This window comes from Melitaea cinxia, chromosome 22 (assembly GCF_905220565.1).
Source record: "Melitaea cinxia chromosome 22, ilMelCinx1.1, whole genome shotgun sequence".
Classification (NCBI taxonomy): Eukaryota; Metazoa; Arthropoda; class Insecta; order Lepidoptera; family Nymphalidae; genus Melitaea; species Melitaea cinxia.
In genome coordinates, this window is record NC_059415.1 from 5,006,449 (window position 1) to 5,078,537 (window position 72,089).

General features: G+C 33.0%; 2 protein-coding genes across 2 annotated transcripts in view; both read left to right on the top strand.

Moving 5' to 3' along the window:
• The first annotated feature begins 5,687 nt into the window (after window positions 1-5,687).
• On the top strand, window positions 5,688-50,749 carry LOC123664411. Its single transcript, XM_045598955.1, has 8 exons — window positions 5,688-5,904; window positions 6,536-7,032; window positions 8,793-8,894; window positions 11,480-11,588; window positions 12,513-12,659; window positions 24,224-24,358; window positions 29,620-29,684; window positions 50,618-50,749. Exons 1-8 carry the CDS (start codon window positions 5,688-5,690, stop codon window positions 50,747-50,749), a joined length of 1,404 nt encoding a protein of 467 aa, XP_045454911.1.
• Window positions 50,750-67,667: 16,918 nt separating this feature from the next.
• LOC123664412 overlaps window positions 67,668-72,089 on the top strand; it is a 7,056-nt gene continuing 2,634 nt past the window's right edge. Inside the window, exon 1 of the mRNA XM_045598956.1 lies at window positions 67,668-68,240. Within this exon, the coding sequence (XP_045454912.1) occupies window positions 67,668-68,240 (573 nt within the window). The remainder of the gene's footprint in view (window positions 68,241-72,089) is intronic.

The following is a 72,089-nucleotide window of genomic DNA, read 5'->3' on the forward strand; positions in this document are numbered from 1 at the left end:
TAAAAAGATTTTATATGTATTTGTTAAAAAATCAAATGAAAGAACTGTAAAAAATTATACAGAATCATTACGACCAAGTTCCGCAAATGTGAGTAAATATGTTGTAAATTTGTTCCAGTTGCAGGGGCCTAGATACAGAGTTGGTCATTGCCCCACCCCTGTAATCCGTAGCGTGATATGCCACAGTCATATAACCTACCGCAATAAGCAGACTATGTAACGCTAAACAGTTTTTAATATCGGATCTTTAGATATCCGTTTAAGTAAACAAGTTTAGTGGGGGTTTACGAAAAAACGCCTACTACTACTTTGCTCTTCAAAATTCTATTAATATTGCAATATCGAATGCAACGATCATCTGTCGTGACATTTCCATTTTGGGTGACATTGGTTAAATTATTATGCGCCTTTGCACTAGTGAAAGCTAGTAATTTCTAATTAATTTTAAATTTTTTTTTCTACTTGATAACCCTTAAAATATTTATTTTGATCTGTAACCTATATTTTTATAATGAGGTGACCTTGACATGCTCAAAGTAATCCAATGTGTAGGCGAGTGTATACTTCAGAGAGAAATTACTTGTGACATAGTTGGATAACCTTCGATGGTTTATTATTACTTGATTTTGAAAGCAAGAAAAAAGTTATTATGAAGAATGCGACGAGCAAAACTTAAGTCATTTTCCTACGCCTTCATTATCTTTTCTTTTGATAAAAATTCATCAAAAAAAAAAAAAAAACTCAGCGCACGACAACTGGAAATTAGACATTTTAAAAAGAAACGCCAAAGAGAAAGAAATATTTAAAAAAAATTACAACAATTCGGAACAAATCAAATCTGCAGTTTGCAGATCTGAATTTAAATTTCGAAACAATTCATTCTGCTTTTTACGCAGAAAAAATTATATTCTTAACCGGCTTCAAAAAAGGAGGAGGTTACTCAATGATCAAAATCGGTTTATAAACGACGAAGTTATACCCGAACATACATAATATACATATATACGATCGTATATATGTATATTATGTATGTTCGGGTATAACTTCGTCGTTTATAAACCGATTTTGATCATTCTTTTTTTTGGAAATCCCTGGTGTGGTACCATGATAAGGAAACCAGGATTTTATGATGGGATCTCAGAGAAATCGAGGGAAACTCTCGAAAATCGGCATAACTTTTTACTGGGTGTACCGATTTTGATGATTTTTATTTAATCGAAAACTGATCTTTATCATGTGGTCACATTTAAATTTCATCGAGATCTGATAACACCTGTTTGAGTAATCTTTGATAACGCGTATTTACTTATTTATTTTATTTAATTTTTAATGGAACAAACAGTATATAATATTTTTTATAAAAAAAGCACACATTTGGAAAATCGTCACCACGACAGTTTCCAATGACTAATAATACAAAATAAGTGCATGGCGTAGATGTGCATTGTTGATGTAGGTGGCATTATTTTTTATTGCCGTAGCCACACAGCAGAACGCAGGCTGTGTTTTTGTATTATAGTAATTTACATGTAAATTACTATAATACTAAAACACAGTTTTTCACTATTATCAATATAGTCAATAGTTATGCAAGCATTAGTTCTATCCTCAATAGATTCCTATATGATTATTATCATCGGGTCGTTTGCTTTACGTAATTAATGGATGCTATTACAGTCAATTAGTTTGTAATCTGATAATGCTATGAATATCGGAAAATCTCTTATTATGTGCTAATTCGTGTGTAATTAACATTTAAATTTTATCCCCCTAAGTTATGTGACGGCACACACTGCCTAATCATACCAACACTGTTGTAGTATTAAAATTTGCTTATCTGGCTTGGTACAGTTATCACTATTTATTAATATAATTATGTGATATATATGGAATGTGACGACGCGTTTGCATTGGCCATACAGATGTTTTACCGATGGCTGGGTGTTTGTGCAGTCCTAGCGGGTCTCTCCACCGTGCCTCGGAGAGCACGTTAAGCCGTCGGTCCCGGTTGTTATCAAGTACACTTGATAGCTATCGCTACTCATAGAAGTCGCTACTCTTCTTCTACGTGGGGAAAGAGGTATATACCCAGCAGTGGCATATTACAGGCTGAAGCAAAAAAAAATATATGGAATGTACTTTTATGTAATAATCTTGTATATTATATTATTTTATTACAAATCATTTCGATGTGATCACGTTCGTGTGCTTCCGAGGCGCATGCAAAACAGATAAAAATATATCGCTATATCTTTTTAATCGACGCGTGTCAAAGCTTGTGTTTGCGTAACTCTGCAAAACTGCTGTTTAGTAAGCACCATAGTTTACTTGCTGTGGCCACGCGTTAGACCTGAAAGGAACATGTTTATCTTTTGTGTAATATTTGTGAATAATAGTATTGAATTGTCATCATATATATATATACATTAACACGCTAAGGCTTAAAATGTTTGCCTCCCTTTTTAGAAAAAGCCTCACAATTATTTCACATAAATTATATATCAATGTATAGATAATTGCTTGCTCTACCGGCGACAACAACTATAAATTTGTTATTGCTTTTTTGTAAATTAATGAATTATTAAAATTATATATTCATTATTAAAGTCATATATATTGAGACACAACGTCAACATGATTGACGGTCGGTAAATTTTTTGTTCAATTTCAAATCAACTCACGTATATACTCACGTAATACTTTTTTGTTATTTTGTAAAGTGATAATTATTATACTTATTTAGTGTGAATTATTCGTAAAGGTTAGCTAGTCATCAATAATTTAAATAGTTTTTTTGGAACGTATTAACATCATAAGGGTAAATGAACGAAAATTTCTGAAGATTTGAAAAATAGCATTCTCAAGCCATTGGTGGTTGGTATCTATGTTATATTTCGATGAACCTTTAAACCTAGCATCATACAAGCCATACCTTTAAAGATGGGGTATACGCTGTCTTTATGTGATGAAGATGCTACAAGCCCTACAACTGATAAACCCGAGATAATTACGCTCTACAACGTGACTAAAGGCGATGTCGACACATTTGATCAAATGAGTTTTTCGCTGTCTACTTCTAGAAAGACTAAAAGATAAGCAATAATAATGTTTAACTGAGGAGCACAGCAAGAATTTCCTGCTCAAAATATGGAGCAGCCCAACTGGATTAGTACCTCATCCTTACAGAAGACCACAGCTAAATAATACTCTTTTCAAGCTGTATTGTGTTTCTGTTGGTGAGTAAGGTGACCAGAGCTCCTGGATTGAGGATTGGATCGGCAACGCACTTGCGATGCTTCTGGTATTACAGGCGTCTATAAGCTACGATAAATGCTTACCACCAGGTGAGGCGTACGCTTGTTTGTCAACCTAGTTAATTTAAAAAAGTTTTATGATTTTTTAAGTATACTTTTTGTCAATTTTTATACAATTTACACTCACAGTCTTGTCAAAACGAGAAAAATTCTTAAACCCTAGACATTACATGACAAAATTATCCACTGCAATGTCTACACTGTGGATGTGACCTAGATTGCAAATTGCTACTTCCTACTTTGTCAAGAAACTGACACGGAAAGAACCTGTGCCTAAAGTTCAGCATCACAGTGGTTACTGTGTTATGTACAGCAAAAAAAATTAAGAATGACGTGAGAATGAAGTGTAAAAAACCACGTGTGGTGAATATAAAAAAGATCTTTGCAATAACTGCTTGTAAATACTAACTTTTTCAGTTTTTCATAATTAGAGACTGATGATATTATAATTTATTAGTTACTAAGACAAAATATACTAATACTAATAATTACATATAATTTTGAAGAAAAAATTCTAAAATATGGTTCCTACTATAAATACATCAATTTTTTTTTTTTTTTTGTATAAATTCTAACATAATTTAATAACAATAAATTAATAATATTACACATTTCTGTTTTATTTATTAATAATTTTAAAGTACACTGAAGTCAAAAAAATATATATTACTTATTTTAATTAATATATTTCAGTATTTATATAAATCAGTATTAAAAGGTTTTGCGCCTCTGAGGCATGTTTATCTTTACTAAAAAATAACGTTAGCTTTCTAGCGTTAAGGTTACCATATAAAATATAATACATTTTTGTGGTAAGGCGTTCTTAACGTTTCATATCATTATATTAAAAAAAATCCTACCATTATAACTAAATATTAATATTTTTTGTTAATTTTACAAATAATGACTAGAATATTTATTATTATTTTCAGAAATCGTTTTTAACCTTTGAATTTACTTAGAGATATGAAATTCTTGATACTATTAAAATTAAATAATTATAAGATAAATTTTCGAAAAAAAAAAATGTATGTAATGGCTGCAGAAAGATTATGTCAAAGAACCATTAAAATTAGTCAAAGGTTATGGAGCGTTTGATTCAAAAGGATGTCTTTAAGATAACTTTATTTTCCTATTACCTTTTTCCTTTTACCCGTTCAATACTTACGCCAGTCCATTGAACATTGAATATTTTATTTCGAGCACTCATTGTTTTTGACTTTTGGTATAAGATTTTTTGCAAATATTTTGTCGAGTATATTTTAATATCTAATTCTTTGCCTTTTAATATTGTATACTGAATCATTGCGTGATATCTATAATGTAATATCTATAACACATCTATTTAAATCGTTTACCTATTATTAGCTAGTATATATATATACTAGCTATACCCGTGCGAATAATTCGCACTAGATAAGTATAATAATTATCATCACTACAAAATTACAAAAAGTCAAATTAAATAAAAAAGTACTGACCGTTAAACATATTGACGTTGTTTCAAAATCAAAGCCATCATATATATATACATATATATATATATATATATATATATATATAACTATTTTTCTTAGAACGACATAGAAACAATTTAACAGAATTTGAAACAAATTAATAAATGAAATCATAAAAAAAATCCAACAAAAACTAACTTAAAAATTATAATCAAATTAATACGTCAGGTACTAACATGTTTCGTAATTAATTACAATAGATATAAAGTAACAATTGAAATTTAAAAGGATTGGAAGCAATTATTTCATGGTAACATACATGTGCCGTGAATACCTAAATAACTCGTTAGTCTCGATCGATACGTGTGAAATGGAACTCATTAAAATATAAAGCTGTTTGACTCTTTAAAACTGGTTCGTGATATATTTGAATCAACTGTTTTAATCATAATATGGTTAAACTTAATAAAAAAATAGAATAAAAAAAGTAAAAATTTAGTTGTTGACGAGGAAATTAGTTATTTAGTAATTAGCTAAACATTTTCATAATAAAGTTGAAACGATTCTTTTTTAGTTTCCGGTATAATTTTTTTTTAAATATATAATTATAATTATATTATTTTTCTTTCGTTTGTTGTAAAGAATTTTACAACTTTAAATTAAAATGACAGTATTACACTTTATGCACAACTTGACACTTTTTAACTTTCTATATTTTGTATATATTCAAAACCTACGCAGATCTAGTTTTTGAAACGTATTTTATTTTGTTACAGAATGCAGCAACCTCGAAATCATCGACTACCTCAGAGAAGCTAGCGAATTGTTATTGAAGTAATAATGACTATAAATTTAAGTGTGACGATATGTGACAAAGTTTTCCAAATGTGACGTTCACTACATTCAGTGCCAAACAATGTTTTGCTGTAAAGAACTAAAATTACTCTACGCTACTGTCGTTCTTTTATTAGAAGCTGAATTGTTAGTGAACACAGGTGCTATGGAGTCTAAGAAGTCTTCCATTCTGGTCGCTCAAAACGCAGATGACCTTAAATCGTTGGAATTGTGTACATCAAGAAATCAACAAAGATTGGGTAGTGTTTTTGGGAATTTCACTCGTCACCACAAGAAAGGTAAATGTTTTTGGGTATATAATTTAAAATTTTATAAATGTTCTCAATATTAATAATTCTGAGGACGTTCATTAACTTTTGATGTCAGTAAATATGTCCAGTTAATTACTATGACACAGTAATTAACAATTAACCGCAGTGAAATTTCAAGAATAAATTAACAAATCAAAGTCACGTTATAGGTAAGTGTGTAATATATAAATCTATGAATATGAATGTTTTATAGTCACTTTTTGGATTTCACGTGCTTAATACTTTACTGAATACTCGTATAAACGTTATATTATGTCTATAAACAGTTTATAAATATATTAGCCGACCCAGCAAACGTTGTTTTGCCATATATGTTATTAACCCCCCTTAATCCCCCCCCCCCAACAGCTGTATGAAAAATCGATGTTGGCCGATTCTCAGACCTACCCAATATGCACACAAAATTTCATAAAAATCAGTCCAGCCGTTTCAGAGGAGTATTGTTTATTTAAAATATATTCTAAATATATAATAACGACTTATAACAGTGTATATTATAAACTACATGTATAAATCATAATATCTGATTAAACATAATTTGTTCAAACAAAGCATATACAAATGATTAGATACAGTATTCATTTAAATTTATTTTTAGGTCACAGAAGAAGAACCACAACTACTACGTCATCGACTCAAACAACAATAATTTATACAACAATCGACAATGATGAAGATGCAACTGAATCCTATACGACGAGTGCCTATAACGTTAGCACTACCACATATCCTAAACTACCTAAACCCCTTCGTTTATCCTCTGCATTAGATAAAACTTTCAATGATAATGTATATAATGTAGATAATGTTTTAGAAGAAAATAAGGAAATAAGTCACGAAAGACACCACAATAAATACCATGAAAGATTACAAGATAAGGAAATAGTTTCAGAACTAGATGAAGCAGCACTAACAAAATCTTTAAATAAAGTTAAGAAAATGTACAGAGATTCGACCGCATCAGCGGTTAATAAGCTTAGCGGGAAAGGTTTAAAAAATGGTATATTTTTGACTGAGAATTGTACTACTGTTATAGCTCAAATAGGAACGACTGCAGTGCTACACTGCGAAGTTAGTGATATAACGGAAAATACGGTAAGTTTATTGGAACGTGTTGTTTATCATAATACTAAATCATGTTATTTATGTTTCACAAATAATTTTACTAAATAAATCCACGTAACTTATTAGTTGTTTAGCTTTCAACATTAAGTGCTTTCATATGTTACGATTTTTTATCGTAAGACATTTGTAGTTAACCGTGTAAAGAGGTACGTTTTCATATGTATTCAATGTAGTTCCAGTCTTAATATTCTACGTAACATAAATATAATCGCCTAGCACATGTTTGTACGAATACTATCATTATCATCTAAATTAAAAACAAATGTATGTACGAGTGCTTCAACTGTAAGTAAGCATGCCAAAGTTAAACAACTATTTGACGACAGTAGAATAAACACGACGAAATGTCATTTGTCTTGTCTTTCTGGCGAATGCCTTGATATTATTTTTTATTGCATATTGTTGATTGTTGATATAATTTCAAATAAATAAGTCTTTTTTATCAATATTTTTAATTTGTGTTAGCCGCATTAAAATTTATCAGATTTGAGAAATTAATTTATAAGTCAATGTGAAATACGTGTCTTTTCTCAGAAATTATTAAATTTCGTCCTGAAAAGTCTTCGCTGTTATCTCTTATGTCTATATTTAAATGCTATATTAAGCATTTAAGTTACGACTTTATTAAAAATAGATGTTAAAGTAGCTTGTTAACTTTCTAGTGGATTTAAATTTTTAAAAAGCTCTTTCTTCACATTTTGTAAGACTTTATAAATAGTTTGCTAGTTTCTGAGTTTAGTTTGTTTTACTTACCCTATTTGAAAATTAAGTTATAAATATTATATTAGTGGTTGGTGGGACGCGATTTTCCAACTCATGAACTTCCACCAGACGTTTTTTTTACCTCCTTAGGAGTTGCTCTGACTTCAAGTCGTCGTTTTCGGTGATTATGAATAAGTTCAACAGACAATTGCCGCAACAAATTACGCCTCACGTGAGTACGCGATTTTTCGGTATTTGCACGATGTACAATGAGTGCATTTATGCCTTAAACATTTATCAGATGGAAGGAAATGGCTAATGGCCCCCGTTTGGTTCGTATCCCTACGTTGAATGTACCACACAAGTGATCATTGGTTTTCAGGTTTCTGCTTGTCAGTTGATGCTAGGTCGATATGAGCTATATGATGCATGGAAGATAACAACACAACAGCTTTATTTGGTTTTGGAACATAAAAAACCTGACCCTCTAACTTCTTCTTCATCAGAACCTCCTTCATTTGCTGTTCTCTCCTATCCATGACTAACTTTAAAAAAACACAAAACTTAGTAAAACTTTTTGATAATTACATTGTATAAAGCTGTAAAAACATATTGATAACAAACATTTATTCACTGAACATACAATAACACAAATATAATTCATAATACATAAAAAAATACATAAAATAAAAAACTTACCTCATCCAAAAAAGTAACGTAATTACTCGCACGGGGTCACCGCCCAAGAGTGCAGCGACGCATCCTTCCACTCCCGTGACTTGGTCGCTACAAAAATATAAACTTAGACGCGCGTTATGAAGCTAGCGAGGGTGCGGGGGGTATCGGGCCGCGCCAAGTGCTTCATTTTTTAATCCAAAAATGGGAGTAATTAAGGGATAAAAGTCTTACAGTGCAATATAGAACTCTACCAAATTATATCACAACATTCGTTAGGTTTGATCCCGTATAGGTACAATGATTTTACTAGTGCTATAGTAATACGAAATTAATTATTACATTTGTTTTAGGTGACGTGGATCAGACGGAAAGATTACTCGTTGCTATCTGTCGGTCTTGTCACGTACAGTGCAGATAGTAGGTTCTTTTCAGCTCACGGCAGACATGTCAAGGTAAGTCAGGCTTCAGTATAAATATATTTTATTTCTTTAATCTTTATTTTGCAATACACTGACATAAATTTTTATGAAATGCTGGCTTGACGTTACTACTATATATGTATATTCTTTAATTTACAAATATTTTTGTACGTATGTGTATATGTATATATGTGTGTGTGTATATGTATGTGTGTATATGTATGTGTGTGTGTGTGTGTATATTTTATTTTGTTGTACATATGTACATTTATTTAATTATCAATGGTACATCATCTTTCCGCTTCATTATATATATATATATTTTGTTTTTTTTTTTATACTTTTGTTTATTATTAGTATACAATAAACAACACTTGTACTGTATCATATTGTTACTGAAAACTTCAAACTCATTGAAGTTATAACAATAAATAATTCAACAATTAATATTTTAACAATGAAAGTAATTATAGTTAGAAATTCTATAAAACCACCTGTTTCAGATTTGAAGGTAAATAATTTTATAATATATCTCGTATACAATCTGAATTTTTATTTCTTGTTTTTTATTTATTATGTTTTATATGTGTTACATAATTATATTAAATATATTATATATTTTTTTACTATACCAGCGGATATGTTACATATTGCTGTAAATAAGATTTTTTTAAGTATACACACACGGCGCGTTGGCGCAACGGTAACAGCCATGAATTGTGCCTGTTGCCCTGGCGGTTGCGGGTTCGATCCCCGCACATGACAAAAATTTGTATTGGCCATACAGGTGTTTGCCATGGTCTGGTGGTTTGTGCAGTCCTTCTGGGTCTCCAAACCGTGTCTCGAAGATCACGTTAAGCCGTCGGTCCCGGTCATTTACACCTGATAGGGATCGTTACTCATAATAGGGAATATATCTGCCAACCCGCATTGGAGCAGCGTGGTGGATTAAGCTCTGATCATTCTCCTACATGGGGAAAGAGGCCTATGCCCAGTAGTGGGACATTACAGGTTAAAGCGATAAGTATACAAACATCCCTTCTTCTGTACAGAAGACATTAATTTATTAGCGCAGTAGTTATGGCTGTTGCGCTGTCAGTCGTGGGTTTGATCCTTGCTCATAACAGACTTTTGGGTCGGCCATATAGGCCATAAAAATGTTTGTCGTAGTCTGTGCTTATGTTTTTGTATTGTAAATGTTTTCGTAATCCTACAAGTACTAAGAGATACTACTATCATAATACCTATACATAGAAAGAGACAATACCTTTGCCGCACTGTGGGACATTTTGGTCGCTGTTTAATTTTAATAACTTCTATACCGTGAAGACTGGACTACTTTACATTTATATTCTGAGCAAATCTTATGTACGAAATTCTCGTATCACAATGTTAGTTACCATCCTCTGAAACGACTGATTTTTATGAAATTTTGTGTGCGTAGCGGGTAGGTCTAAGAGTCAGGCATCATATATTTTTCATACCCCTAAGTTATAATGGGGGGTGGGGTTAGGGGGTTAATAACATATATAGCAAAACAACATTTGCGGGTCTCTGCTAGTTAATATATGAAATAAGTTTTAAGCGCATTTATACCTATTTTTTGATCATTAAAAATAAGCTAGATAAGTTCTTAAGCAAACAATAACTTTATTAGATCCTGTATTCACTGCATGTATAATACATGCAAAATTTTCAATTTTATTACATTCTAACTTTATAAACCTTCATTTTCGCCTTGAACCAGTGTCAATCCTTGTAATTACTTAAGATTTAATTACGTTTGAAATTTTCGCTTCGAATAATAAATTACAATGTTTCTTGAGTGGAGCGATAAATAAGATTATGGGTGAAATCTCGATTTAATTTTATTATAAACAAAAACCATTGTCGTTTTAGGAATCCATTTTGTCAGGAGTGAGATTTTTGATTACGTTATAAACTTCGTCAGGAGTTCGTTTATTTTTGTTTGATTATCTGATATGATCGTTGTTTGACAAAAAAAATTGGATTTTGTTCCGGAATATCTGAGTCACTTAATTTCGCAGTTATCTAAATAATTGTTTTGTTGTATGTAAAATATTTCTATACTTTTTTTAAGGAAAAAGTGCTAGGAAAAAAAACAATAGTTTACTCAAGGTTTATTTTTCACAATTTGAATATGTACCTACTCAAAAGGATCTTATGTGATTTTTAGTAAATAAATTTTTTAGTTTGACTGCCTTTTTTATTTATTTCAAGTGCTCTTGAAGCCTGGTTGAATGGAGTAATTTTTGATTATGATTTTTTGGCTTACACAGCTTATCACTTCAAAATATTCGTAGTGAATTTTAAATTAAAATCGTTTATTTAGTAACAATAAAAAAATATGTTTTCCGAAAAACCTTTCAAATATTCACGCTAATTTATTAGACAGCTGTTACTTTGATATAAAAAATAGTCAATTTCATCTTATTTATGTGTTAAAATAAAACACCTACATATAAAATAGTATTTATATTACTCACACCCGTAAAATTAATCCTAGTATAAAAAAGCAAATTCGTATTTAAAAAGCGTAACGCTTCCAAGTTTAAAAATATTTATATTTCGAATTTAACTATTTGTGTTACATGTAGGACTGGGCGCTTCATATACGCTTCGCTACGTCAGCGGATGCGGGCTACTACGAGTGCCAAGTACCGACCCACCCGCCAACGAGTATATTTTTTAAGCTTGTTCTGGTTGGTGAGTATTTTGTTATATTTTATTACTATGTGTAAGCTAAAGGAATTGAATTTTTCCTTTATAACTAATATTGTATAATACTATATAACGGTAGTGGATGAAATATGCAATGTAGGGGTAGACGATTTTACAAGAATAAATATTTTTGGCGCTTCTTAATAGTAAATATTAATAAGACGTAATCATTAGAATCAGATACAGATTCGGAGTGAATTAATCCTATACCATAATATTACTTAAAACTACTTAGTCTAACAGAAAAAAAATATCGTATGTACATATTTTAATATAATATGATATTATAGCGTTTCAAAGACTAGAATTGATTCTAAATGTAGAATTTTCTATAATATTTAGGTGAACTATTCGTCTATGGCTTACGAAAAACTAAAAAAGATACTCGTTTGTATAAGCTTCATAAGTATTGTTTTTGAAAGCTTTACTATTCTGCTAATTTAATTATCACTAACGTACATAGTATTCTCTGAAAATTTATTTAAAATTTGTAGCGACATCTATCTCGCAACATACGAACTAAGTACTGACATATTTCTACATTTATCCAAAGATTGAAAATATATACAAGAACCCGACAACAAATGTCGGGGGGCAGTAGCCCTCCAGACATAACATCCGTCTGGTCGGAGGGTCCTCCCTTTGCGATGGTGGATGAGGGACTTAACACCCTGTCCGTCACAATCCCCAAAAATTTAATTTCATTTTATATATAACTAGTTCTCCGCGTCTTAACCCGTGTAGATTACACGATTTAGGCTGTTCCGTTTTCTGTCTTTAAAATGTATCCTACGTAATTCAGTGACTACGTAGCATTCTGTTTGTAAAATGTCGGTCATTATAAACTAAAAATTACACATATTTTTTATTTAAATTATTCAAACAGATTATTTAAAATTTGGTCAACAGCTGCTTACGCAGAAATAGTAGGTGAATCGGAGAAGATAATACACGAAGGGTCCATGTTGAAGCTCGTGTGCGTCGTCAAGAGGTCCACCGAGCCACCGTCCTATGTGTTCTGGTACTTCGAGAACCGAATGATCAACTATGACCTGAGTAAGTTGTTTTGATAGCTTTTTTTATTGTTATAAACTTCTTTATAAGGTTTGTTTATAACTTAATAAAAAAAATTATAACAATTATCATTGTAGCTTCTGACATAAATGTATATTATTAAAAAATATTTTAAATGCTAAATAGCTATATAGCCTTTAAATGCACCAATCAAGGAATAAATAAAGAGATGCCGCATCCTTTAGAATATGAAACCTGTGTCGGGAAACTAGAAATATTTGTGTACATAATTTGTTTATAGATAAACATGTATTGTCATTGAATTTTATAAACAACTAGCTGACCTGGCGAACTTCGTATTACCTTATTTTTTTCTGAAATATAATAATAACATAATATATCAAAATAAAATATAGCCTATCTTTTAAGTTGGATCAAACTGCACACGGTGTGCAAATTTGACTAAAATCGGTTAAGTAGTTTAGGAGTCCATTGAGGACAAACATTGTGACACGAGATTTATATATATTAAGATTTTGACGTCTACAATACATTAGACCTTTGTTATAGTTCTAAGAGTTAAAGAGGGATAGTCATATAAGCATCAAAACAAAATTTTAAAAACGCTTAGTATATTGATTTTGTATGCATAAAATTGTTAAGCGCCTGTCACGTTTTCTTCTTTCTACTATAACAAATCTATATCAAAATCTATTGCGTTGTTTAGCAGTGAGAAAATAAATACAGGAAAAAAGTGATTAGCTTTAATGCCATTTACATGTTATAATAACTGTATTAACAATCTGTGATCTATTTGCGTCCGTATTGTTCACTTGAAATAAGGTCTTCAAACAGGCCTTCTAATGTACTACGATTCAGTTAGTCAAGGAGCAAGACTAAATTAAGTTACAATGATGAGTAACATTTTTTAAACAAGAAAATATATATTGTTTTCTAATGTTTACGCCAATTACACTCATTATAATGAAACAACTTTTTCGGATTTTATCGCGGTTTATTAAATCCACCACCATGGTCACCAACCCGCCTCCCTAGCGTGGTGACTATAGGCAAAACACATGAGTTTACGCCATTTTTGGCACGAACTTGTGGAAGCCTGTGTCCAGCAGTGGATTGTGATAGGCTGAAATGATGATGATGATGTTAAATTCTCCCGTGAGAATGGTTGCTGTAAAGTATCCGAAACGTCGGGAAACTAAAAGTTGTTTTATTATAAAAACAAATAAAAAATATATAAGTTACTTACTTACAGAAAATATTACAGAACACATATATTAAACAATAACTAAATTCTAAAGTAACAAAACTAGGAAGCGGTAAATAAAAACGGTGCTAGAACTAGACCTCGCCACCTTAAAAACTATTTTATTCTTTCTATTTGTATAAGCCTGTTAGCTACTATGAGGCGCTCGTTTTTATTGTAGTTTGAAACTCCAGTGTAGGGCTCCGCTTTTTGTTTTAAAAACACTTTTCGCGTGTTTATTCATTGCCGTAATAAAAACTATATTTAAGAATAATTAGGAAAGGAATATAAGGAAAAATAAAAGGAAATATAAGGAAATAATTTACTCTTTTATTTTACGCATTTTCAATTACACGTACGTATCTTGTGTGTGTATCTGTGTGTGTTTTCTTATTAACTTTGTTAAATTGTGACAACATATTATGTATGTATGTATGTATGTATGCAATGTACGTACGTATGTTATGTATGTATGTAAATATTTTATGTATATATGTATGTTTGTGTGTATGTATGTGTGTTCCGTCATCGTACATTTTTCGTATTTACCGTTGTAATCGATGTTCTGCGTAAGTAGATTTATGCAGTAACAAAACGCAGCCTTGAAAAGCTGTTATGCGCTCACTGCCCGCGAGTTGAGATTTTAACAAAACTTGAGGGTAGTAGCAACTAGGTGTGGCACACATGATCGCGCCGCGAACGCACGTCGTCAAAATTGGAACTCGACCGCCACGCGAGTTTCTATGCGCATGTGTTATCGTGAAACTCTAATCGTAATACAATAAACTCTTAGCAATTGCTCTAAGACTTTGAAGTGATGTACAGAATCCAACCAGCTGGTGTGCCCTAACGATAGTAGAAGTCATCATCGATTCTCTAAGGTACGTTGGTACATTGTATTTTGTTGCTGCGTGCCTATTAACGTTCTGAACATCGATTAAATCGGCAGATTATTCTTGGTCTGACCAAAGTGTAGCAAGAAGCCACCTATCGGTTTTCTTTGTGGAGGTGCGTTTGCGACAATGTGTATGTATGTTTTTTGTGTTTATTGTGTAGGGATCGAAAAAGCATCATGTTTGCATACATAATGTTTTATTTACAAATTATACAGATAATTGCACTGCTGCACTTACCTTTTCAATGCATATTTTCTCTGATTGCATTAGTCGTCAAATGGTAATTCCTATCATAGATTATATAGTTCCTATAATAACAAATATTCTCAATTTTTCTATTAGTAGCGGTACATTTCCATCTTGTTGGAAAGATGCTATAATCATCCCTTTGCCTAAAAAGCCCAATTCTACTTCTTTCTCCGATCTTCGCCCTATATCTATCCTACCATTCCTTTCTAAAGTTCTTGAGCGTCTCACTTATAATCAATTTAACTTTTTCCTCTGTAGATACAACCTTTTAAACCCATTTCAATCAGGATTCCGCTCAGGCCACAGTACGACTACTGCATTAGTTAAAATCACTGATGATATTCGCATGGCAAAAGACAACCGAAGGCTCACTGTTTTGACATTACTTGATTTTAGTAATGCCTTCAATAGTGTGGATTTCGACATTTTGCTTGCCATACTGAATTCTCTTAACATATCTCCTATAGCGATTGACTGGTTTCACTCTTACTTGCATGGGCGCCGGCAACGTGTGCGACTTAACGACACTTTTTCTGACTGGGCTAAGATCAATGCCGGTGTACCGCAAGGTGGCGTGATGTCTCCACTCCTGTTTTCAATATTCATTAATACTATTACTCGATATATTACTTCTCCCTACCACCTGTATGCTGACGATCTCCAAATTTACTTGCACACAAGCTTAACAGATCTACCTAGTATGATTACCAGTTTAAATCAGGAACTCGAACGAATCAACTGTTGGAGCAAGGAATTTGGTCTGAAAGTTAACCCATCAAAATCGCAGGCTATAATTATCGGAAGCCCACAGCTTATTTCGCGAATTGATTGGCCGAATTTGACACAAATAACTTTTGCCGGTGTTATAATTCCTTACAGTGAAAAAGTAAAAAACTTGGGTATATTGTTTGACGAAATTATGTCGTGGGATCCACAGATTTGTGAAGTTAGCAAAAAAATTTTTGCATCTATCGGTTCATTAAGAAGGTTACGTAATTTTCTTCCCACTCCGACTAAGGTTGCTCTTGCTCAATCTCTTCTTCATCCTATCCTTGATTACGCTGACACTTGCTATCTAGACTTAAGGGAGGATCAATTAAACAAACTTGAGCGTCTCCAAAACCTCTGTATTCGGTTCATATTTGGTCTTCGCAAGTTCGACCACGTCTCTGAGTTCCGTGCGAAGCTCAAGTGGCTTCCTATACGTCTGCGCAGGAATACTCATGTGCTATCTCTCCTATATTCTATATTATTTAATCCCATCCTTCCGTCTTATTTGAAAGAACGCTTTGAGTTTCTCTGTGACTCACACAATAGATCACTTCGATCTAGTGAAAATCTTACTTTGAAAATCGGCAAACACTCTACTGCCTTCTACAGCAAGTCATTCTGCATTGAGGCTGCACGGTTATGGAATACTCTCCCTTTACACATTAGACGTGCAACATCACTGGAATCTTTCAAAAAGAAGGTTAAGGAACACTACTTAAGACTTTGAAATTACTGTCGTCCACTTCGTCATTAGTCACTGCTATTTGTATAATATATTGATATACACTTATTTGTTCTATTACTGTAATAATGTACAGTTATGTATAATATTATGTGTATCTATGTGTATATGAGTATGTATGTTTGTATGTGTATATGCTTATATGTATTTATGTGTGTAGTGTATTTATATATTTTTATGTAATACGTTCTGTAATTTTTAGTATAGTTAATATTGTTTGTAGTATGTAGTATGTTTATATGTATGCATGTATGTGTGTATATTTGATTTTATTCTTGTTTTTTTTTTTTTTTAAGTCTGTACACCCTTTCCGCTTGTTTCACATTATCTCCTCCAAGCTGGTTGTCTGGAAGAGATCGCTGTTTAGCGATAAGACCGCCTGTTGTACATTTCTTTAATTGTTTAATAAATTGTAAACTTCTTTTAATGTGTACAATAAAGAATAAATTATTATTTCTTTTATTCAATATATTTTCTTATGATTACATTTTTAAATATATTTATAAAAAAGACAAATAAAAATATTTAAAAATATAAAAATAGTAGTCCTCCGATGGCAGGTTGAGGCCCAGGCCACCGGTAGTTAAGGTTCCAGGCTGAGGAACCTCCTCACAATGCGGGCCGTTTCAAGCAACACTGCCTTTTGGATCCGACCCTTGATCCAACAGTCAAGTGAGAGTTTCTTAAGGTGTTGGTCGAAACTCTTCGCTAATAGACCATTAACCGATACAACAATAGGAACAATTATTGTTGAGTCTACATTCCACATGCCGGTAATCTCGTGGGCAAGGTCTAAATATTTACTTAAAAAAATAAAATAAATAAATTATTATTATTATTATTATTTTCCTATTTCTAAAGGTTTACTGGAAGAGATCGCTACTAAGCTAATAAGACCGCCCTTGTGCACTACTATATCTATGTGTTAATAACTATTTTATGTATTTTTTTTTCTAAGTGGTGTGCAATAAAATATATTCTATCTATCCGTCTACCTAAGTATCTGTGAAGCTTAGTTTGTATTACATTGATGTGATATTATATCTTAATTTTTTTCAACTAAAATTATTTGTGGTTTATTAAGATAATATGTACATTTAATTAGGAATGAAAAGATATAATGATAATAATAAGATAAATTACATTAAACTAAAAAACCTTAAGTATAAACCTTAAAAATATTATTAAAAGGAGTCCCTTTGGGCAAGGTTCCGAAGATACTGGCAGCGTTCCCCTTTTGAATAGCTAGACTAATTCTTTGTCTGAAGTAGCTGCCAGCTTTTCGGTCTCCTGTGACGTCGAATAACCTTTTTTTAACCATATATCTTAATTAATGAATATCGAGATACAAAAATTAAATAACGTCAACTGACTTTTAATAAGTTTGATTCTACTCACATCTCTAATTAGTTTTAGCTTAGACCGCGTACAGTAAACTGACTAGGTATTTACCAAAAATTGACCATAATTGCTAATAAATTAAGAAATAACGCTATAAACGTTAATATCTAATTCTTATGTTATTCGATTACATTTTGACTATTAAGGAAGAGAAAGTAAAGTTTTTTTTTTCTATATTGACTTGATTGTGTTCGTTTTACACATGAAACAATGGAGAGAACTTTATATATGGAGAAAAAGTAATGGAGTGGTCTATAATTCTATTGCGATAATAAAACCACAAGTTCTCATTTTAATTATTCCAATATACTCTTGGTTACCACAGCCTCATCTTTATAAAACTTATACATACAGGGATAATCCCTCATAGTTCTACTGGCTATAGTTTCACAACCCACGTATTAACTGTCAAACTTCTCGTAATGCCTATTGAACGATGACAGTTGCTGTCTGCCAATCAGGACGTGAAGGCTCATTTAGCGCATTTTCAGTTCATTACCTTTTCAGACAACATTTTAACTAGTCGTTTTTGGTATAATAATAATTAATAATAATAAACGCTTTACACTCAACGGCCCCCAGTAGGATTTTCTCCTGTGTCGGGGGTCCGGAAACACACACGATACACAAGCACAACGCCCAGACCACGACAAACATCTATATGGCCGATACAAATGTCTGTATAAGTTACTTTAATAATTTGCAAGGTGTTCAATAAAGTGTACAATTATAATAATAAACTAATTTTTAATTAAGGCTGAAGTATGACGTCGGCTTTGATATTGACTTTATATTACTTTCAATATACATTTTTGATGGTATTATTTGAGCATCGTATAATTTGTTTACCAGTAATATATAATGCATGCAAAAAAGTTAAAGTGCATAAAAAAAGTTTATCTCACGAACAAACACAAAAAATTACACATAATTAAAATGTCAATTAAATCTATTTACACAGCGATATAAGATTACAGCGATCATTTATTATTATATTATTTTTATAAAAGAAATACTTTGACTCTAAGGAACTGATTTACAAAAAAGTGGGTGTGTTTACTTATTTTGAGAAGTTATACTTCACTGACTAGCTAACACTCACTATACTAGCTAACTTCACGTTGCTAACTTCTTCTTCGTTGACTAGCTAACTTCGGGGTGTCGGTTTGATGGTGTGCGCGCACATCGTAAAAATTTACTTTAATCACTTTACTTTTTTTTTACTTTTTCAATAACTATTGAACTTAACTTTTGGATTCACAGGCTGCGAATAGGCAAATCAGAAAGTGAATATATAGAAGAGAGATAATATGGCGATTAATAATGGAAAAAAAATCGTCATATACTTTTACCGGTTAAATACCGTTATAATTTAGGTAGCTTTATCATGAATCAGTGACACGTGCCTTGACAATGTATACAACCTTTTTTTCACCGTGACGTTACGTGACTTAATAATTGCATCGTTTTCTGTAAGACTGATACTCCGTTTGTACACGAGCTTAAAATAATTACCCACAGTTAGGCTCGGCCGCAGTGATTCTGAAACAGACATAACACAATTACTCTCCTATTGTGGTACAGAAATACGAGTACTTCAGATTCAGGATTATTAAAATAAAAGAAAAAGCAAACTTTTTAAAATGTTCCTAAAGATTATTCTGAAATTTTGATTCACTTTTTTGTTAGCATTTATTTTTAATTCTGACAATTATTAAAATATTGGATTTTGTGTCGATATTACTCTTATCGTTTATTCGCTTAATACCGGAATAGTACAAAGATGGTGACACCATCTACCAAATGGTTAATATCTATTAATTTACGATTAGTCAATCACTATCTTTGTTATCTGTTTTGCAGGGTAGTTACACAATAAATACTGTTACGAGTATCATTTAAATGTTCTTATTCTGATTATAATTTGTTGATTTAGATCTTAATGATTAATTTTTTTAATAATATTCGCTTATATTCTATAAACACTTTTTACTGTTCTCTATAATTTATACACATAAAATATCATATTTACGATAATAGCCTCTACTTTGCCAACGTTACGCGTTGAGTGCCTGTTAGATTTTGACCCTCTTCTGTCAACATCAAAGCAAGTGTAGGCAAAAGAACCCTCTCTTAAGAGAGTAAGCTCGCATGATAACAATCAATTGACAGTTTCATTTAATAAAAAAATGTTGTAAATAGAAGCACATTAACAATAACAATTATAATAACAATTATCTATCTATAACATAAACACACCGTCGACGTTCCTACGGTAAACAACTTACATACATCATTAACTGCTGTTATAAATTACATTTATAAAATAATTTGATAATAATAATAAAGAAAAAATCACCTAAAATATATTTGCTAAATATACCTTACAATATATTTATTTACAGTAATGTTTATAAGCAACGTAATTATTAACAATCTGGCACGTCATTGTAGCTTATAATTGCGGGTGTGCTGTTAAGCATACACAATTCACAAGGACAAACGCCCAGGCCATAATAAATACCTGGTCTATACAAATGATTGCCATGAGTGAAAATCAAAACATGCAACCTCTGGCGAAATCTGCTTTAAACTCAGAAATAGTATTCCAAAACCTTTTTAAAAAGAAAATATTGGATCTAAACAGGGGTAGCAAATTTTCAAACTTCCATTATTTTTATGGAATTTTACAAATTTGTCAATGTTTTATTCATAATCCGTTCATTTTAAATTACGTTTATTGAATCGTTAGCTAATAAATAATTATAAATGCATTTGCATATTGATTTCATGATGTTTATTTCGATGTAGGTAATGGAATTAGTTTCAAAGGTAATTTATATAGTGTTTTTGTTACGATTAATTTAATTTATTAAATACATTATATCATTTGAAACTAAACCATGACACTGATGTTTACATATAAAGTCAAATTAATTTTATTGCGAATACATATAGGTATACAAAGATGTTACACTCTCTTTACTTTATAAGCGCGCGCGCGCACGCACGCACTCACACACACACACACACACGCACACACACGCACACACATACATTCGATTTTTATTAGTCTTATACACTATTACTTATAAGCCATTTGTAATAATATGGACTCCAAGATTCATCATTAATGTGCAAACCTCCTGTAGGAGGCTCCTGCTCCTTTGCTGTAGCAAAAGTGTTGGATAACCGTACATTACTACAGCAATATTAAGATATTTATGAGTGGTTTTGCCTTAAAACAGTAAATACAGAAGTCAGTTGACGTGTTCCTGGGAACTGCGAGGTCGAGACGAATCCCGCTACAAACAACGGAATAAATATTTCTTAACTTTGTTTGACACATTAGTTCTTTCGTCTTTTATAACTTGCAGTAACGGTACCTAACAGTTAACGGTAGTAAAATAAAAGCTTTTAATGAAGGCTTTTTTTTATGTATGTCGGCGCAAAACCGCGTATTTAAGAAAAACACGTGGTCGGATATGATTATTTAAATTAATTAATGATTGAAAACTGATTATTAAAGTAATAATGTTTAGTGATTTCTAGAGATGTTAAATTAGTCTGAAATATTTTACGGTCCATATATAGGTGTTATGTTGAGTGAATACCCACCCAATTTTGTTATAAAAGGCCGAGCGCCCGCCGATATTGATTTTTTTTTATACAATGATAGGCTTGCGTTTGACCACTATTTCACCTGATGATAAGTGAAAATGCGGTCTAAGATGGAGCACGCTTACCTAGAAGTAACCTATTCACTCGCGACTTAAAGATCCCCAGGTTATAATTTTCTGGAAACACAGACGCTGGTAGAGAGTTCCATTCTTTGGCTGTACGGATCAAGAATGTACTAGCGAATCGCTTAGTGCGTATAAGGGGAATATCAACCATATAAGGGTGGCGTAACGCAGAGCGTCTGGTTGTACGATGATGGAAGGGGGTAGGGGGAATCAGGTTATGGAGTTCCTGCGCACACTCTCCGAAGTGTATCCGATAAAATACCGATGATAATTCTTATTCGAGCCATCGAAGCGATTGGATCTCCTCAACTTGAAATAAATCAAAGAAGAATATCTTCTGAGTCCTGCGTGTTTTATTTTCATACCTTCGAAGATGGATAGTAATCGAAACCCTGGCATTCACGACGTCAGTAATGCTGACGTCATGTTTTTTAAAAACAGCCTGGGTAAGCTTTTTGTCATATATATAAATATAAATAAAATTACTATTAATATTATTCATAGAATTTTATTACGCATACGTAAATTGATTTTCATTATAGTGACGCGGTTTACGGTCGCTTTATGCTATTTCCATTTTTAATTCGCTCATATTTGCGGTCGTGTCGACGACGCAACTTTAGATTTATTTACACTAACACATGGTATATGCAAAAATAAATTTAATTAATAGTTTTCTCTCCTTATATTTTTTACGTTTTTACATTTTATATATGTATTATTAAGTAAAAACCAGCATATATATATGTTATAAATATTTATTTATTTTGTTAAAATTTTGAATCTATACTAATATTATAAAGCTAAAGAGTTCGTTTGTTTATTAAACGACTTCAAAAAAAGACGAAAGCCCGCCCGACAAGCTGTGTAAAAGTTTCTTTATCTAACTGTAATCGCTATTGCATTTATGTTTTCTTACATTGTACCAGAGCTGTCTGATGTGTTTTTAGCCGACTTCCAAAAAAGAGGTTTTCAATTCGATTGTATTTTTTGTGTATCATATTGTTACTGCAGAACTTTTGACTGGGTGGACCGATTTTGATGAATTTTTTTAAATCGAAATGTGGTGCGTATCATATGGTCCCATTTAAATTAAATTGAGGTCTGATAAATAATAATTTTCGAGTTATATCTAAAAATGCGTATTTACTAAACTATTTTTTGTCAACCTACGTTGTATTTATACTGCATAACTTTTTACTGGGTGTACCGATTTTAATGATTATATTAGTCTCATTTAAATGATTGAGATTTGATGAGCACATATTTACTTGACTCTTTTTTCGTCTACCTACGTCGTATTATTATTATTATTTTTTTGATATCGCAGGGTAACCCATTTACGGGTGATATCTAGGATGCCCGGGTAGGCATTCCTAGACCGTATGTCGGCTTAGCACTTGGGGGTGCACTACCGACTAAAACCCCTGCGGGAGCCTTCAGCCGCTTTAATTGGAGGGTCCTGGATCTGCAGGCAACAGGATCCCTCCAGCGACAGGCTGGCCTCGGCGAAAAGACCAGACTTCTCCTCCATAGGACTGTCCGGCTCACCTCTGAACAATCCACGTCGTATTATCTGTCGATGTCATTGAAGTTGATTCTTTTCGTTTACGAGCAAACACAATTATAATTATTTATCTCTGGAACTACTGGTTGGAATTGAAAACGTATTTTTATGTTAGATATTCCATTTAACGAGGAAGGCTGTAGGATATACTCGTATAACATTAGGCTACGACCAATAGGAGCTGAGCATTAGAAATGTTACGAAAACTAAAAAAAGAATTAAGATTTGTGTGAAGGCTTCCGTCGCGTACACTGTATAAACGGTTAAAGCTACCAAAAATAATGTATAACGTAAATGATGTCCATCAATTGTTCTAAAAAAAAGTCCGCGACGATATAATCTATCAAGGTTAACTCATTATAACCTTTTTAATGGTGATCAAGTTTGTTGTAAAATATTATTAAGAAGGTATATTTATATTATTTAAGAAGGTAGTTTTATCCTTATCCAAACAATGATTGGGTCACTAAGCAGGAATTGAATTGATTTTTTTATATTACTTGCAACTTGTGACTTCATTCACGCAGACATCAGTTCGTTTGAAGGATGGTGTAAAAATATTCAAAGAATGGAAATGCTGAGAGTGGAAATAATTAAAGTTGTCGACTTTTCTAGATGACTAATTTTTCTGCCTTCCAGGAATTTTATTCTTAGGGTTCTGCAAACGATAAGTAGATGTATTTCATATCTCTACTTAAATATAGGACCCTATTATATCTAGGACTGTGAAAGTAATAAGCAATTAGATTTAGATAAAGGAAGATAATTAATAAAAAATTGTTTTTAATCGTCGTGGGCGAGCCCTAATTTTTTGTTTGGAATTTATCTGTTGAAGTGTAAAGCTAAAACTATACAATTATTATTTTATGTCATAAAGACGGAAATACAACAGATATAACTATATATTTATTATAAATAAAATATACGAAAGTTATTTATTTTATTTTTAATTTAAATTTTCATTGTTTAGATGGCGTTAGCGTCCATAATGGGCGTCAAACAAGTGAGCTGATCATTGGCAAAGCGGAGCCCCGGCACTCTGGCAACTACACGTGCGTGCCAGCGAACGCCAGAGCAGCGTCCGTAACCGTACACGTCGTTCAGAGTAAGTTAGCTTTTGAAGCTACTTGAAGCTTAGAGCCTGTTTAAGTCATGTTTCAATTGTTAGATCTAGTGATCAAAAAAAATCTTATTATTTTAGATATAAGATTGTAATATATTTAATTTATTTATTCGTTTATTTATTTTATAAAAATAAAATTATAACACCATTATCAACTTGCACTAATGGATGTCACACGTAACAATATTCTTTATTTTCACTTTATGTGAATCCTCAATTGCAATTGAGCAACATCTGTGATTTTACGCAGACTATCAAAAAGTAAATTAATCAATAACAATGACTAAATTGGTCGATATTATCCACAATGACCTCAGTGACAAATCAGTCAAATAATAATATGACACGATTGTAATATAACAGACTTGCATTGTCAGCTTTTTGATAATTCTTATTTTTAGTTCAACAGTATATTTCGTTAATGTACTATGGTTTTGTCTATTTTAACAAATCAAACTCGACCGTTCATTTCTGAGTAAATGTTTTTTTTTTTAATCTTTTACTTACAAGTAAATGGCGTCAACTAAAATAGTTATATTTTAGTTGACGCCACGCCACAAATCATTTCGTTCGTCGAATTTCGAAATGAGCGTTACGTTAGTACTAAAAACAAAAATAAATCGTATTTGCAAAAGTAAGAGCTGTGACTAAAAAAATATTCAACATCAACAATACCAGGTATTGAATTGTAACTAACATCATATAATTTCGCAAGTTTGCTACACAGCGTTCATATAGAGCTATTTAAATTTATATTTTAAAACTTGTACATAAACAAATTTTAAAACATATTTATCTTTGTAACTGTGAACTGTATTTGTATGCTAAGTAAATACGGAAACACACACAATATACAAATCACTAAAAAGTAGGACATGGTACGTCCACTGGCGTATTTGATCAGCATGACAATATTCCGTTCCGGAATTAACGGCGTTTGAGACCGATATAAATATAGTCCGAAGCTGGAATTATCCAGTTTCATCGGAAAATAGTTTGGTAAAAATGTTTCCGACTCGCTAGAGACATGTCTGATTCTAGGTATGACTTGCAATTTTACCTGCATTATTACAAATTTCTTGTAAGTTCATTACAGAAGAAGTATATATATGGTCTATTCGTTATTTTGAATTTTCAGCACGTATGCTACTTTTTTTATATATTTCTTTCATTTCTTATATTTCTTTCATTTCATTTTTTTTTTTTCTTTATTTCTACGCTTTATTGAAATCAGTTTAACGTATTTGTTATGCAAACGTAACAACTAAGGATTTGTCCCTTTTCTCGCAATCAGCCAAGAAGTATTTGCATAAAACGTAACAAGCATCTATCGTTTTTATTTATTTATTATTTATTAATCTATATAATAATACTTAATCAGCTGTATCAAAGACCAACTATTCAATTGTTATAAAAATGATGAGTTACAAGAAAGAACCAACTGTTTACTAGTTTTATTTCCAGACCTACATATTTTAGTTGTTTACTGTGTCATTTTATATTATTTATAAATGAAATAATAATTCAAAGAATTATTATCATTTTGTTTTTATACACAATAACTTCACATAAATAAGTACAAATACATATTATATAAGGCCAAGGCAAAGACTTCAGTTTGCACCGTTTATAAACTTGGCAACCACAACACTAGTATCAACGAGGTTCTATTTCACAAGCTCTATTTAAAATTATATCACGCTATTTCATACGAATTAAGTTATGAAGTTTGTTTATTTGGACGTGCTAATCTCAAGTTCCACTAGTCTTCTTATTAAATTTATTTTAAATTGAAATATAGAACCGTTAAATTAAATTAACCTTAAATTATTAAATATATATTCATTATAAAGATCGTGTTTTGTGATTTAATATGTTAGTGCCAGCCTCGATATTATTAGAAAGTTAGATATTGAAAGCTAAACTAACTGTACTAGTGAACTATTTAGTGTCTTAAGAAATCTCTAAGACCATCCACAATCAGAAATACAGTTAAATCACGATATTTACTTTTCAAATATAAATAAAGAATATAAATGTCAAGATAAAATCTTTGCAAACTATATTGAATACAAAGAAAACACATTTTTAAATTAAATGTTCTGTGGAAACCTATTGTATGTAAATTGATGGCAACAAAGTTGTACAATTTCTCTCGTGAGATTTTTTTCAACCTTGTTCTAACACGTTTTTAGCTTTTGATGATATTGTTTTCTTATTTTTATTATTTTTTTTGATCTGTAAACAGATTTAATATAATCCAATCTTCTCATTTAGAAATGTTAGAAATATATTATAGATTTTTTTTTAATATTGGAACGTCTACAAGTTTTTCAGAGTGGTGAAAATATTGGAATTAAGAATATAGACTGTATATATATATATCGTGATATATATATTTACAAATGAGGACGGAGGTTTTTTACTTAAAAGTATAAAGTGGTTAAAATTTACTTATATTAAAATACAATAACGTGTCTTCTTTGTTATATAGAATGTTGTTTTTATTTGTTGGCAAAATATAATTTAGGCGTATTCATTAATTATATTGCTTTATAACGAATCTAATTAGAAATAGAGTTTTATATAAATTGTAGACAAAAACATCGTATTAATTTTAATATATCAGCCTAACGAAAATGTTACTTAAAACAAAAAAAAAGGTTCAACTTAATTAAAAACGAAATCTTGTAAAAAATCATATGGGTATTTATATTTATTTAAAATATATAACCAAAATAGCCACGTTAGTTAGCCAGTTAACTTAGTTGTTAATTAGCAAATGTTTCACATTTTAAATCTAATAGCTAGGATTAGAACCCACTGGTATTTCTAACTATCTATCACCTATCTTATCTTGATTACCATTGGAAATTATAGTATTTCTCATACGAATCATACTAAAATTACAACACTAGTATAAACTAAATTCAATTTTAGATTCGTGGTTTTAATAATAACCTATTTTCACTTGCTTCAACTTTTGTGTTTTATACCTTTGCAATAAAATAAAATAAAATATTATAAAGAAAATAAAATATGATAAAATATTGTCTTGTTTACGTTATCTACATATCTATATATCTAAAGAATTTTATGATTCTGTGATTGTAAATCGAATCAGTCCGAAAGCTATTTTCTTATTCATGTGATAATTGAATAGTATTTCGAAAGTACGTTTCTTTTATCGTTTTCTATCCATCGTTCTCTTGTCTCTGAAATTCCTGAGCGCTTGAAGCATTTATTTAAGAAGCACAAAGTAGAATAATTGAATTTAATTCTAAAGTATTCTGTACATTCACTGCAAATGGTACAAAGTTTTATGCTTTTTATGATCACTAATGTCTTTATGTCTCTCTTTGCTATGTGATAAAATCTTGCTTTAAGAAATCGCAGAGGCTTATACTCACTTGTTTTTTTTTTTTTGTATGATAGATTAGAGTTAATAATGACACAATTATGACTAGTTTTTTAAAAAAATATAAAAGGCCTGTATATGAACTTACTATACTCAAAGTATAGAATGACTTATTTATTAAAAAGTTTTTTAAATTTGTTTAGTTATTTACAAAAACGCAAAAAATTATTATAAAAATTTAATTTTTATCGCAGAACACAGCAGGCGTAACTAAACTTTTTTTTTTTAATTTTACGGTTCAGCCTGTAATATCCCACTACTGGGAATAGGCCTCTTTTCCCATGTTGGAGAAGGATCAGAGCTTAATCCACCACGCTGCTCCAATGCGGGTTGGCGGATATATTCCCTACTATGAGTAACGATCGTTATCAGGCGTAGATGATAACAACCGGGCCAACGCGGCGTCATGATACTACTATTACTTATATAGTCTTTCTTGTTATTTTAATATTAAATATTTTTGTTTAGAAACTAATAAAAATGATAAAATTTCTTACAAATTATGTCAAAAATATATATTAAATTATTACTATTAAAACTAAATATTTTTAATTTTAATTATATTAAAATCTTAAATGGGAGACACGATCCAGTCACAAATATCATCACTTTCAACATTTAGATAGTTCAAACTATAATACCAAGCATAGTTTAAAAGTCACATGAGTAATTGGGATTACTCTTGATAATAATGTGATTAGAATAGAAATATTAAGAGCAATTCAGAGACAAGTTACACTGCAGACATTTCTATTTGAAAAGTTTTAATGCAAACTAGAATGCGTATACATTTTTATCTCAGCCGTTTCTAACGGGAAAACTTTTCTTATACTGGGAACATTGATTTGAACTGTGATGCTGTGAATGTCTGGCTACTTCACAAAAGTTTCATATGAAGTGCACACACACACATACTCAAACATTAAAGTTCTAAAATCCTCATTTAAAAACATAAATGGCTCGGATTTTTGGAAATATATTTTTTTTACTGCCAATACTGATTTTAAAGAATTATGTACTTAAAAGTTACGCAGTACCAGTTCATATTTAACTGCTTATAATAAAGTAATAAATAGAAGTTACATCCTTAGAACAAACTTATTGATATAATCAGCCACGCGAGTTTTATTAAAAAATTTATTCCTTATCTGGGAGTTGTAATTTTATAGGACCTACTTTATTGTATATTTTGGTTCGTTTTATATTTTTGTGTCTACTTTCTTTAAAAAGGATTGAAATAAACATCAAACGTAGCTATGTGTCACTGTCTAAATACAACTACTAATCTTTCAATTATGTCAATTGAATACTATTGAAAAAAAAATTGTTTTAGCTGCAGAATTAATTTTTAAATTATGATTAAGAATGTCGTGAAATCCAAATTAAAGCTTTGTTCGACTTCTAGCTACGTTCCTTCAAATCGGGATCTCTGTAGATATTATAGATCGCGTTATACAGGAAAAAATAATTCTAGCCCTTTTTAAATTTTACTTTGTCTTAATATACGAGCTACATACTCCTACAAAATCGTCCAATGATATTTTTATGAGCCCTAAAAAAAGTCGATAAAGTGAAATAGGTATGCAGGTAGCAGTTAAACATACTGTATAATTTAGATTACTATATTATTTTTTACATGAATTCTCAGTTTCACTATTTAAAACATGTTTTTTGTTAATAATTTTAGTTCAACTTATATTAATTATGATAATATTTAAATATTAGCTTTCATTTAATAATTTCATTGATGCAAATTAACTAATTTACATTTTATATTTAGTAAAATATGAAATTAACAAATATTACAGAATATATAATTTTTCAGGTGAAACGCCAGCCGCAATGCAGCATGGAAATAACTCATCAATAAAATCATTTAACTTGAAATACGTAAAATCATTAATAATACTTTCATTATTATTCAGTACAACTGTAAAGAAGCTATGCGGATTTGGATAACAATATCTTGTTACATTATTATGATAAATGTATCCCCTTTCAGATGTTAATTCTGGGTATCGAGTTTTTGTTGTAATTGTGTCATGGTAGTATCAAAATGGCCGGTCATTGGCACCATAATTATTATTTTTCAGAATATTAATTTAATCTATAAATTGGTGATTTTTATGTTACTATAGAAATAATAGACTATTATAATAACAGTAATGCAATGACGATGTCAATGACAAAATACTGTAAGACTATTACGACACAACTATACTATAAAACTTGTAACCCCGATGTTTTCTAGTTGAAAATTTGTACAGATATATATATATATATAAACTTATTTGTAGTTATTTTGCAATGCTGTAAGTGATTTGATATATTATTTAGTGTTAATATATTTTCATATATAAGGCAGGTAAATACGTGATGAGTCGAAAGTCACCAGTTGTAATACTACGTTCGATTTGGCATAAGATTGGCATCACGCAGACAGCTTTTTGCTAATCCTGCTACCGAGTTAGATTGGATTCACAATCATTTTAGGGCATCAATTTTGCTATCACTCCGGTACTGTCATAATAGTATCATGTTGACATTCTGCTGTTCTTGTATCCTGTCTGATATTATAGTTCTGCCTTGTTTTTGGCCATTGGGAAGCCGATGATTTCGATTAACTACGTATAGATCTGTAGCATAATCATTATATTTTTTATGTATAAATAATTTTGGTAGGGTCTGGTTAGTGGTTGTTTTGTGGAGTCTTTTGAATTATTATTTATTGTAAAACTGTATGATGAAGTACTATTTACACCAAAAATTAAATGTAAACTTTTTAACACATTTTTACTTAGATATTTATTTTAGTTACAGTTACATTTTAATCTAAAGAGGGAAATAAATGAGTTTCAAAAGATAATGGCTCAAAATAGGAGTTTGAAATATGAAACATATATATTTGAGAAAGCTGTTTGGTAGTAAATGGTAAGTGTTCTTTTTTATCAGACAGCAGTGAAAATATAATATCAGTGAAAAAATAAAAGACTATGAAATAAATGCTTTGTAAATTTTTGTGAATATGATATAATACATATGACAGTATTATGAAATCAGATCCTGGTGTACGTTCATTTACTCTCAGGTCAGAATTTCATTTTACAAGTTAGTATTAACTCTTAAACCTCTACCTACTTCATCAAACCTCACCGAATATCATCAACAATCGTTTGTCGTCTTATTATTTAAGATTCATTACAGTTAGCCATTAACTGTGAGTCGCAAATTCTCGTGCCATTTATATACATTGCGAACTTTTAAATAGAAAAATACAATATTAATTCTTTGGTCACAACTAAGAGGATATTTTTTCGTATTTTTTATAAATGGTTTATAGATTTCAGACTACTAAAGAATTTTGTATCAATTTTGGCCATTTTCTTTTATAAATGTAATCATATAACAACAGCAACATGTACCTATTCTTTTTTTAAATTTAATATCGTTTTGTCTACAAATGGTATCACGAAAAAAAAAGCTTTGAATGAATACTTTTGTTTTTTATAATAGTTAAGAAATGGTAGTCTTTTAATTACGATTTATTTACACTTGTTTTAGTTTTTAAGTTTTAGGAAAAATAAGACGATACTAATTGAAACTCATTTCATACTGTTTGTTATAAAAAAAATATTGTTGTTTCTTCAAACTGGAAAAAATCTTGTAAATTTGACTTTATTGTAACAGTGAAAAATAAAAAAGTATACCAATTGAGTACAATAAAATTGAATGTAAATAAATTGTGAGATACAATCACTTGTACGTGATATATATAATGTATGTAAAATTATATGTAATTGTTTTAAGAATAAATAAGATTTTGAATTTAACGTGCCAAGTTTTGATGTGTTTTATTTTTTTCGTACACTTTAAAGTATATACTCAAAAATACTTTGTCAATTTATAATAATGTATTTCAAAAATAAGTAAATCTATATAAATAAATGAAATAAGAGTGTCTATTTGTAATATTAAAATAGCCGCTTTTACTAAATGCATATGGATATACACGGTATATAAACCAAAATAACATTTTTTATAATTTTTGTCTGTCTGTTTGTTTGTTTCGGCTAATTTCTGAAATGGCTGGACCGATTTTTACGGGATTTTCACTGGCAGATGGCTGATGTAATAAGGAGTAACTACTTTTATCTTAGGAATTCAATAGTTTTATAACTCCGTGAACTAAACAATAACTTTTTGTTAAATTCCACGCGGAAAAAGCCAGTAAGTAATAAACGCCGAACAGTAAACCCCAGTAGGTTTTACTCCTGTGGCGGGGGTCTATAAATTCGCACAGAACACATGCACAAATGCCCTGACAAAGATAAAAACCCGTATCACATACGCAAACGTATATAATAAGCGGGGATCGAACTCGCGACCGCTACGCCAAAGCGTCATCGAAACAGTTTGTAATAATTCAAATAAGTATCAAATGTAAAAACTAATACTAGGTACTAGTATAAAGAGAAAAACAGTTTGACGACAAACACAGAGATAAAAAACTGGCCAAGTGTGATTCGGATTCGCGCACCGAGGGTTCCGTACAAATAAAATTATTTATAATATTTTTATTACATGATATAGCTGAAAATGTATGCTTTTCGCAATTTTTTCTTTATCTGTGCTATAAGATGTTGCTTTGTACCAAATTTAAAGATTCTAAGTTCACGGGAAGTACCCTGTAGGTTTTGATTCCCTTGCGAGTGTCGAAAATTTACAGCATAAACATCTTATCATCTATATCTTTTGATTGCGTTGGCTTAGAAGTTTGATTTTTTACAGCTCTAAGGAACAGTAGACCTGAGAATTTGATATGAATTTCAGCTTGATACCTCAGCGCGTTCCTGAGAAAAAGGGTTTTAACAGACAGACGAACAATAAAGTGATCCTATGAGGGTTCTGTTTTTTTCCTTTTGAGTTACGAAACCCTAAAAATAAATATTACTTGAAATAGAAATATAATGTCCTACGTCCTAGCATTGAACGAGCAGCTGGCAGCGTTATTGGAACTTTCTTCGTAGTGAAGAAAGTTTCTACTACAAGTTCGTAGATAAAAAGTCATGGTATTAGCGGTAAGTACGTTTTTTTATATAATGGTAAGTAATATTTTATACCATATACAATTAACCTTTGTATCTATCAAGAAATATATTGAATTAAGGGATACAAATTACAAATTCTTGTAGATAAAAATACTCGCGTTGATAATCAGGTGTAAAAGTAAACCCATGAATTAAAAACTAGGCTCTTGGTTTCAAATATGTTGAGACTTTTCGTATTTCTTCTCTTCTTTAAGTAACAAAAGAATATTAAAGATATAAATAACAAAAATAGTTTTCTAAATCAGATAGATTCCATCGATAAGAAAACATCGGAATATTTTTTTGCCATTTTAATAGACGTTAATTTTTTTTTTTTTTTGTATTTTGTGCTTGTTTTCCGCTCAGGGTTTTTGTTCTTTCTGATTTTGATTATACTAGTGTTATTACACTGCAATCATAATTATGTAACATAAATTCATACATATCTTAAAAGACTTGCAGGTTAGCTGACGAGGACACCTTGGCTTATTTTGAACAGTTTTTATTATCAACAAAATAATATTTTGAATTAACAAAGAATATCTAAATATCTTCTATTTTTTACAACCATTTATCAGACTTAATAACGTCACCTAAGGTATTCTCATTATAAAGAAATCCAATCCTACTAAAGTCGTTAAGGCCTGAATAGCATTTAAGCCTCAGTGTTATGAAAACCTCCTTTTATAGCTAACCTCTTTTGTAATTTCCTAAAAATTAATCGTTCCGTTAACATTTTTGAATTTACAAAACATACATAATCAATGTGGTCCATTTATCAAGTGCTTGCTAATTGACCGTTGACGCTAATTGCGAAATGAATTCGATGGCGCGATCAGCTGTTATACCGGTCTCTATTCATGCGATCATTCTATTTTAAAGCTAACAGCCAATTTATGTTTGTGTCAAAATTTTGAATAAGGGTATTTTTTTTAGAATTATTTCGCTACTGTCATTTATCATTGTCATTTTCATTACTCTTAAGTGTCGTTAAGTTGAGTTTAGTTCCTTATCCTGAGGGTAAACGTCTTTTAATTAAACAAAACTTTAAATTAACAAAAACCTTTAAGGTGAAATTCAAATCATTTTGGTCACATTGTTCATATCGCTATTTAATAACTTAATTTCGTCTTTAACTTATAAACTCACTTTCGACTATACTACAACCACAAATTGTGATAATACAGTAATGTTAGTGAAAATTTAATTGCTACCTGTTTTGATTTTCAAATTTTGCTAGAAAAACTACTAGATTTTATCTTCAAATACAATATAAAGCACATTTAATACCATACTTGTTCGATATTGGTACGTAAACAATTTTTTTAATTAATTGTAATATGATAAGAATCCGTAAACTTTTCCATAAATAAATTAAGGCGGAATGAACGTTTCGCTTATTCGAGAAACTTAAGAAACAAATATATTTGAAGATTGTCGGAATGTTCTAGCACTCTCGAAACTTCTTGGACTTTCAGGTGAACTGCACATACCTTGAATTCTCGTTTAGTCTTTTTACGAAAAAAGTTAGATTATTCGGTATGTATATAATATAACATTTCACTATTACAATAAAATTAAAGAGTACGTTTGTCTGAACTTGCAAATTTTGCAAATTGATGTCCAACATGTTGAAGAAGAATTTGATTGATTGATTCACATCGTAACATTTGATTAGCCCGGTGGCGCAATTTGTAGTGACCTAATTTGTGTGCTTTCTGCTCCGAGGGTTGTGGGTTCGATTCCCACCCCGAGTCTGGGTGTAATATAAATATTATGTTTATCGAAAAAAAATATATGCTACATATGTTTTTTTTTCGATAAACCAGTCGGCTGTTACATATAATACAAGCATTAAGTTGCTTACTTTAGGAGCAGACGACCGTGTGTGTATTGTGTAGATATATATTTATTAAATATTTATTTATTTAACATCGTAGAATGTTTGACATAGGCCTCTTTCTGCATGTAGGGGATCTTGGTGGATATATTCCCGGTTATGAGTAACGATCGCTATCAGAGGTATCTATTCTAATAATACATTGAGGAATAATACCAACAAGATTTGGGATGTTTTAGTATATTTGGCTCGCAGATTGATTTAATGTATCATCATACTTTATTTTAAATGTGATTAAAGTAAAACTGCGTGTACTGTTAAGTTGAGTAATAAACAGAAAGCCCATTGGTTAGTTATTACGGTGAAGTTCACTATTGATTGAAGACCTTGAAACAATGTCAGTTGGTTCGTTGTTAGAACAACTGGTATTTTTTTTGTAATACCTAGGGATGTATAAGAAAATATTATTTGTAGAGATTGATATTTTGGATCGTTAAATAGTTGGGGTTTTAGAAACGGCTACGCGTGTACTTCTTTACTGTCCAGGTGAAGTGGCTTACCGGGCACAACATCTTGGCAACCCGAAGACACTTCCGGAGATCTTCAAGAACCAAAAAAACTTCTAAGTTTCTGGAGGAGCTTCGGTGGCAGGAGTGAAAAAGATTATTCCTACACACGCAAAATAGGCGCAATGTCGTCGAGTTGCGGAAACCAGCCCGTGCATACCTTACCTTACCTAGTTGGAGTATGCGATAATAATAAGTGAGGAGGACTTTTACTATGTAAATCTTGATGTTTACCATTTTAATTTGTTTATTTCTTCTTATTGTATACCGAAATATAGATTATAGCAAAGATACAAAACAAGATGCACAAAGGCGATCTTATGGTTAAAGAGCGATTTCTTCCAGATACTCTTTGGGTATTTTATGTAAAGAAACAGCGGTTAAAAGTGCGAACATATTAAGAGAAAAATAAATAACGTTAAACAAATCAGGTACATATATAATAATAAAATACGTGGAATTATCAAACATACGTAGATATAAACTACGATACCATATTTAATGGTGTTCGTTCTGAGTTTCCCTTGTTTTGACACTGTTTAAAGAGCCATGTTCACGAGAACACTGAATTAGTGTACAACCACAAGACTCGACGCTACCTACTAATGTATTCTAATTTGGAGTTTACTCTTTAAGAATCGATTTTCATATAAGGCTGCTTGTATGAAAAAATATGAGGAGTAAAACCAACTAAACGAATGATCTCGTTACATTTGTAGTAACGCCATCTATCGGAAAGATAAACTACTACGAAAACGTCGTCGCCTATTGGAACGCTATCGGGTTTCGATAGACGAGGATCTTTTCTAATAACGCCATTTATCGATCGATAGATGGCGTTATTATTTATTCGTTTATTTACCATTTGATACCACAATATAACGTGTATATTTCCCGTATTGAGTCGGTACGGAAAAGGTTCTTGAGGTATCTACAATACAAGTGCGAGCAATCGGATTGCGGTTATGAGGCGAGATGCAACAGATACCACTTACCCTTGGAAAAGAGACGGCAACTTTTTGATATTACGTATCTCTTAAAAATTGTCAATGGCACCATTGATTGCCCTGCTTTGCTGGAAAAAGTTAGCATCTGGGTTCCTCGCAGATTACCAACTAGACGTACCCAACCGCTAGCAATTCCTAAAGTTAGTACTAATTACCGCCGCAATTCATTTATTATTCGAGCGAGTGAACTTTTTAACAAACTGTCAATGAATTGTGACGAATTAGAATTATTCTGTACTAAGCCTCAGAACGTGAGATTTGCTTGAAATAATTGCAGATTATTTGCTTTGGAGTTCTTTGGCCCCCGCGTCGAGGGTGCAACAAATTCTTAAATACATTCATTCCTCATCTTCAGGGATTTTTGTTTTGGTTTTGTTTTGTTTGTAACTTTATTGTCATTGTTTCATGGTCTCATCATTTAAATAACCATATGCGAATACCTGTAAATGGCTTAGTCGAAATGTACATTTTGTACTCATTTAATGTCTTATGTGCTGTTGGTGTTCCAAATAGAATAAAATAAAATAAAATAAAATATGGTATTGATCTTTTTCTAAGATTAATAAGCCTTTTTTAACCGATTTCAAAAAAAGGAGGAGGTTACTCAATTCGACCGTATATATATATATATATATATATATATATATATATATATATATATATATACCGTATATAATAATAATAATATAATATAATAATAATATATATATATATATATATATTTTTTATGTATATTCGGGGATAACTTCTTCGTTTATGAACTGATTTTGATAATTCTTTTTTTGTTGGAAAGGAGATATCCATAGTTTGGTACCATGATAAGGAAACCAGGATCTATTGATGGGATCCCAGAGAAATCGAGGAAAACTTTCAAAAATCGTAAGGGTGACTAGTAAATTTAATCATGTTTTCATTAAGTACTATAAAGCACTACTATTTAATAAAAGGTCTGGAGTCGATCTGATGATGGAGAAGAAAGATAGTAGAGGGAACTCCTCAACAATTTATAGCAATTACCTGGTTTTTGAACTTAATTCGTTTCTATTGATGAGAACTTTGCACCTGTATGAGTTATAAGTGCCATTTCAGTCTGATGATGGAGACGAAAGATAGTCGAGGGAACTCTTCAACGACTTATAGCAATTACCTGCTGTTTGAACTTAATTCGTTTCTATTGATGAGAACTTTGCACCTATATGAGTTACGAGTACTATTACAGTCTGATGATGGAGACGAAATATAGTCGAGGGAACTTTTCAACGATTTATAGCAATTACCTGCTGTGTGATCATCTGTGTCGCAGGACCAGGTTTGATGATGGAGCCCATAAACACTCGAGGGAATTTCTCAACAATTTACAGCAGTTACCTTTTGCTGTTTGACGACCGCTTTGATATAATGGTGCATGTGCCGTGTCGGCGGCGCCTAAACACCGACGGTCGCGGGTTCTATTCCCGCTCGGAGTGGATATTTATGTTTATACAAATATTTATTTTCGGTCTAGTTGTTAATCCTTGTGGTTCTCCCAACCTAGCCTCAGAGAACACGCTAGGCTGTCAGTCCCGGTTGTTATTACGTACATCTGATAGCGAACTCTACTCATAGTATGTCGACGCGTTAGCGCAGCGGTCACAGCACCGGCTGTTGCGCTGGCGTTAGTGGGTTCAATCTCCGCGCACGACAGATATTTGTATTGGCCATATAGATGTTTGTCATTGTCTGGGTGTTTGTGCTTGTGTATTGTGTATGTTTCCGGTCCCCCGACACAAGAGAAAAAGCATCCTTGTTAGTTCTACCCATCACTAAAAATTGTAAAAAAAATAATTTTTAACAAAAAAAAACCGACTTCAAACAGGAAACTAAAAAGTGAAAAATAAATTTACTTAGTACAAAGTAATTCGTATTTTGATTTAGTTAATCAGAAATTATTAAATAAATATTTTATAATTTTGAAGTTGGTGCCAAGTAAAACAATAACTACTCTAGTATCTACTCGTAAGTTGTACTCAGTTTTCTTTCATAATTTGTTTCATTGACTATTAGGTTGAATACTACCTATTTAGACAGTCGATCTGAAGGAGTAAACTCCATCAGTGCGTCGGAGCTGACATACACACTTTTTTTTTAATTTATTTCGAGAGTAAGTATTAAACACCATACTCAAAAATTCTATGCGCGTCAAAGATGTGGATTTTTTTTGAACAACAATTCTCGAAATCCCTTTGTATATTGTTCTCGTTCTCTTCACGAGAGGAATATAAATACGTGATCTGAATTTAGATAAACCTTTGTAAATTTAGATTACAAAACGTACGGATTAAACGAAAGATACGAATGATAATTAAGTGCTTTTTGAATATAATAAAAACGTATTTATATATATTAAAAATACACTATACACTTAAAAATAATTAAAAAATACATATTCAGAGGAACCATTCGTTGCTTGTTAGACACGTGAAGTTTAGATCAAGTTAAATTTTTGAATAGTGTCGGCTATCTCTCTTGAGTTCGTTATTATAACTCACCTGTAGAAGCAACTTCAGTTTGAATTTCCAAGAGTGTAACGGTTGATCGAGCTTGTTATATCGGTTCTCTGACATAATCAAAATATGGTGATAATACATTTTATCGGTTTTCAATACTAAAAGCATAGTATCGTTCGCAGTAAGAGACTTGAGCTAAAAGATCTAAATATTTGAGCTTTGGGTACTGAATTTGAATTTAAAGTGATAGTTTAAAATAAAGAACAATTTAAATGAGTCCTTTGTATAAAAGAAGGATAAGGTGTTAATGGAAAATGCTGCTGCACTATGGGTTAGCATTTTTCTTGGGAGAGATATCAAGAGCAATAAACTCTAGAAAATAAAACCTAGCTTTAGATACTTCCTAAACCACTATTAAGTGTCTCATAAAGATAAGCATCCAGACAGGAAACTAATATTATATTTGTACAAAAATAAATATATGCTCCGGACGAGAATTGACCCACAAACGTCTGTGATACTGTCATAAGCAATAAAAATATGTAGAGAACGTCAAATAATCATACACGTTTTGTTATGTATACTTTTTAACCGACTTCCAAAAAAGGAGGAGGTTCTCAATTCGACTGTATTTTTTTTTTTTTTTTTTTTTTATGTATGTTACATCAGAACTTTTGACTGGGTGGAGCGATTTCGACAAATTTTCTTTTAATCGAAAGGTGGTGTGTGCCAATTGGTCCCATTTAAATTTATTTGAGATCTAACAACTACTTTTCGAGCTATATCTAATAATGCGTTTTTACTTGACGCTTTTTTCGTCGACCTGCGTTGTATTATACCGCATAACTTTCTACTGGATGTACCGATTTGAATAATTCTTTTTTTGTTAGAAAGGGGATATACCTAGTTTAGTACCATGATATGGAAACCAGGATCTGATAATGGGATTCCAGAGAAATCGAGGGAAACTCTTGAAAATCCGCAATAACTTTTTACTGGGTGTACCGATTTTGATAATTCTTTTTTTGTTGGAAAGGGGATATTCCTAGTTTGGTACCATGATAAGGAAACCAGGATCTGATGATGGGATCTCAGAGAAATCGAGGGAAACTCTCGAAAATCCGCAATAACTTTTTACTGGGTGTACCGATTTTAATAATTTTTATTTTAATCGAAAGCTGATGTTTGTCATGTGGTCACATATTAATTTTATATCTGATAACTACTTTTTGAGTAATCTTTGATAACGCGCAGGTACTTACTTGACTATTTTTTCGTTGATCTACGTTGTATTACTTGTCGATGTAATTGAAGTCGGTTTTTTTTCGTTTGCGAGCAAACACAATTATGATAAAGTTGTTTTTGATTTTAAACAGCTTTGAATAAATTATTAAAGAGTATTTACAATAATTCGTATGAGTGGTATATCTCAGTACATTTGGTAAAAGTATTTTAGTACAATAACCATAATTGTGTTTGCAGACAAACGAAGAAAAACCGACCTTAATTATATCGACAAGTAATACAACGTAGGTAGACGAAAAATTAGTCAAGTAAATACGCATTATCAAAGATTACTCCAAAAGTTGTAATCAGATCTCGATGAAATTTAAATGTGACCACATGATAAACATCGGCTTTCGATTAAATTAAAAATCATCAAAATCGGTACACCCAGTAAAAAATTATGCGGATTTTGGAGAGTTTCCCTCGATTCCTCTGGGATCCCATCATCAGATCATGGTACCAAACTAGGATATCTCCTTTCTAACAAAAAAAGAATTATCAAAAACGGTCCATAAACGACGGAGGTATCCCCAAACATACATAAAAAAATATCGGTTGAATTGAGTAACCTTCTTCTTTTTTTGAAGTCGGTTAAAAAATACGTGCGAGGCTATTTGACGGGGTCTGTTAATGTCTCACTGCTAACATCGTTTTGGTGTAGCTGTGGGTGTGCCGTGTACAAACCGCCGGGGAACAGCGTAGTGGATAAAGATCCAAACCTTTTTCTACATGGGGTAAGTGGTCTATGCCCAGCTGTGAGATATTACAGGCTGAATCGAATTTGCTGCATATGCGCTCTATTACTACTACTAATCTACTATTAAGAAGAAATGTCTATTCAATTATGACTGTGTTTTATCTACAAAGCTGTATCCACTATTTTTTTTCTTTCTTTAATATTAAAGAGGGTTTGTTCAAGTGTTGAAGATGACACCCTCATAGAACCATCTTAACACTACCTCCGCTTACACGCTAAGTTATAAATATAATATAGAATTTTTGCTTCTGACGATAGTGGATGACTTAATATTACATTAACCATACCTATACCAAGTAGATTAATCTGTATCAACTTCGCACAGGAACTAAAATATAATAAATCTCTTCAAACATAATAGCGGATTTCTACTGTCATTGTTCTATTCCAGAGCGTATCCCATACATTGATCATATATTCCGAAAAGCATCCGGCCAACGAGGTCAGTCGAAACGCCAATCAAACAGAACAGTGAGATCAACCCTTCAATCGAACTGATTGATGATTGTTTTCTAGTTGAGTGGTCTGGTGTGGACATGTCCTACGATTGAAAGTCTTTGTTTTCCAAACCATTCAGTGTACAATTAATATAAGAGCCTGTTATCTTGACAGCCGCGGTTAACTGGTTATCGACTTTTGATGCTATTTCATTGTTTTTGTAGTGTTTTTTACTATTTTTAATTCATTATAATTAACAGACGAGATAAATATAAATTAAAATTTCTTCTAAATTGTGCAATATTTATTACTCAGTCTGCTTTCGCTCAATTAAAAAAATGATAATATAAAAAACAATGCCTTGCAATCTTCTATCGATTAATCCATTCTAATCCATTATTATAACTTATTTAAATCATATAATATATTGTTTATGATACGAGTCTATGTATGATACTATTTTACATTAATTTTATAAGTATAACTTTATCATATCCATTGAACCATAATCTTACCTTGACAGTGGTTTACAGGTTTTTCAAGGAGTATGAATTCCATATGATATCGAAGTTTTAATATCGATTCGCTTTCAAAAAATCATCACAGAATTGGGTATTATAAATCAATCGCTTTTCAGAATAATTTTCATGGTTCGATTTTCTTTTTTAATTAATAAATATTTTAATTTTTTTTAATTTTTTTTTTAAAAATTACTAATTTAGTTATTATTTTTGTAGCTTATTAAAAAACATGTTTCAAAATTACTAATAATGTACTTGTACGTATATGAAAGCCAGTTTTTTATATTACTCTTAATAATACTGGCTTTCATATACGTACAAGTATACGTATATGAAAGCCAGTATTATTAAGAGTAATATAAAAAATCTAATCATAACTATTGCCCAAACTACTTACTATATTTAAACGCTTGATACTGGTATTGCAATTTCTGTTGCGCGCTAAATTGGGGATTACTACTGGTCTGTATACAGTGTCTTAGCATCAGGTGTACAATCCACTAGTCAATAGCTAGCTAGCAATTTTCTTTAAGCAATTGTAAGGAAAAATACTTTAAATTCTTAGAAAAGTACTACAGTTTAAAACTAATACGGAAAAAGTGTCCGTTCATACAGATTATGATTACATTCTTTAATCGTGTATAAATATTATCAATAAAAATATTTTGTATTTGTTTCGTGTCAGTTAGAAGAAAAATGATATTTCAGATGTTAACCACGGTCAATGTGTTGTAATGTATCCGTAACATATTTAATGTTAAAAATCATATTTTTAAATTAGTATGTGCATATTTATATGTATATTATATAGATAACATGATCATAAAATTATAGATAAAACCAAATAGGATGTTAAAATCTGATTCAATAAAATAGGTAGAAAAAATTATGAATATCGATACCCACGAATTCTATATTAAACTGCGTCACTCAGTGATAATGTTCCATTCAACTGCTGATATAATTTCCAAACTTGCTCCAATAGTTAGTGTTTATACATTACAAAAAAATAAAAAATAAGACCAGCAACAGTTCGTAAGTATTAAATACAAAAGTTCTAATCAAAACAAAGTTCAAAAACAGTTTTAATACAATATTTCAATTTGATTAACATAACTAACTAAAAAAACTAGTACTAAAGAAAAAAACTAACGCAGTTAAATATTAATTATATATATCTATACTAATATTATAAAGCTGAATAGTTTGTTTGTTTATTTGAACACGCTAATCTCAGACACTACTAGTCCGATTTGAAAAATTCATTCAGTGTTATATCATCACGCTAAGACCAATAGGAGCGAAGCGCTAATGAAGAATGTTTCAAAATCGTTTTTTTTTTCCTTTTGAGAGCTTCCCCAGTTAGCCCAAAAAACTGTTCCACGCGCACAAAATCGCGGGCAGAAGGTAGTATAATATATTATAAGTCGATACGATACGAACGAGACGAACGATAGTATTCTCTTCAAAGGCCAAAAGTATAAATTGGACAAAATGAAGTTACAGTACTAAATTTGTTAGATATCGCAAAAACTTTTCCATATATTTCTTAGAAAGTTAAATTCAAATGAACATTTATTTCCAGTAAAGACTTTTATCTAAAAAAGAATCAGGACAGCGAAAAAAAAACAAGATAAAATATGAGCAATAACAATAAAATAAGGACGTACTTTGTTACGTATATTTCCAACAATATAGCTTTCTAAAAGGAAACCAAGTCGAAATCCTTTGAATGATAGTCTGTCTGAAGCTGCAATAAACGCAACATTAAATTACTTGAATCATTTTTATCGTATTTGAAGAATTTATTTCTTCTAAAATCTCCTTAATTGTTACAATTACAATATATATATATATATATATATATATATATATATATATATATATATGTGTGTGTGTGTGTTTTAATAATTGTGTTTGCAGGCAAACGAAGAAAAACCGACTTCAATTATATCGACAAGTAATACAACGTAGGTAGACAAAAAAAGTCAAGTAAATACGCATTATCAAAGATTACTCCAAAAGTTGTAATCAGATCTCGATGGAATTTAAATGTGACCACATGATAAACATCGGCTTTCGATTAAATTAAAAATCGTCAAAATCAGTACACCCAGTAAAAAATTATGCGGATTTTCGAGAGTTTCCCTCGTTTTCTCTGGGATCCCATCATCAGATCCTGGTTTCCTTGTCATGGTACCAAACTAGGGATATCTGCTTTCCAACAAAAAAAGAATTATCGAAATCAGTTCATAAACGATGGAGTTATCCCCGAAATACATAATATATATATACGGTCGAATTGAGTAACCTCCTACTATTTTGAAGTCGGTTAAAAACTACTAATTACTTGGACTGTGTTTTAATAAATAAAGTATATAAATATGACCAAAAACACTTTATTGTATATAATATTACTTTATGTTAGAAACTTCTTTAACTTTAGATTTTTAAATTATATGAATAAAAAGTTTTAAAGAAAGACACAACACTTAATCTTTTTACTATCTATCATAAAACACTACAAGCTAAAAATTGTAACGCTAAACGGTACACATATTTTTGCTTTGTAACAAGACGCTTACTTCTCTGTCGTGACCTAAGTCAACACAATATTATCAGCGCTGCCCAGTATGTACAAATTTATTTACATACGGATTGTAACGCCCTGAAAATATCCTACTTCTAGGGAGGAGGGAGGTAATACGTTAATGAGGATTAAAAAAACAACAACAAGAAAGTCACGTTAGTGGACACGATGGGGATTGTGGAAAACAGGGATGTATGGAACTTGGGGAGGCCTATGTTTAGGAGTGGACTCCAATAAGCTGAAAAGAGAGACTGATAATCAAGCAATTGGCTGATGCAGTCGTGGTTTCGATCTCTGTAGATGAAAAATGTTCATACATATGTCAAACTCAACGAACAGGATCTTGTCAAATCCTGTTCGTTCAGTGTGAAGCGTTTCCAACAATTTTTATATACCATAGTCAGCATGTTAGCTGTTTCGCTATTTTGTTTTCTTGGCTGATAACATAATACACAATAAGTGCCTACTAATCATTATCAGGTATTATGATATTTAGTATCCGAAATACCGATGCAGATTATACAGTGAATCTGTATTAGCACAAATAGGAGAGAACTCGAATTGTTGTCAGTTGCTGATATATGATTTTTGTTCTCTATTAATGTCTGGTTTGGCTGTGCTGCGTGGTTACGGCATCAAAGAATATAGCCACCCCCTCTCTTCCCGTGGGTATCGTAAGAGGTGACTAAAGGATAACACAGTTCCACTACCACCTTAAAACTTAAAAAGCCGACCGACGGTGGGATAAACATCCAACTGCTGGCTTTGAAATAGACAGGCCGAAAACGGGCAGCAGCGTCTTCGGTGCGACAAAGCCAGCCCTACGGTCACCAACCCGCCTGCCCACCGTGGTGACTATGGGCAAAACACATGAGTTCACGCCATTTTTGGCGTAAACTTGTGGAGGCCTATGTCCAGTAGTGGACTGCGAAAGGCTGCTGTGTTGAACGTCTGGTTTAAACTCACGATCGGTTCAACCAGTTGAAAACGGTCGCCCAACGCCGGTTAAATATAAAATCAACGAACAATTATTTGGTTTTGTCATCTCGACATATAATGGATACTCAAAAATTTGTTGTTACTAGTTCAGTGGAAAATCAACGAACAACTGTTTGATATGTCCGGGTCAACAAAAATCCGATATTAAGTGTATAATCAAGTTTGTAGGAAATTACTGTATTTTTTTTAGTATTTTCAGGTCAATAGAATACCAACGCTAGATAGTTTATTTATTACAATTTCAAAAGAAAAGCAAATTCAAAAGTTTTTTCCCAGTCTCAGGGAAAAGCGACGCTAAATTATTTACTTATTTCTAGTTTAAAGTTAAAACAATGTACATTTATGAAGTATTTCTAGCTCAATAGGAAATATAGATTTCTTAGTTGTTTGTTTATATCCAGTGGAAAACCAACGCTGAACCACTTGACATTCCAACTTACTAGAAAATCAACGTTCAGATATTTGTTTGTTTCCAATTAAGAGAAAGTTTTTATATTTGATTTAATGAAGACTAGTAGTTAAACCAATTTAATGAAAGTCGATATTTGTTTGTTAAAAGTTTGGTAGAAACCCTATTACGTATTTTATGAGGACCGGTATGGTATGATTTATATGTAAGTAGAACATTTGCTTATTTGAGTAAATACTCCATCTTCTAGTATTAATAATAATAATAATAATAATACACTTTATTGTACACCAAAAACAGAAATAATACATATCAAAGAAAGAAAGAAAATATTGACAATATATTCATTAGGTACAAAGAGCGGCCTTATCGCTAAAAAGCGATCTCTTCCAGGCAACCTTAGGGCAAAGGAAATGGTCTAGCGTCAGCATAGGTGTACAAGTTACAACAAATTTATTATAACTATTCAAATAATTAAACATATACATACATACATACATATATACATATATACCCACGTACATGCATACATACATATAAATACATATATGTATACATTATAATTATGAATTACTTGTTTATTGTTGAGTTTGAAGGAAATGCTTCCAAACAGTCTTTTTAAAAAGTGCAGGTGTTTGTACACGTCTGATATTCAAGGGCAAGGTATTCCATAAGCGAGAGGCTTGAACTGTAAAAGATTTGTCATAAAAGGAAGAGGAGTGAGAAGGAATTTCAAGAAGAAAATTACTGTCAGAACGAAGACAGCGTTCGTGAGAATCACCAAGGAATTTGAAACGTTCTTTCAGATAGGAAGGGGTAAAGGGATTAAATAAAATGGAGTAAAGTATTCCTGCGAAGGCGAATTGGGAGCCACTTGAGTTTTTTGCGAAATTCCGAAATATGGTCATATTTGCGTAGTCCAAAGATAAATCTTATACATACATTCTGAATGCGCTCAAGCTTATTAAGCTGCTCCTCTGTAATATCAAGATAGCAAGTATCAGCATAATCAAGAATTGGTAATAGGAGACTATGTGCAAGAGCAATTTTAGTAGGAATGGGCAGAAGATTACGCAATCTGCGGAGAGACCCAACCGAAGCGAACAGTCTGCGACTAATTTCACATATTTAAGGACCCCAAGAGAGATGTTGGTCAAAGATAACACCTAAATTTCTCACGCTTTCACTATATGGAATGGTGAATCCATTAAATGTAACAGGAGATAGCTCAGATTTATCAATGCGGCTGAGCAGTCTGGAGCTTCCTATAATAATAGCTTTCGTTTTATTTGGATTTATATTTAGGCCATAGGCTTTACTCCATTTACCAATGGCTAAAAGGTCATTGTTTATACGCGATACACACTGAGATAGGTTATGAGCAGTGGAGTGAGAGTATATCTGGAGATCATCTGCATAGAGGTGGTAGAAAGAAGATATTACATTACAGATAGAGTTTATAAATATTGAAAACAAAAGAGGGGAGAGCACGCCACCTTGCGGGACACCGGTATTGACCATTGACCAATTGGAGTATGAGTCATTCAATTTAACTCGCTGCCGGCGACCCTGCAAGTAACTAAGAAACCAATCAGCAACTTCAGGAGATATGTTAAGTGAACGTAAAATATCACATAGTATATCAAAGTCCACGGTATTAAAGGCGTTACTAAAATCGAGTAACGTTAATACCGTGACCTGTTGGTTTTCCATATTTGATCGTATATCATCAGTTATTTTTACAAGCGCAGTAGTCGTACTGTGACCAGGACGAAAACCGGATTGCATGTAATTCAACAGACGGTGTTTTAAAAGGAAACTGCTGAGCTGTTAATAGATCAAGTCAATGTAATTTTATGAAATAATTTTGATCCCAGTTTTTCCTACTGTAGCCTACCCCATTTAAAATTATGCCTTTCGTTAAAGAAATTACTTCCAAATATCGATTAAAGATTTAATTACACTTTTGATTGGGATAGAGCTCAGCAAAACATATTCTGTCAAATATTTGAAGCAGTCCGTCTTGAGGAGTACGGTAAAATAAAGAAGATTTTTTCTTTCGTTTCTGTAATGAGTAAGGACACAGCTAGGCCTCCCTAGGTCAGAAGTAGGGTCTGCAAAGCGCTTGCGATGTTTCTTGAGTTGTCAGTGTCCATAAACCAAAATAGCCATTTATCATCAAGTTATCCGTACGGCATGTTTGTATACCCTATTCGTATAAAAATACAAAATTTTAGAGATTCATACTAGACACTTCACACATGCTATAAAATGATTGATGTAAAAATGGAAATGTAACACTGTGACAAAAATGACATTTGATACAACAAAAGGTTTATATTCTCTGACATGACGCAATTTGTTTAATTATAATGCTCCAATTGTTGACTGAATTAATTTCAGCGAGCTTGTGGGTTCTGATTAATTCGATTTAATTTAAAAACACCATAAACATATTAATAATTAAAACACTGCGCTGTTGACGTAGTTTTGTTTTTAACAAATATTATTCATTTCATATTTCATTATTGTTTCGATGAATTATGTTTTACTATATTTGTAGAGTATGGTAATTATAGCAGTTATTGGTTTAAAAAAAATAGTATTATATCACATTGATTTGTTTATTTAATAAAAATCAAAGTACCTTGTGGTTATTTATCTGCATAGAAACCAAATCTAATCCTTTAATATATAATAAAAAGACATTAAAAAGCTTAGGTGATCAACTGTATTTTAGCTTAACCTGATAATTATAAGTAAAACTTAGGAAGACAAAGATACATTACAAAAATATTATTCAGATAACATAACAGAAAATATTAAAGCTCGAGGTCTGAAGCATCGCTGACAGGAGAAGTACCTTATAAAAAATCTCAACTAAATAGCACTAAATACTACTTTTTCTTTAGTGAGTGAGACAGTCAGCGCTCCTGAGGAGAATTAAGTAGGCCGGATTTACAACAAAACCAACCTAGTTTATAAAACTTAAGTGGTGTTCCTTAAAAACACGATGTATCGTTAATAGCTTTTTAAATCATGCTCGTCATCAATACACATACGCAATAATGCACACATTCACAAGCTTCAACTTGTACGCATGCAACCACGAATACGTACTCACTTGCGCATATTTTTAAATGAAAAAAATTTCATTGCACAAAAGTATTTATAAAAATTGTATAAAAAATGAAAACCGCAATCATCGCGCTAACTACCCGTAAACTTGCACTCGCCGCAATATCTTTTATTACAAAAACCTGATTGATTGATACTTCCCGTCACACGTTTCGCATAAAATTACTTTAACAGTAAAAAAAATGATCCGACGCTTTTGTATTTCCACGCAATGACCTGGGATTTTATCGACCATTTATATCGAAGTTAACGCTGACTCATTCGTTTATTCAATTCCATATTTTACAAAAGATATGCCGCCGAAATGTATTGGCAATGTGTACCTGAAGTTTGTATTTACTCGGCAAACTAATACCATATCTTTGACACCGACGTTTCAGAATTTCGTTTCGACTCCGGGAACAAATATTTGTTTCTTATCTTGAGTGTGTACTTGTGGATCCATTCACCGTGTTATATATTTGCTTAATCTTGATAGAGAAATTATTATTGTTGTAAGTAGGTATTACTGTCTTAAGCTTGTCATGTGACGTCACGTACTCTAGATTCTTAAAGTATTTTGAACAAGAAATAGCAGACAAATGTTATAAAGAGCTTACTAACTTAATGAATATTTATGCGGTTTTTTACTTTCATGATCGCAATTCAAAAAAAAAAAACTCAAAGCTAATCTACATACATACATATACATAACAAAAAAAAAAAAACTTGAATTCATAAAGTTCATTATATTATTTCAGATATTTGCTTTTTGAAACAGTTATCTAGCTCACAAAGTAAAGCGTAAGAATTCTAATATTTTCATAAATTTTTGTAGGTGAACTATAGGACTAATCATGAATGGACAAAATTATCCCTATTAATGTCCTATTACAAAATCAAAAGTGACTTGAGGCCAGTTCAAGCAATTAACACTCTGTTGAGACTTGATCATTTTTAAATAGGATAAATAATTTCTTAAAAATAATATTATAGTTAAAAAATTGTCATAAGATAATTGCCTAAAGTAATTTTCAAGAATTTCTGTATTAATTGAGCACACAAACAGAATGCTAAGTGCTCTTAGAATCTATTTGTCTAACCCCAAAGCTTTAAAGGAAATTTCAATTTCAGGATTTGCTTTGCATTAGTTATAAACCAAGGGAATGAGATCTAACCACGGTTAATAATATTGAGAATAATAGACCTAAAACACTCATTTACACGAAAGCCTTAACACACACATTCTCGTACTAATAATATTCAACATAATTTATCCACTCGGAGTATAGTGTTTGTTATTTAAATGTGTTTTATTCAAATGTTTATGAGATCGAAAGTTGAATCGGTATAGCCAAAGATGCAAGTACCTCTTTAAAAACATCTGGAAGAAGAGAGGAATCGATAACAAAACTAAGATCAGATTGATACGAGCCTTTGTATTCCCCATCTTCCTATATGGGGTAGAGACGTGGACCATCTTGGCCCGAGAAAGCAAAGGATTGCTGCATTTGATCTTTTGCTTTTCTTGGGCATCGATATGGCGTTGGCGGTGAATACTGAGAATTCTATAGTTTGAAAAACAAAACGCACTAATGCATCGATTCTGACCCAACTCCGAATAAAAACTCGTTTTTCAAACGTCAACATTGTATTCTTTCCTTCTTCAGAAACACATGCGTAGAGAAAATGAAAATTTGAAAAAGCTTATTGTCCTAGGGGAAACTGAGAGCAAAAGATCGCATGACCGTTCACCAGCAAGATGGATCAAATAGCTCGGCATCCAATTTCTACACTGTCGCTGGACTGGAACCTGTGGAGGCTACTCATCTGCACCAGATACAACCCTAATGCTGACCACGATGCTCAGGTATGAGGGACTGACTGAAGAAAAGGAGAAAGAGATTCAAATGGACGTTTATTACAATATAAAAAATATGTGTATATCAGCCAGCCGTTAACCACTAGGGACTCAAAATATACAAACCTAAGTTTTCTTATCAAACATTTTAAGACAGTGAAGCACTGCTCATAGTAAATAATAAATAACTAATATCAGACTGAGGCGGGAATCGAACCCGCAACCCGTGGAACAGTAAGCAGGACTGCTATAAACTGCGCCAACGAGCTAGTAGAAATGGGTGGATTGTATGTAACTAATTGGAAATTGAAAACTGAAGAAATAACTATGTGCAGTGAAAGGTGATAATAACGACAATATAGATATATATTTATAGTTATTAATTCCTCGATGCCAAACGTCAATTTCATTGGTATCCTACAAATTATAATATAACGTCAATTTCATTGGTATCCTACAAATTATAATATATACCTTTTATAGTATCGGTTATCATTCGTGGCTATATACCAAATATTTCCAAACCCCATGCCATCTGTCACACCAATCGTTTTTCCAAATAGAATCGCACTTTCAAACGTCCCAGTTATTCCTAGGAGAAATGTTCCAGTTTCTATTTTCACTTTTCTAGATTTTGAAGTTTTACGGAATTTTTCGAACAATGGACTTTCGGTCGCGTTGTTTATTTGTTTAATAAAAATATTGTTATTTTTATAGTTTTATATAGATAATATTTTAGATTAGGTACATATTTTAGAGTACATTATAATTCTTATTTACAATAATGTTTGTAAGTTAACACAGCGGTGTCGTGGGCTTAATCCCTGCCGAAAAAAATATTGGTTTGTAAGGGCTATACTGATTACGTACTCAGTAGTACTTACGTACAACATTTTGGTCTGAGAGTTTGTTTTTTATTTGTTTCTGATCTGTTATGACACAGAACGCCAATAAGTGACATTAAATCATTTTAATTACAATAGTACTACAATATTATAATCAACTAGCGACCCACCCCGGCTTCGCACGGGTGCAATGCCGATACTAAATATAGTACAGAATGTCTTTATTTATAGTATGAAGCTAGCTTATGACATGGTTATTAACATAATAACAACAACATTCAAATATGCGGTGTTAGATTACACGTTGTTACAATGCGTTGAAGAAATAAAGGTTCACTGCTTGTTTCCCGTAGGTGATAGCGTGATAATATGTAGCCTATATGTTGACCCGACTTCTTAATAATATTCGTGCCAAATTTGAAGGAAATCCATGCAGTATTTTTTGAGTTTATCCCGGACATACATACAGACAAACAGACAAAAATTCTAAAAACTATATTTTTGACTTCGGTATCGATTGTAGATCACACCCCAAGTATTCTTTTAAAAAAATATTCAGTGTACAGTTTTGACTTTCCTACTATTTTGTTATATATATAGATAACAATCTCATGCCATTATGTTGCTTACTTTATAGTTAGTAATGACATTTTTAAGAGCCATTTTATTTATACCTGTAATTTTATATATTTTAGACATTACTACATATTATTTTTGTTATATTTTCTAAGACTATTTTGACGATAGTGATGATGATGACGATGATGATAAGGAAACTATGAGTAATGAAATAAAGTAAATAGCATTAAACTTCTCATTTACGCAATGTATCTTTAAGTCAATTGTGCAATAAACTATAGAATAATGAATGTATAGTTTACCCAATTAGTAATAATTAATAATTTATTATTATATTTATTTCGCAAACACAGTTAAAATTACACTTTAAAATTAAACCGAAAATTCCTTGCCGTGAATATGGCCGTGATAAAATGAAAACTCGATAATTTAAATTCCGTCAGACCGCGAAGTTTTTTCCATCATCGTCCCTTCGATAGCAGATGCGCTAATTAGCTTCAGTAACGTTAATTACGTGTCTGTATGACGTGAGAATATGACATCTGACGGTTTTAACATACAGATAATATTGGACATTTATCAGATAGTTGGTTAATACAAGCAGTTATTTGATCAATTTATAAACTTATCTTGTCATTATTTATATTCATCATCTGGACACATACATCTGGAGTAATAATAATAATAAATACTCTTTATTGTACACTACAAAGAAACGTTACAAAAAGGGACACATACGGAGAAAGATGTACAAAGGCGGTCTTATCGCTAAGAGCGATTTCTAGCTAGTAGCATATCCCACCCCTCGTTCTGCTGGAGCGCCTATAAAAATCAACTAGTAATGCCAAATAGTTTAATACCTGCACTTCGTGGTGTCAACTGCTTTATTCCTAAGCTTATGGGAATATAGAAACAAAAATTAGAGCATGTGTGATTTCGCCTATCCATCTACGAACCAAGTTTCATTACAACCAGATCCTCAAAAACTTTTGTATTTATAATATTAGTAGAATGTTATTACCAAATAGGGACGATTTATATGTTTGTGGCTTAAAGCAGATAAATTACAAGTTTAGAAAAGCAGACACTTAAATTATAACGGACAAATAAAATTAGGCTTAACTACTACTATAACGTTATTATTAATAATAATATGAGAGAAATATTAAAATTAGTAGTATTTAAGTATAAATTACCGACGTCATTTTTAGGTATATTTAGTACGAATAGAATAATTAAATTTTAGCCTAAGCTTATAGCTGATACTATTACATCTAAAATATGTATTTTCCAAATTACATCTTTGTGTCGTTTACAGTCGAAACACTTGGACTTGGAGTAGCAGTACTAAAAAATTTTTAAATGGGATAACTCCTCGCCTTATGCCTTCGCCTCCACTGGTGACAAGAGGGCTGGTGCATTTTTTGCCCAGAGAATCGGCATAGCGATTCAACGGGGAAATGCTGCCAGCATTCTTGACACGATTCCACGCGGACATGATTTATACCAAAACTATCTGTAAATATTTAGTTCTTAAGTAGTGAATTGTAAATATGTATAATGTTTAATAAACTATTGTTATTTAACTATGTACTAAATATATCGAATAAAAAAATCTTTTTTTGGGAAAATATTAAATGAAACAAAAACAGTGAAAGCAGATGATATTGTGTGAATTTTGTCCAAAATAAGGCATTATATTACTCCTACTTTCGTATGTAATCACACAATTTTACCTCGAAACATCATACAAAGGTACTAAATCTCCATCAAGTATAACTCGAAAACGCGACCACACACAACTTACTATAATATTAAAACCATGTAACCTAGACGCTGAGAACAACTCGTATATGAATATTAAATATGCAAGATGAACTAAACTTCAATCTTGATAGTTCATCAAGTAAGTTTCTTTGTTCTGGATCACTAAAAGTTTGTGATGTTATGCCACTGAGCTGTGTTCCCTCGTCGATCGAATTAGCATTAATTATTGATTAACTAATTTTATATAATTACGGATTAAAGATAATCGGTATCATTTATGAAGACACTGTTGATTATTTGCGTTTCCATTTTACATGTTTACAAACGACATTGATAGAATGAGAAACGTTGATTTCAATAGATATATGTTATACTAGCGGCCGCCCGTGACTTTGCTCGCGAGGACTTAGTTACGCTTCAGCCTGTAATTTCCCACTACTGGGCATAGGCCTCTTTCCCCATGTAGGAGAAGGATCAGAGCTTAATCCACCACGTTGCTCCAATGCGGGTTTGCGGATATATTCCCTATTATGAGTAATGATCGCTATTAGTTGTTATTATCAGGAGTTAGTTGTTTGCACATAATTTGTAATTACATTCGAAAAAGCTAAATACCTAATGAAATTTGTACGATTTTATTTTTGTTGTTACCCACACATTAGGAAATTCTAAACATTTTTTTAATATAATATCAAAAATCGCTTCGACCGAATATAAAATCATTATATCAAAAATTACGATCTAGCGAGTAAATCGTTCCATAGCTTAATTGGCTAGAGCACCGACACGGTCAGTCGGAGATGCAGGTTCGAGCCCCGCTGGAACGGTCAATTTCTGACATGGAATTAAAAAAAAATTTAGAATTACCTAATGAAAGTAAAAAATTAAAAGAAAGATAAAAAAATTAAAGCCTTCTGCCATAATAACTTTAACTTCAATAACATAGGACTTTTATATAAACTTACAACCCCTTTTTTACTTTATAAGGAAACTGTCAGCCAAATTTCAATTTTTTAGGTGTCATAGTTTCTGATATTTCTAGATTAATCAGTACGTAGTATTTCACTTATATATACTCGTATATATAATATTTATAATGATAAATTTCCTGAAAATTTATCTTAGCTAGCTTAATAACAGTAACAAATAAGAGACATCAAGTACATTTTATCTTGAACTTGTAAACATCTGCAAATATTAAGCCTTGAGGATCGTTTTTCTTACCAGAGTAAACAATTTTTTCCCGGAATAGGATATTTATAAACTATTAATTAGATGGAAATGATTAGGTTACTTCAGGTAATTCAAAACTAAGTACTTCGAAAGGGACGTTAAGTAATTAATTAAAACTGATTAAATAATTTGATCAACCTTGTTTACGTTTTTATAATGACTTAAATTTCGTTTAAATCTGCTTCCTCTGTCCGGCATTATTAATCCCGACTGTTTGCAAAGCTATCTACACACTATGTTCAACTCTTTTTTTACTATCATTAGTATTAAAATATTATATCTATTATGTTTTACACAAATATGTAACGTATAAAACATATTATGTACTTGTCTGTCACTGTGTTCTAACCGTGTTTTTTTTCGAATCAATTTAAAAATACACGACACAAAACGAACTAGGACTCCATCGGGAATAAAGCCTCAACCAGATGATTGAATCCGTTTACATTAAGACAACACGATATCAATTTGATTATAAAATAATTGTCACATCATTTTATTGTTATTATTTATGCTTACTTAGATTATATATTTTGAGTGGTCCATTGGCGCTGACAACAGAAACACAGCCTTCTGGGCCAGTGTTCGATTCCCTCACCGAATATTTGTAAAAAAAATATATATTGATTGTTTGTTACCTAAGAAATGCTATTATTTGCTTATTATAGCAACATATAACGAAAACTCTCTTTTTTTAAAAGAGAATCCAGCAGTTACAATAACAGAAAATGTTTGTTTATTCCTTCCTTATGTAGGCTGTTTATCCAAAAGGGTGACTTAACAGTACGTGACCTACTATAGAACAGTATGCATAAATGTCAATTCATCTGACAAATTATAGTGAAGTATGTGAAGGGTGAACAATGAGAAGTGTCAGCAAAGTTCAGGTCATCGATATTTATTCTAATAAGAATTTACACAATTCACTTATATGAGAAATACATGAGAAAGGATATATTTTCAAACAGCTATAAGTAGGTATTACATTAATTTTAGCTGAGCGTAACGGTAATACACAAAAGTTCATATATTTAAACGAAGGAATGTCGACAGCAATGTGGGTGCAAATATTTTTTTCGTGTTACTTAATATTGACTATTAAAATATGATGCTCACTTCTTTTTTTCAGAATTATTTGAAAACTATCAGCAATAGAGCCATTTTGTCGTCAAGAATTCAAAGTTATAAATAATAGTGATAGTGGAAATGAAAATATGAAAACTCGTAAGATCACAAGTCAGTCCGTATCATTCCACTACTGGCCATAGGCCTTTTCCTCCCTGTAGGAGAAGGGTCAGAGTAAATATACAAGATTGCTGCTCTGCGGTTTGGCGGATATATTCCCTACTATGTGTAACGATCGCTATCAGGTGTACACGATAACAACTGGGACCGGGTGAGGCGTATTTTGTTGGTAACCCAATTAAATAAATAAATAAACATTGGCTTTAAACTTATAATACTAATTCTTTCTCTTTTTTTCTGTATTAGAAGTTGTATTTTAAACTTCCGACGGAGTTAAAATACATCCCTTTCGATAAAATGTATACGTGTATCAGAATACTCGAAGAAGACACTCAGTTTTGTATTTCTTGAATTAAATTTTATTCGAAACAAATCGAAGATAACACGAAAAAAGATTATTTTCTGTTATCCTGATAGATTTCTTATCTTGGAATTAAGAAAAAATTATAAATCAAATGTGTATGTATTTGTTAATTGAATCGTGTTATAATATGCTTATGCTAGACGTACGTTGTACCTTCTTAATAATAAAATAAAATCTTCCAGTTATGTAAAGTAAGATAAATGATATTTAGGATTAGAATTTTTATATTATTGTGGAAATATTATTTCATGATTACGATGGAGTGCATAAATATACGCAGTATGCTTACAAGGAAGGAAAGATGTAGGCAGGCGGTTTTATCTTTAGAAGAGTGATCTTCTTGGGTATTGTGTATGAAGAAGAGGTTTAATAAAAATGAACGTATAATTAATAGTTATTACACTAAAATACTTGAAGAAATTGTAAGATTAGTGGTAGTGATAGCGATAACAGTAGCGGTAGCAGTAGAATTAGTGATTTTATGAAATTCAATAAAACAAATGATAGTATCTAGCAATAAAATAGTAGTATAATTTAAATAATTCCAACAAACTATGTAAAATTATTTCTTAACTAAAACCATTTTCAATAAAAAACAAGGGAAAGATTTTACTTATAAGTTTTTTCAAAACCGTTTTAGGTCTAGTTGTATCCAAACTTTTTCTTCAAAACTATTTTAGCTCAGTTCAGATCTTATCAATTTTTTTAATATTTTACCATATATTTTAAAAGAACTACCCGCATATAACGCGCTTTCTAAATTCTATCGAAAGCACACGAATGTTTTCGTTTCACGAAACCCTAAAAATGTTTTCTATTGTACTGTTTCTCCCTCACTTTGACCTTTTTTATCGTCGTGCTGAGTCATTTTTATTAAAAATCTGGTGGATCTTACGAAGTGTATCGTCATGAAAATTAAAAATATGATGGACATTTTGTGATATATTTTCACAAGATACGTAATAACAATAACTTATTTTTTATGTTTTAAAAGCCAAATAAAGTAAGTAAAGCACACCGTTTTAATGAAGAAAATAGTAATTAAGATTAATAAATACTTAATTTTCAATAGGTTTACAACGAACTGACAGTATATAAAACAGCTATTTGGATTTGACGGATATGAATAGACTTCAATACAGAAATTTTCCAATCTATAATAGAAAAAAAATGTACCTCAAAATTTCCACTTCTTTCCACTCTTGAATTGTGGGTTCAATACTTGCCCCAAGTCTGAACGTAATATTTATGTAGGTAGGTATTAAAAAAAAGGTTGCTTTAACTTAGAATCATCATCATCATCATCATGATGAAAAAGGTTCATTAACTTTTTTGGAAAAAACAGCAAAACCGTCGACCCCAGCTAGGTCTACAATTCTGCTATCACTATCTATGACTCGAAATTAAAAGCGAAAACAAAATGAAAAATAAAGATTAAATAAGATCATAATTTTAATTATAATATACTACAAAAATAGATTTCAATGGTAGATTTAAAGTTTGTTTTTAAACTACCGTCACTTAAAAAAGTTACTAAAATAGTATGAAAATTAAACGTAATTCCTTAAATTTTAACTTTTAACAAGAGCTTCACAAATTATTTCAAAATTTCAAGGTATACGGCAGAAAATGGATAATTTCTACTACTAAACAAAGGCTATATTTCGCTAGCTAATACTAAAAGAATCTGCCTCCTTTACCGATCCAAACACGCTTACGTCAACTCGATTTCCCGCCAATATACATTACATGGAGACATTGTCATACTGCGTTCCTATTGGTCGAGGGAGTACACGCATTAGGATCGTTACAATACTAAATTAAATTATTAGACAAATAAATCAGAGTGCAAATGTATAAAATTGAATTCTAAAATTACAGTAATATTTAATCACCCAGCAATTAAAACAGCAAAAGTATTATATAAAAAGAAATAGTAACTAAACAGGTACATACTTCAAGAAGTTACAAAACAGATATTCAATTCATTAAGATGTTGTTCATTAATTACAAACATTAAAACTTTAATCTTAACCTAATAAATAACAAACATGATTTTATAATTTAAATCAAAGCTTGTAATATCGAAGATCGATTAGCGTCCGCAGCGACATATTATATACTTTTATAAATAGTAGCTAATATTTTTGTACAAAGTGTTTAATTTACAGATAATATATATCAATTTATATATTTTATTAAATGTATACAACCCTTGTATATTCTAATTTTATCAAAGATTTGCTTCAATAGATTTCCTCCCAGTTCGTTTTGTATTATTTAATTTATTCAAAGGTCTCTGGACGGGCTCTGGATGTTGTAAGCATAGAATTTGTCCCGATTGAAAAGGCTTAAATACATTTATTTACCAATATATTGTAAATAAATAAGACCCGCACTCGCGACGTCAGTTTTTAAAAAATTTCAAACATAACAATGTATATTGATAATGAGTCCGCAAAGTTACACGCCACGTCTGAGCACAGACTCTTTGTACAGATTAGACAACTGCTTATATCTAGAGCCAGTCTAGAATGAACATTCGTTGTATTAATCTGTACTTATTTCATTAAGATATAACATTTTGACGTATTGCAGCGATACAGCACACTTATAAGCTTATATCAAAATAATGCATGTACTCGTATCTATCATCATCATCATCATCATTTCAGCCTATCGCAGTCCACTGCTGGACATAGGCCTCCCCAAGTTCGCGCCAGACATCCCGGTTTTCCGCAATCCTCATCCAGCCTACACCGGCAATCTTACGTAGATCGTCGGTTCAACGGGCCGGAGGACGTCCCACACTGCGTTTGCCAAGACGCGGTCTTCACTCCAGGACCCGTCTATATCTATATGTCTATACTCGTATGTATGTTGAGGATATATTAATAAATATTAATGAATTATGTTTTTATTGTGTAGGAAATGAAAATGCATCATGTTTGCATGCATAATGTTTTATTTACAAATTATACAGATAATTGCGCTGCTGCACCTACATTTTCAATGCATATTTTTCTATTTCTAAAGGTTGACTGGAAGAGATCGCTACTAAGCGATAAGACCGCCTTTGTACGTTACTATCTCTATGTGTAAATAACTGTTTTATGTATTTTTTTTCTGAGTGGTGTGCAACAAAATATATTCTATCTATCTATCTATCTAAATATTAAAAGCATTTTTATTATTTTGGGACATTTCCAAACTATTTTATTGATTAAATTTTTATGTGGCATAAAATAAATTTTAGTTTAGATTATCGTTAACCAAAGCTGATCGCAAACTTACTCCTTAGAGCACGTATCATATTAATCCTAGAGAGCATGCTCTCCTTATAATACGTGCTTCCTATCACCTTATTTGTATCATCTTTTCATAGTAATATCGGGCGTCACAGAACATGCTTCTAGTCTTCACTCAAGTGTCGGTTCAACGTGACACGAAATCACCTTTATTAAGAACGTGTCAAATAGATAAACCACTGCATATTCGAAAACCTGCTGTGCGATCATAAAATTGTAAATAAGCCCTACGGTATTAGTTAATATTTTCCTTTTGTCTATCGATCTTTTTGACAAAAGTATACGTGACGATTAGATAATATTATGATTACATATCATTTTATTTCATTTCCATGTTAAAAAACACACTGGGTTCGATTCCCGTTCGGGGATGGATATTTGTACGTGTAAAAATATTTTTTCTGGTATGGGTTTCTGTCCTTGTTGGTATCTCCACCATGCCTCAGAATGAACGTTAAGCTGTTGATCTCAAATGCCATCATAAATACCTAATAGCGATCTCGCAACCACCGGTGCTTAGGTACCACGTACGCACACGCACAACTTCACCGTAGCGATGTTTATATGAGAACGGTGTTATGTCCCTAATTCTTAGTAATTATAGACAGTATCATTTTAATTTTAATGTTTTTAAATATACTTTGATTACGATACAATAATTGCTATATAGAAGAGGAAATAAAAAGCAAAAAAAAATATTCTAGTATTCCTCGTAAATACATAAAAAAGTTATTGTATCAAATGAATAAACTGTAACAGTTATATCAAGAACTACAATATTTTCTTGGAATGAATAATAAACGATAGTCATTTGAATTCATATAATCTTTTGAAATAGGTAAATTTGTTTTAAATCTTTTATTACTTTTTTTAAATTAATACTTTGAATCAAAACGACATATATTTGAGTATAAAAATATATTTTTCCTATATCAAACGTTTCACATTTTTGAATTTTAAACTTTTATTCACTGAGGTAGGGTACAGCAGGAAATTCCTGCTTAAAACATAAACTAATACCTCGACCTTACAGAAGATCACAGCCAAATAATACCGTTTTCTAGCAGTGTTGTGTTTCTGTTGATAAATAAAGTGATCAGAGCTCCTGGGGGGAATTGAGATGTTGATAGAAACATCCCCGGAACACGGCACACGGTAAGCGCTTGCCATCAGATGAGCCATACGGTCTATTAAGCTATATGTTTGCCGACCTAGTTATATAAAAAAATGGCATAATTTATTTCACGTAACACTTTTAAATGTCAATAAATAAAATATTAAAAAGTTCAAAATCGAGCACAAAAATGTGTAAATATAATAATCAAAATACATCCCAATCACGATGACGCTTTCATCCGACGTCAATCAATCTTTTAAAAGAACTTCGCTCTAATTACTAACGATATAATTCAATTCAATCGTTTGCAATCAAATCCTAACCCACTAACCTATATAACTGAACGAAATCATTAGCGTAGTTTGAAATGAATGCTAAAGCAAGCTACGGTTGAATTTGAAATGAACCAATGGAATCTTAAAGATCCAAGACGGTTAGCAATCCGTGAAATTGCCGTGCTCTTTTAAATTCTGTATCAACTTTATTACGCTTGTTAGACAGTTAATTGTTCATTACGGGAAATTAGTGCCTGTTTTTGTTCAGACTGAACATTTTGTCAAAATTTTATTCAGAACTGTAAAACCTGCACGAGTTAAACTATTTTAAGTTTAGATTATATTTATAGTTAGATATTATTAGACTTTTTATATTCGTACTTAATTGCTCTCTTTTTATTTCTTTGTAGTACGTAGTAATTGTATAAACAGAAAGCGGGGCCTCCTACTACTGGTAGGTTACATAATATATTTAAAATTTGTTTCCCAACAATATGTTTAAAAATGTAATACTTTTGAAAACAATACAGTATTGTATTTTTTTTTAGTATTTCGTTTTTTTTTTTTTCTTTATTATAGTCTTGTACTTTAGGCAGCAACAACCGCTTTGACATACTAGTGCGAGCAGTCGCCTAAAACAACGATGGTTTGCGGGTTCGATTCCCGCTCGGGATGGAAATTTGTATTTGTAGAAATATTACTTTCCGGTTTGAATGTCTGTCTTTGTGAGTCTCCCCATTATGCCTCGGAGAGAACGATAAGCCGTCGGTTCCAGTTGTAATAAGTCAGCTATGTTATTTTGGCACTATTGGAAGCAGTCAGGGGAGGGTAGGCCACCGTTGCGCAACACCTGCTTTCGTGAGCTTCGATAATTTAAAGTACAAATAATAGTTACACGTGTTTAAAAGACCAAGTAACAGCCATAATTAAAATAACTTCTCGGAAAACAACTGTGACTACAAGTGAATTGGTGAATATCAGTAGAATAACCAAAATAATTATAAAGGCAGAAAGAGGTGACTTAACGGACAATCTATGCAAGCGTAAAAACCATGAAAAACACTGAGAAACGAAAAATAGTCAACAAATAAGAGAAACAGTAATAAGAAAGTTACAAAGACGACAAAAACTAATAAGTAGTGCAAAAATCATACGGACATAACTTTGGATAAAAGTTACTAAGTCGATAACCCAAGTTCAACTAGCGCCATTTGTGGATGAGTAGTAGTAAACACTATATGAATGAAGTTTATCAATCTTACAACGGCTGGTTATATAATTAGCGACATCTATCGGTATCTAGCTAGAACATGGAAGACATAACTAAAATTTTAAAGTTAATTCAAATTGATCTAGCGGAACAAAAGAAAGAAATGGAAACGAATATTACCAAAAACAACGAAGACTATCAACGATAATTTTAAAACAATTGAATTGAAATATAATATCAGTAAAATAAGAAATCACAAACTCCATAAAATATTTTAGATCGTACAGAAAGGCACAAGAGAAAGAGAAATTTGTTTTTTTTTTCGGCATTGAAGAAGGAGAGAAAACTTATCAAGAGCTAGGAAGTAAAATCTTATATGTAATAAGGAACTTGAATATACATTGTGAACGAAATGAAATTGAATCTGTAATGCGTCTTGGAAGGAAAAGCGAAAAACCAAGACCAATAACAGTTACGTTTACTACTATGGGGAAAAAAATTACTACACTACAAAATAAGAAAAACATGGAAAATAGCGCCATATATTTTAAAGAAGACTACCCACTCAAAGTTCTGGAGAAAAGGAAACAATTACAAACTGAAATATTAAACTACTGTGCTGTGTGGTTACGGCACTAAAGAATTTAGCCACCCCATCTCTTCCCGTGGGTGTCGTAAGAGGCGACTAAGGGATAGCACAGTTCCACTACCACCTTGGAACTTAAAAGGCCGACCGATGGCGGGATAGCCATCCAACTGCTGGCTTTTTAAATGCACAGACCGAGGATGGGCAGCAGCGTCTTCGGTGCGACAAAGTCAGTCCTGCGGTCACCAACCCGCCTGCCCAGCGTGGTGACTATGGGCAAAAACCCCCATGAGTTCGAACCTAAAAATAAGGCCCTCAGTTCCCGGCAGCCCCACTATTCCCGGCTACGGCAGCGGCCGTGGTAACGGTGGGGTAGAGGGTGCCAAGAATCACCGGGGTACGGGAGGCTGCCATAGAAAAATATTCCTGGCTACGTATAATGGACGCACGCTACGGTTGGACCATCACCTCACCGAACTTGAGGTAGAACTTAGTCACATTAAGTGGAGCATACTGGGGTTGTCTGAAGTCCGAAGAGAGGGAGAGGACACGATGATCCTGGACTCCGGGCACTTGTTCTACTTCCGTGAAGGTGATGGGCTTTCCCAAGGTGGCGTCGGTTTTCTGGTTCACAAGACTCTCACTAACAACGTTGTGGAAGTCAGTAGTGTGTCGACCCGGGTAGCGTACCTTGTACTTAAGCTCACCGACAGGTACTCCCTGAAAGTGATACAGGTATATGCGCCGACCTCGGCACACTCTGACGATGAAGTCGAAGCCTTGTATGAAGATATTACAAGGGCCATACATGGCACTACTTCGACCTTCTACAGCGTTGTTATGGGAGACTTCAACGCTAAAGTGGGAGTACAAGGCCGCGACGGATCGAGCATCGGACCACACGGATTGGGGCACAGGAATCACAGGGGGCAGACGCTTGTCAACTTCCTCGAATCGGAGGGGCTCTTCTTGATGAACTCATTTTTTGAGAAGAAGCCCCAAAGGAGGTGGACATGGCAAAGCCCCGATACTGTGACGAGGAACGAGATAGATTTCATCATAGCGGATAAAAGGCATATATTCAGAGATGTCTCAGTGGTTAACAGGTTTAACACCGGCAGCGACCACCGGCTAGTACGGGGCACTCTGAATATATGTCTCCGAAAGGAGCGGACCCGCTTGATGAAATCTACTCTCCGACCTACGCTGCCCCAAATACTATGTGGCTCCGAGCAGTTTCAGTTGGAACTCCAAAACCGATTCGATTCGCTGGAAACTACTAGCGACGTGGACGAGATAACCGACAACGTGGTGAAGACGGTGTGTACACTGGGTCGCAGGCACTTTCCACCAACAAAGCCAACGAAGCAGTCCAAACTTTCTCCCGAAGCCTTGGATCTGATGCGGCAGAGGCGCGAGTTGCCGGCTGCTTCGCCAGAACAGAGGGCTCTTTCCAAGAGGGTACGGAAAATTATTCGCCGAGACCTCCGCTGCTCAAATACGAGAGAGATTGCTACTCTGATTGAGCAGAATAGGGGGTCCAAAGTTTTCCAAAGACCATTGGGGAGAAGCCTTCTTGCGAAGCTTAAAACAGCAGATGGCAGAACCGTCTGCTCTCGCCCTCAGGTCCGAGAAGAGGTTGAGAATTTTTATGGACAGCTGTACTCGTCGAGCGCACGCAAGCCTGCGACTTGGGACACCGAAGATCCACGGGCACCATTGTTGCGCCATTATTCGGAGTGTATCCCGGACTTCGAAGAGGATGAGATTGGTGCAGCGCTCGGGCAGCTTAAAAACGGGAGGGCCCCGGGGGATGACGGAGTTACCACTGAACTCCTTAAAGCCGCAGGGCGACCTGTCCTGAAAGCCTTGGCAAGACTATTTAACGCCGTCATCCACCGAGGTACCACGCCGGAGGCGTGGTCCAGGAGTGTGGTGGTGCTGTTCTTTAAGAGAGGCGATAAGTCTCTGTTAAAGAATTACAGACCGATCTCACTTCTGAGCCACGTCTATAAGCTGTTTTCGAGGGTTGTTACGAATCGTCTCGCCAGAAGACTCGACGAATTCCAACCACCAGAGCAGGCTGGGTTTCGAAATGGCTACAGCACCGTGGACCACATCCATACTGTTCGGCAGATTATCCAAAAGACGGAAGAATATAATCAACCGCTGTGTATGGCATTTGTGGACTACGAGAAAGCCTTCGACTCCGTCGAGACCTGGGCTGTCCTGGACTCTCTGCAAAGATGTCATATCGACTGGCGATATGTCGAGGTACTGAAATCTATGTACGACGCGGCGACGATGACCGTTCATGTCAATGACCAAAGAACAAGACCTATTTCCCTCCGGCGCGGGGTAAGACAGGGGGATGTAATATCACCGAAACTGTTTACCAGTGCGCTAGAGGATGTTTTTAAGACCTTGGATTGGGGGGAACGGGGCATCAACGTCAACGGTGAATTCATCTCTCACCTTCGTTTCGCCGACGATATTGTCATCTTTGCGGAGACGCTGGACGAGTTAGGCCAAATGCTGGCCGGCCTAAACGAGTCCTCCCGACGTGTCGGTCTCTGTATGAACTTGGATAAGACGAAAGTTATGTTTAACAACCAAGTCATACCGATACCGGTATCGGTCGATGGTACCCTTCTCGAAGTTGTTCAGGATTATATTTACCTAGGCCATACTATCCAACTAGGCCGCAACAACTTCGAGAAGGAGGCCGATAGGAGGATTCGGTTGGGCTGGGCGGCGTTTGGCAGACTCCGTCGAGTCTTCACTTCGAAGATTCCGCAATGCTTGAAGACAAAAGTTTTCGAGCAATGCGTCCTGCCTGTGTTAACATACGGAGCCGAGACGTGGACACTGACCAAGGGACTGGTCCACAAGTTTAAAGTCGCTCAACGTGCAATGGAACGGGCTATGCTTGGGGTCTCTCTCAAAGACAGGATTAGAAATGAGACTATCCGCGAGAGAACGAAGGTAACCGACATAGCCCACAGAATTAGCAAGTTGAAGTGGCAGTGGGCTGGTCATCTGTGTCGCAGGACCGATGGCCGTTGGAGTAGACGGGTCTTAGAGTGGAGACCGCGTCTTGGCAAACGCAGTGTGGGACGTCCTCCGGCCCGTTGGACCGACGATCTACGTAAGATTGCCGGTGTAGGCTGGATGAGGATTGCGGAAGACCGGGATGTGTGGCGCGAACTTGGGGAGGCCTATGTCCAGCAGTGGACTGCGATAGGCTGAAGTGAGTGAAGTGATATTAAACTATACAGCAGAAGGTAAAAAAAACTATAATTAAATATGATAAACTCATAGTATTACACCAATACAAACCAAATGATTATCAACAACCATCGAAAAAGAGGAACCTACATTCTATTTCTTCAAACCATAATGTCCAAAATAATATGAACCAAGTTTCGAAAAAGAACAAAATGAAAATTACAGCATTTATGCAACCAAAAACAAGATTCGAAAAACACCAAAACTCTAAGAACATTAACAATCAAACTTTTACATACGGCTTGTCACCGCGGGGGGAAAAGCGACTAGTTTTTTTCTTGATTACAACCCTACTAGAAAATACGACATAAATATACAAAAGAAGAAACAACAAATAAAAGAAAATGGAGGAGGCCTGTAGAGGTTCTCCTGAGGGTTCTCATTTATGTTAATCTAAATTATTTTAATGTATTGATCTTTTTTTTTAATATTTTCTATTTCATTGTATTTCGCAATTATCAATCAATTTAAGTACATATTATATTGTAATTCTATTTTTTTATAAGAATGCAATTTTGAATGTAACTTTTTAAAATTATATAATAATATGATTTTAAGTTAATTTATAGAGATTAATTTAGTGAATTTGCTTAAATGAAATATAATTAAATATATTATATGATAATAATTATATACTTTGTCAACGATAATGTATGATAAATGAAATGAGAAATAAAAGGCTTATTTATTTATTTTATTTGTTTATTATTGGAAACAGTCGAAAAAGTATAATTTAAAATACGATGTAACAAAACCTTCTAACAATAAAAATAAAACTAAAACATTTATAGCGTGTACCTATAAATCAGATGCCTCGTTTATTACGAGCAGACCTATAGCACGCCTCCTTGGAGGCTGTGGTTTACTCTCACAAATTCTCTCACAAGTTTTGTTCAACTACTTTGTACTAATATCTGTTTGTTTGTTTTTTTATCTAGGGAAATAAGGTAGGAGTGTACTTAATATAAGCATTTATGATGCTAATTTTAGATAGTGTCTGTATAAAATAATTGAAAAAATAAGGTATTTCGTTTTTAGACCAGTAGTTGCTCATATAGGGGTTTTACAATTAGGTCCGGGTTGGGGCCCAGATGAGGTACCTGGGTCTCACCCTGGACGGGAGGTGGGCTTTCGGGGCTCATTTTAACCAGCTAGCCCCGAGAGTCGTGAGAGCCGCCGCTTCACTGGGGAGGCTGCTGCCGAACGTGGGTGGTCCGAGTGCCCATTGCCGTCGGCTGTACTCCGGAGTCATCCGGAGTATGGCCATGTACGGGGCACCTGTCTGGGCGGACGCCCTCGGTCGCAGCAACAAGACCCTGCTGCGACGTCCGCAGCGGGTCATCGCGACGAGGGCGATACGCAGTTACCGGACGGTGTCCTGGACGGCGGCGTGCGTGCTGGCCGGCGATCCCCCCTGGGAATTACAGGCGGAGATCCTCGCCGAAATTTACCACTTCGTGGCGGCGAGGAGATCCCAGGGGGAGCCCCCAACGTTGGAGGAGGTCGCACGCATGCGGAGGCAGGCGCAGGACACCCTGTTGCGGCGGTGGACGGAGGACCTGGCCCCACCGGTCCCCGGGCAGTGGACGGTGGACGCGATCAGGCCGGTCCTTCAAAAGTGGGTGAGGCGGCGGTTCGGGCCGCTGACCTTCCGTTTGGTGCAGGTATTTTCCGGACACGGGTGCTTCGGCAAGTACCTGCACCAAATCGCGAGACGGGAGGCGACTCCAGCCTGCCACGAGTGTGGGGCACCAGAGGATACGGCGCTCCACACGCTGGAGGTGTGCGCCGCGTGGGAGTCACAGCGGCGCGCGCTTTCGGCGGTCCTCGGACCGGATCTCTCACTGCCGAGCGTCGTAAAAGCCATGCTCGACAGTGAGAGATCGTGGCAGGCGGCGGTCTCCTTCTGCGAAGAGGTAATGACGCAGAAGGAGACCGCGGAGCGGGCCAGGGAGAATGACGTCTCCGCTGACCCACTCCGGCGCAGACGTACGGGGGCAAAAAGGAGACGGTTTGCCCACCTCCTCCCCCCCTCGTAATAGTGGGGTCGCCGGCCGATAGTCGGGGGACTTCGGCCGGCCGGGCGACACGGCCCCACACTTCTAAGGGGTGGCCTTGTTGTGAGCGAGGCCACCCAACCATTGTGCCGGGGCCCGGAGGCTTTATCCGGGCCTACCGCCGGGAAAGATGGCGAATGCTAACGCGACCCCATCTCGCCCCACCCAGGCGGATGACTGCTCACACGTGGTGGTTTTTAGTCAGTAGGAGTCTGACATAACCCTCTGGCGCCCCCGTGCTGGAGGGTATCCATGATGGATTTTCCCCCCGTAAAAAAAAAGGGGGTTTTACAATTACAAAAATTTACAGACTAGCCTGTTAGCGCAGTTTGTAGTGACCTATTGCTCCGAGGGTTAGGTTCGATTCCTACCCCGAGTTAGTGTGTAATATAAATATTTATTTATATATTTATGTATGTATTATTTATAAATATGTTTATCGAAAAAAAATATAGCTACACCAGTCTGCTGTTACCTATAACACAAGCATTAAGGGCATTATTATTAAAATGAGATGGTCCTATTCATATATCCCAAGTCAGAGTACTGCTGTTTGGTAATGGACCGATTAGACTTCTCACCTAGAAAACGTTGAACGGTTTTCATTATATTTATTGATATTTCGCAGAAAAACGTTTAATATGAAAAAAATCTTAATGACTTAAAGTAGAACCTACCTTAGTAGTAGTATGTTGACGTGAGTTAGCAATCAAAATTTCGTTTATCAGTAGGAAAAGAGTATAATAGCATAAGTATAATTTTTTTTAATAATTACTAATCATATTTCCTACTAAGTTAAAGCAAACAACACCAAAGCAAAAGAATGATTTAGGGGTTAAACACTACGCTTCAGAAATAAGGTTAATATAATAGTAGACTTATGTAACGTATTACTAAGTACCCATCAAAAACGACAATTGAATTTTCTAAAAACTTTATTAAAACTCAAATAAAACTTAAACACCCCGCAATCAACTTATACCCACATATATCATAATTTATTTGAAAAGTTCACGCACACACAAAGTCACTGTACATTTATGTATCTTCATCGTTTTATTGGTAAAGTTCGAGAACCTTATCATTAGAGGCAGATGTCATGATCGATCGAAGTTTTAACAACAGTGTCTTTACGACTTTTAAACTGTTAATTTCTTTGATGGGTGTTGTTTAATGTTAAGGGATTTTATCTGTCAATTATAAGAGAGTTATAATTTTGAAATGAAAATTAGGTTATTAGTAGAATAAGTTTTTTTTTTAATTCAGTAAATAATGATTTAATCGCTACTGCAGCTATTGGATCACCTCTGCATCCTTTGCTGTATATTTACTGTTTATTTTGTTTGCAATAAAGAATAAATAATTATATTTGAGAATTTTGGAAATATGATTATAATTACGTTATGAATTATTTTGTTCATAATATAACACTTCAGTTGACAAAGTTTGCAGTGACTGAATTCTGCTCTGTACTTCTGGTTCCCATTTCTACCCCAAGTCCATAATTATATTCACGTTATACAAAAAAATATGCCTATTTTATCAGCCGACTGTTACTTAAATCCAATCATCCTAGGAGTAGACGAAACTGTGTGTAATTTTATATAAATTAATTAATTATTATGTAATTCACATGAAATACGTATTTTACAAACAAATGTTATTCAATTTAATGAACATACACAACAAAAACCTATCAATGTTAATTTTTACATTTCGTTCAAAACTAACATTTTGAAACCGTTTCCATTTGAAGATAACAAGGCCTCCTTTATTTATTCTGTAGCACGTACATGTTTCGTTAACCGGGTTTCACATTAACCTAAAAGTTAACATTCTCATAAGTGAACAATGTACCTATATATTTCTATACGAAAGAACGCGTAAAAGACCTACTGAATCAATTTTCATACTTGGTTTTTTTTAGTTCACGATCACGATTTAGGCGGTAACTTCCCACAGTTTTTTTTTAATTTAATTTTTTATATTAACAAATTGGTCAAACCTATATAAACTACAAACATAATGTTTAAAAAAATACGCTAATGCATATATCTCACAAAATACTGAGCTTGTATATGTAGATTTGATAAATCCCCCAGAGCTTGTATATCTACAAATACGAAATGGAGCATCATAGCGGATTAAGCTCCACAATAATGCGCAAAAGCTTCTTTTCCTTATAAGGAGATTGACTAAAGTGGAACGTTGTCAGTCTAGTTGAAGAAATATTTATTTATTTATTCATAAGTCAACACCAACAAGTAGTACAACAATAAATACAAAATTAATAAATTAAACATCGGTATCTAGATAATTAGGACCGTCTGCTGAGCTATCTTTACATTTTTTATTCTTACAATTTGAAGAATTCACACGTCTGTACATGCTATTATAATTAGTGATCATTCTATTTATTGGCGAGTGACGACCGTAACGTAAATGTGAAAACGTCTCAACAAACGGTGTGTAAGTTGCTTTTCTAACGGATCTCACTGGAGCCCGAAGCATAAGTCTAGACTAGACAGTAAAAAAGGAGAGTCTATTAAACCATTTGCGAGCTTAAAGAGAAAAGTGTTGTCTAATATACGTCTGGGGTTATCAAGAGAAATAAGCCTAAAATAAGATAACCTATTTCACAACTTTGTAGTTCTTTGGCTGGTTGAGACTATAAGATAAGTGCCATAGAAACCTTTTTTGTACACTTTCGATTCTTTTTTTTTTTATAAATTTCGTAGTGAGGGTCCCAGACTATACTGCCGTGTTCCAGGATGCTGCGCAGTAGTGATGTAAATAACACAATTTTAGTCTGAGCATTTTTGAAGTACTTATAATTGCGCAAAACAAATCCTAGAGTCCTAAACTCCTAAATATAAATAAAAACAATTCAATAGAAATTATTTTGTAAGTTAAATCAATTAAAACTATATACATTGGAAAGCATTTAAGTAAAAATCGTATATATTAAAAAAATCCAACCACTTTAACGTATCAAGCGAGACAGGCAGGAAACCTTACTTAATACACATTTTTCTCATCTCCTACGATTTCTTCCGACCATTTGTTCCTGCCGAAATCCCGTGATAAATGTGTATGCCAACTCCCAAAACGTAGACGGCAGATACAATAGAATTCAAGTTAACAGACGGTAACCAAACGTTTCGATTTTGTAGAACGTATTTCTAGTATTATATTTATTTGTTTTCTGATCCTTGATTTCATAGAAAATATTGCTTGAATTGTATTTAGAAGTAATCGGGTACAAAATTCTTCAATCATCATTCATCATCGTAGGATCAGAAATGTGACTATCTACGAGATAACGAAAGTAACCGACATAGCCGGTATGGCCACTGGAGCAGGCGTGTCCTGGAGTGTAGACCGCGTGTAGGCAAACGTATTCTAGGACGTTCTCCAGCCCACTAGACTGACTGAAAGATTGCCAGTGAGAGCTGG

What these genes read in the sequence shown, in the direction of transcription:
- LOC123664411 (XM_045598955.1), top strand. Translation starts at nt 5,688, where the DNA reads ATGTTTTGCTGTAAAGAACTAAAATTACTCTACGCTACTGTCGTTCTT. An exon ending in CACTCGTCACCACAAGAAAG is followed by an intron (nt 5,905 to 6,535) that starts GTAAATGTTTTT and finishes ATTTATTTTTAG; the next exon opens with GTCACAGAAGAAGAACCACA. An exon ending in AACCGTACACGTCGTTCAGA is followed by an intron (nt 24,359 to 29,619) that starts GTAAGTTAGCTT and finishes ATAATTTTTCAG; the next exon opens with GTGAAACGCCAGCCGCAATG.